Here is a 72089-nt window from a genome sequence, read left to right as displayed (position 1 = left end):
GGCCCTGGAGAAAAAAAGACAATACAGTCTGCCCTCAAGGAGTTGATTCTGAATGCTAAGAAGTTCCACGTTTACAAGGTTAGTATAATACAGAGTAGGATGTGATGGAGGGCAAATAAAAACCTATAGACAGGGCACATTTGAGGGGAAAGAAAATTTGGTTGGGACAGAGGTTAGAGGGGAGGTAGAAAAGGTTTCTGGGAGGGAATGGCACCTGCACTGAGCCTTGAAGAGAAGGAATCTGAAAGGCAGAGGTGAGGAAGGAGTGCATTTCCTTAAATGGGGGAGAGGAGGAGAAGAAGGTATCTTGTGCAAATACATGGAGGCAGAAGGAAGTTATAGATTGTCAACACAAATTAAAGTGTGTTGGTCAAATCAACTCACCTCTCTAGGTCTCAATTTTCCTATCTGTAAAATAAGGGAGTGGGACTTGATTATCTCCAATATCCCTTCCAGCTTTAAATCTTCTGGCAGTGGTGAAAGCCATGCCTGAAATTTTAGAGAGGAAGTCTGAGGAACAGTTACTTTCCAGGGTTTTTATAACTTCATCCTTTGTTTTCTTTCCCAGCTGGACTGCATTATAGGAGGCTCTCCCAAGGACAGCGTCCAGTCTAGGTCATGGAGTGCTTAGAAACGCCCTGCATTAGCTTGTTTACAATTGCGTTCTATTTTCATTTTATGTTAATGTGTTTGTGGAAGTCATTGCCTTAAAAATTGCAAACGTGTTGGTTCAATGGGGGGAATTGAGCTCATTTGCGGCTCATTTGGGTCAGTTATTTCAGCAAGATGCAATGGAATCAGCTGGGGCTGGGAGGTTGGGGATATTAAGTTCATGTTCTGGCGATGTCACTAACTCATTCTGTGACTTTGGGTAAGTCATTCCCTTTCTCTAGATCCCTGTTTCCTCTTCTATAAAAGAGGAGATTGGCCTGGATGACCCTAAGGGGTCCTCCCAGCTTTAACCTTCTGCTCTGAGGCCTCTTTTAAGGGCTGGCATTTTATATTTTGGACCTTCTAGTTCTAAGGTCTATTCCAACACTGACATTTTATATTCTATGGTGTAAGTAACATTCTTTAAAGCCTCTTCCTGTGATTGTGCTGGTTCCCATCTGGGGCTACAGGTTGGGCTGGGTGGCCTCAAGTGTCTTCCAGATTTGTACAGGAACTTACTGATAGCAGCATTTTCTCAGGCAGTGCCCTGGCAATCCCAAATTAATATGTGCAAATCAGGTGGTTAGACTTGATGGGAGACTGGAATAACTGACTGGCACTGAGAACCTAGCAGTGTGACTTCTTTAGGAGACCTGGGCTTCCTGCAGTTAATAGGTGGCAAGCTGGGATGGATAATTACACTACATCCTCTCCCCTCTGCCTCCTGCCTGCTATCCCACATCTGGGAAAAGGATCTTATTTCAGGAATAATATTTTGGAGCCAAAATCCTTATTTCTCAATTACTGCAGAAGCAATAGGAGCATCATCCTTTTCCTGTTATTTCTGATTTGGAGAAACCATTGTGAGCTCCTTTGTGTCCTCAGCACCAAGCCCACTGCTTGCTGTCTTCCTTTGTAGCCTGTAGTCTAGTTCTCGGTGCCCAGGGGAGAGAGAGCCTTGCACGTGATAGATGCTTAATGATATTTATTGAATGAAGTAACATTTTAATCAGAGTTTTTCAGGCTGCAAAGTCCATAGAAGGATTATAGTACTGTAGTATGTTAAGGTTTGCAACATACTTTACAGATATCTCATGTTTTCTTCATAATTACTCTGTCAAATGGGTTCAATTAGTATCCCCATTTTAGAGATGGGGAAACTGAGGCTGGCAAAGGATAAAGTGACTAGCCCAAGGTCACACAGCTAGTGCCTAAATCCAGATTTGAACTCAGGTCTTCCTGGATCCAGGTCCAGCACTCTATCCACCATTCCATCCAGCTGCTTCTATTTTCCAGACAACTGAAATTTACTTTTTCAAAAGTCAAAACTTATTTTCTGCATTTCAGATAGAAATATTTCTTCAGTATTTTTTGAGTCTCCTTTAGCAAGCTGTTGACTTGTTTTTCATGATTTTCTTGCATCACTCTCATTTCTCTTCCCAGTTTTTCCTCTACTTCTCTTACTTGCTTCTCAGAATCCTTTTTGAGCTCTTCCGTGGCCTGGGACTGATTCATATTTTTCTTGGAGGCTTTGGATATAGGAGCTTTGACTTTGTTGTCTTCTTCTTGTTGTACGTTTTGATCTTCTCTGTCATCAAAGAAAGATTCTATGGTTTGACTTTTTTGTGCAGTTTGCTCATGTTCCCAGTCAATTACTTGAGTTTTAAACTCTTTGTTAAGGTAGAGGTCTGCTTCCAGTGTAGAGAATGTACTATCCCAAAGCTTCAGGGGTTTTGTGCAGCTGTTTTCTAGAGACCCATACATTTTCTGTTCTTCCAAGGTGGTATGATCAAGGGCAAGGTATATACTATTTTCTTGGCCTATACTGTGGTCTGTGAGTGACCACAAGCACTCTTTTCTTTCTTGGAACTGTGAGGAGGGTTTTCTCTTCACTGCCACTATAAGCTCCACCACACCAGTGCTTCTCCTTGCCCCAGGACCGCCACCCAGAACTGTGACCCAGATCCAAGCACGGGCAAAGCAAGAAATTCCTGCCTTAGCACCAGCAAAGAGATCCCTGCAATCCCTCTCTGATCAGCCACTCTATTCCCCCTCAATCTGGGGGCCCGAGAGCTCTGGAAGCAGCTATCGCCTCGGGGCTGAGCTGGGACTAAGGCTAGGACAGAGCTTCTCTCTCACTGTGGTCACAGACCTTTCCTACTCACCTTCTAAGTTGTCGTTGGTGTTTATGGGTTAAGAAGTCTGGAAGCCACCACAGCGGCTGATGATTCAGTCTCCTGAGGCCTGCTCCATGTTAGCTGAGGCCTCGTCTTTGCCTATGTGCCCACACTGAACTGTACTCTTCTCCCAGTGTGGCACAATAGACCTTTCCAATCAACCATCCAGGTTGTCTTGGGCTAGAAATTTGTTTTGCTCTGTCTTTTTGTGTGTTCTGCTGCTCTAGAGCCATTTTTAGAGTTTATTGTTTAGAGCCATTTTTAACAGTTATTTGGAGGGGTTTGGGGGAGAGCTCAAGTCACTGCTTTTACTCCACCATCTTGGCTCTGCCCCTGGAAATATTTCTCAAATACATTATGCAGCTTTTTGTTTTTCTTTTCTGCTTGGACAGAGGACATTGAACATAATTGTACTTTTTCCTCTCAGACTAATGATCATCATTATGGAGGGGGGATGGAGACTGGACCTGTGATTTCACTGGTTTAAGCTGGAATTCCCCTAGGCAGCTAAATGGTACAATGATGGGAGCACTGAAATTAGAGTCAGAAAGAACTGAGTTCAAATCCTGTCTCACATGCTTATTAGCTGTGTGACCCAGGGCAAGTCACTTCACTTCTCTACTTCAGTATCCTTATCTTAAAAATAGGGATAATAATAGTAACAGCTTCCCAGGGTTGTTGTGCAGGCCAAAGGAATTATAATAATGCTGTTAATTACTTGTATGGAACACCTTCCACTGATGGAGCTTGGTATTTGCTGCATAACCTATAGTCTTCAAGAGCTTCCTAGATTACTGAGGCTCGAAGTAACTTTTCTGTGGTTACACATACAGTATGTGTCGGAGGCACTACTTGAACCCAGGTCTAGCTGGTTCTGAGGCCTACTGTATCCACATGATGGTCTGTCTTGTTGTTATGGATCATTATTTTCCTGTGTTGAATTGCAGCAATGCCCTCAGGATCTCTGGGGATGTAGAAGTTCGGAATAGGAAGAGATCATTTTAGATTGGAGAGATCAGGCCCATGCAGTGAGTAAAAGAGAGAGTGGCCTTGGTTGGATTTGAGCCTTGTGTGAGTAGAATTTTCAGAGGTAGAATCAGGAAAGGGGAGAGAAAAGGGCAATTTAGCACACATTTATTAAATAAACATCTACTGTGTGCAAGGCATGTATGCTAGGTTCTGGGAACAAAGACAAAAAGAAACATTCCCTGCTTGTAAGGATTTTGTATTCTAGTGGAAGGAAGCCAGAAGAGTTTATGAGCAAATGCATGGAGGTAGGAAAATGGAAGTCCTATTGGGAGAAAGGCACCAGACATAAAGTAGAAAAATTTGGCTGAAGTAGTGGTTTGTGAAGGGAAAAACTGAAAGATCTGACAGTTGGGATTTTGTTTGTTGACACACACATCCAATCAGAGTTGTTTATCCATCCCCAAACTATAAAGCCTGAGTACTCTGAGAAAGACATGGGAAATGACAAGTTCAGAGAATAACAGAAGCCTAGATTTAGAGCTGGATGCTTGAGCTCAGAGACCATCTAGTCCAACTCCTTTACTAAAAAAATAATTATTTTCAGTTCAAAATTCTTTCTTTTCTTCCATCTCCTTTGCCACCCATTGAGAAAGTGAGAAATATGATGCTTATTATACCTATGAAGTCATGTGAAGCATATTTCCACATTAGCCTTGTTGTGGAAAAAAAAAGCAAGGAAAATAAAGAAGTGAAAAAATATGTTTCAATCTACACGCAGAGTTCATCAGTTCTCTCTCTGGTTAGCATTTTTCGTCATGAGTCCAACCCCCTCATTTTACAGCCGAGAAAAACAATTCACATATATATTAAGCAACTTGCTCAAGATCAGATACATCAGAGAGGTAGTCAGTGGCTCAGTGAATAAAGCGCTGGGCCTGGAGTCAAGAAGACCTGAGTTCAAATCTAGCCTCAGACATTTTCTATCAGTGTAACCCTGGTCAAGTCACTTCACCTCTGATTACCTATTAGAATGGATCCATTGGAGAAGGAAATGGTGAACCACTCCAGTATTGTTGCCCAGAAAACCCCGGGTATGACTGAAACAATTCAACAACAACACATATCAGAAATTGGGCTTTGAACTCAGCTTCTCTGACACTAGAACCATTGGTTTTTCCAATGTACCACGCTATTCCCATCCCCTCTTTGTGGCTTTATTTGTTAAGAGCCCAAATTGTTGGAGGAAGCTGATAGAACTCGGGACAGGAGTCAGGGCATGGAAGATTGTTTTAAAATTCTAAAAGGATCAGATGAGAGAAGGCAGAAGAAATGCAGTGGACCTAGAGAAATGCTGATGCTTTTTGTATGCTTGTTTTGTATCTTGCTACTTAAGGAAGGTTTTAGTTGACAAGATCAGTTTTGTTGCTGTTATTGCTGCTGCTTCTCTAGGGCTTTTCAGTAGGTCATCAACAAGTGGGGATAATCATGTTGTCGCCTTGCCCTTGGCTATCCCCTTAAGCTTGGTTTCTCGTCTTTCTGTAGCCAACGCGTCCAGTACTGTTGTCAAACAATCTTGTTACCACGGGCATCCTTGCTTCACTTCTGATCTTAGTGAGAAGCTTCTGGTCCGGGGGTGGGGAACCTGCACATAACAAGAGCTGTTGTGAAGGGAGAATGTATTCAAGGAATTAAATTTCTTCCTGTTCTAGCATGGTATGGCTCCAGACAAAAATAAATATCCGCGGATAGTCTCTCAACATACATTAACTGGACAATAAAATGGAGGGGTGGAAAAAGATATGGGGGCAGGCGGTGTGGCATAAAAGATTTGGAATTGGGCATTGGACTTGGAATCAGGTTCTATTTTCCATGCTTGTAGAAGGCTGCACTGAGGTGGCACCTATACATTTCAGAGTTTGTTTCTTGTTAACTTTCTTCAATCTCAGTTTCCTTGTCTGGAAAATGGGAATAATAATACTTGTACTATCCATATCAAAGCATTTGAAAGACTCAAATGAGGTTAATTGGGAACACTTTAAAAGTCACAGGGTACTATAAAGGTGTGAGAAAATAATAACAAGGACCTTATACATAGATAATGTAAGATTGAGTATTGTTGAATAACCATGACTACGCATTATTATTATTATTATTACATTTTTTTTTTTTTGGCAATTGGGGTTTAAGTAACTTGCCCAGGATCACCCAGCTAGTAAGTGTCAAGTGTTTGGTCTGAGTCTAGATTTGAACTCAGGTCCTCCTGACTTCAGGGCCAATGCTCTATCCACTGCACCACCTAGCTGCCCCATGACTATGCATTATTAAAACAGGACATGGGTTTAAATCTTGAACTAAAAGTCAGGATTTTATCCTGACTTGGGGTCTCTGAGCTGAAGGTAATAGGGAATCTTGTGGCTATGTTTATTAATAACTTCAATAAGCTTTTTAATAAATGAGAGATTATTGACATGAATTTGGACCATTAACATTGGCTAAAACCAAATCAAAGCACAATTTTTTGTTGTTGGACAAGCCTGCGACTGTTGGGCCATATGTCCTTACTCATTCTTTTCTCTCACTTTACCTTTCTGCAAGGATAGAATCTAAAGCGGTAATTAGGGAGTAGGAACTGCATGGTCAGAGTGAAAATAAGCATGGATAGAACTGGCTGGAAACTCCCATATTCTAAAGGTGGGAGGGAAAGTCTCACTTATCCAAACCCTGTTTCACACCAACCCTTTATGGTTATATATACAAATATCAGAATTGCACAGTGGTTCAGTTTGGAGGGAGGTGAAAATAATTATTAATCCATGTGAAACATTAACTTCATGCAAATGGATCAGGAAGGAAATAGTGTTTGGTATCCCTCATCCAGAAGCATGACTTTACTGGATTTCTTGGTGAAGGCCCAGTGTGGCTGCATGGTAGAAATGAAGCCAGAGAACTTTAAATGCCAGTTTTCTGGCAAAGCTCAGAGTTAGTAAAGCCTTAGGTTAATCCTTTCACATTTGGGAGGGTGATTTAAGAGTGAGACCATCTGGGAAATCATAATTAGAATCAAAAGCTCTGGTTTGGAGTCCTAGCTGGGGCTCCTTTCTAGATAAATTATCTTGAGTAAATCATTTAACCTCTTTGACTCTTAATTTCCCCATCTGTAAAAGGGGAATTCAATTTAATTCAACAAATTTAACTAAATGTCAACTGAGTAAAGAATTTTGTGTATGATATTTGGGAGACAAAACCATTAGCTAATACTAGGTGCTTGCTTACAGGGAGGTCACAGTCAACCTTCCCTCACCAAGGTGAGGGTCATAAGGAGGCAGAGAGAAAGGGAGAAAAATGGAGATTTTGGTTCTGCCCGGAAAACTTCAGAATTGAAACAAAAATACAAAGGCTGCATTGGTAATCAATTTTGATTATCACATCTTGTGTCCCCTCTCAGAGCTTCTATTTTGAAATGGCATTAGGCATGCTAGCTTGATGGTCTTGGGTCTGGTCAGCTGTCTGCTCTTGTGCAGGTGATGAGAGGGAAAAGAGCAAAAAGAACCTAGATTTTCCCCGGTTGTGTGTAGAAGCTTTTCGTGCAAATAGCTTTGGTTCAAAAGGAAACTATTGGGAAGTCCTTTCTCTATTTCTTAGCCAGAGTTAGAACTTCCCTTTTTTCACTTTTACTTATCATTCCCTTGTTCAGTTTTGGTCTCATTCTATTGCCTACTTTTGTAATGGAAGGAAATAACTAAATTTCAGTTAGAGGTTAGTGAAAATAAGGATGTAATTTTTTCTAATCTAAAGTCACGAACACTTTGAAACCTATCCATAGAACTTTTTAGGTTTCTGTGGTTGTTAGATTAAGCACTTCTGCTTTTGATAAACTAGTGGGGAATAACAATAACCTTTGGATCCTTCCTCTAATACCCTGGGAATTTTCAAGCTAACTAAATATTGTGATCATCTTGGTTATTTAATACTTTCATTCCTAATCCATTAATTTATCTGCTCATCAAACATTAACAGACTATTTGCTATGTGTGCAACACTATGTTAAATACAGGAGACACAGTTTTGATAGGGCATAGTTCTTACCCTCATGGAGCTTTTTTCTAATTGGAGTTAAGACACCAAAACTGATAACTATTATATGCAATATTACATGATAGATATTTTTTGATACAGAACAAATTAGGAATAATAGTAGTTCACCTTTGTAGGGCACTTACATAATCTGCATATTGTCTTTCCCATTAGAATGTAAGCTCTACAATGAGTGCTTGATGGTGACTTTAAAATCCTTCAGATGTGGGAAAATTGGAACACTAATGCATTGTTGGTGGAGTTGTGAACTGATCCAATCATTTTATAGATCAATTTGGAACTATGCCCATGGACTATAAAACTGTGCAAACTGTTTGATTCAGCAATAGCACTACTAGGTCTATATTCCAAAGTGATCATAAAAAAGGGGAAAGGACCCACTCGTATAAAAATATTTGTAGCAGCTCTTTTTATGGTGGCAAAGAATTGGAAATTGTGATGCCATCAATTGAGGAAATGGCTAAACAAGTTGTGTTATATAATTATAATGGAATACTATTGTTCCATAAGAAATGATGAGCAGGCAGATTTCAGAAAAACCTGGGAAGACTTACATGAACTGATGCTGAGTAAAGTGAGCAGAACCAGGAGAGTATTGTACACAATAACAGCAACATTGTGAGATGACCAACTTTGATAGACTTATTCTTGTCAGCAATGCAATGATCTAAGACAATTCCAGAAGACTCATGATGGAAAATGCTATCCACATCCAGAGAAAGAACTGTGGAGTCTGAATGCAGATCAAAGCACACCATTTTCTCTTTTTTTCTTGTTTTTTGTTTTTTTCTTTGTTATGGTTTTTCTTTTTTGTTCTGATTCTTCTTTCACACCATGACTAAAATAGAAATATGTTTAGTATGATTGTATCCATATAGCTTATATCAGATTGCATGCCATCTTGGGGAGGGGGGAGGGGAAAGAGGGGAGGAAATTTAGAATTCATAGTCTTATAAAAGTGAATGTTAAAAACTAAAACTAACTAAATAAATAAATAAAAAGGAAAAAAAAGTCAGGGTATAATCTGAACGCAGGATTTTTGATATCCATGATTTTGGATGCAGTTTGATAAATTAAAACCATTTCCCTACTTATTGTTTTTCTGAAAATAAACAATCCGGCAAGAGAAAAAAATCCTTCTCCAGTGAATCATCTTGGCCTGAAAGTGACTTTGGGCTCTTAAAGGTCCTGCCAGTACAATGAAAGCTCTGGCAGATCCTCTCAAGCTGCAAAGTCTTCAAATTATGGATGATGAAGGCAAAGTAGGCCATCTTTTACCTCAGTTCTTACCTAGCTTTTAGGTACTGAATGGGGGTTGCCTCAGACAAACTGAGACCTGGGAAAGACCCTAACTTAAAAAGGCCAAAGCCTCCCACTGCATCCTGTGCCATTGCCAGTTGTTCTGACCTGTGTCTTGCCATTAGACTCTGATGACTCAGGGGAAGAGAGTGGGGCTGATGACTTTTTTCTAACTCACTTAAATCCAATTCACTTGCAAGCCAACACATCACCCTCCTGATGTCATTGATCCTCTTTGAGAATGAAGGATGAACAACAATCTGTGAGTAGCAGTAGCTGCCCCTCTGGGGGCCCCAACAGGCTAGTTCAGTTGGGCAATGCTATTTCCTCCTCCTTCTACTACTTTTCCTCCTACTCCTTCTCTTTCTCTATCCATGTGGGGAGTCATACCCTTACATGTGGATGCTCTGTCCAAAGGAATATAACTTTTGATTGCTTATACTTTGCAAAGTATCTTGGGGTTTGGAGGCTAGTTTTTTTCCCTTTCCTACTTATTCATTCTGTCATTTTTTTTTAAAACTGGGACAATTAACTGTTTTGTCTCACCTTGTTTTCTTGAGATACAGCTCTGAAAAACCAGGCTTTGATAAAGCCCATTGGGATTCAAATGGAGTTACTTGAGTATACCTTTAAACCGAAATCACTCTGCCTCTCATTGATTGGTCAATAACAGGTCCCAGCCTTCACTTGCTTATTGTTTGGATTTTGATGGCTCAGAGTGAGTATAAATAGCAATTGCTTCCATTCTTACCTTTAACAACTGAATGGGTATTGCCTCAGACAAACTGAGACTTGGGAAAGACCTTAGCTTAAAAAGGCCAGGGTCTCCCACTGCATCCTGGGCCATTGCCAGTCATCCTGACCTATGTCTTGCCACTGGACTCTAATGACTCTGGAGGAGAGAGTGAGGTTGATGACTTTTCCAGCTCTACTTCACTTAAATCCAATTCACTTGCAAGTCAAGACATCACTTTCCTGATATCATTGTTCCTCTTTGAGAACAGAGGATGAACAACAATGACCCTCAATTATGGACCCAATGATGGTAGAGGAATATGAAGTCTAGGACTGAGTTGGGATAGTATGGTAGAAAGGAAGGGAAGGCTTCACTGGAGAAAGATTGGGGTGAATGAAAGAACAGACATCCAAGAAAGGTGCTGGGTTATTTGGGGGGCCATAGCTCATAGTATATAAGTAAATGCAGTGTATAAGTCCAGCCTTAGTAAGTGTAGAGAAGCGCATCACTAGGGGGCTACAGCACATCATGAAGACCATGAAAGAAAGGTCCAGAGGATGTCTGCACTGGTGAAAGTCACTCCCAAATTGATGAAGTCATAGATCCTTGAAATTGATCCATAAACTCACAGATCTAGACCTGTAAAGGACCTTAGAAGACTTCTAGAACAAGCCCTCTTTGCTTTATGCTTTTTTTAGCATTTTTTTTACATTTATTATCATTATATTCATTACTTCATTTCAAGTAAATAATAGCCTCGCAAAACAGATGGTCTCAGTGTTATCATCTTCCTTTTACAGATTAGGAAACTGAGTTGGGAGCATATCTTATGACTTACCCAAGCTCACTGAGCTAATAGGTCACAAAACAGAGAAGTGAATCCAGATTTCTGGGGTACTACCTCCCAAAAAAAATATCACTATTTATTTCTGCCTTGGTAGAAGGTTTTCATGAGCTATTTTGGCAAAGAATATTATCCTTTGGTGGTCAGATGTCAGGTGATGAACCTCTCTCTGCTTAGATGAGGGGAATAGTCTTTAGATGTCAATGCTCTTTCTATGACATCACTGATGAAATCAAGTAAAATACCTGCTTCTAAAAATAACCAGAAATGTATTGGTACCACATCAGTGCTGCTTCCTACAGGCTTGGAGAAAAAGAGAGTATACAGGCTAAGCAAATGGTACTACTTAGATGCCAACCACTTTTTTATTGTCCCCAAAGCAAATTAGTGGTGGGTCAGTGGGGAATCATTGGTACAGGACCAAAATCATGTGTTCTGTTGGCAGCTATACTGATAGAAGTTCCCTAATGGAATAATTATATTGCCTCCATGGTGCCACTGTGTGGAATGGTGGAAATATCAGTGAATTTGGATTTGAAAGACCCTCATCCTACCTATTATATCTATGGTCTTGATAAGTCATTTAAACTCTCTGGGCCTCAACTTCCTAATCTGTAAAATGACAGTTTCACTAAATGAACTCTAAGATTACTTCTAGGTACAAATCTATGATCTATAATCCATACATTCCTCTCTGGGTTCTAATAGGTCCCATCCATCTTCCAGAAAGAATGAAATTGAGAAATTGAAGCCCAGGGAAGTAAAGGGATTTGTTCAAGCTAAGACAACAAATCAGTGGCAGAGAATTGGAACCTCATCTAGTGTTTTTTCCACCACTCCCTTGTCCAAGAGGCTATAGTATTTTGTGAGGTCTAGGACCAAGTTGAGGTAGTATGGGAGAAAGGGAGGGAATATTTTGCTGGAGAAAGATGGGGGTGAATGAAAGAACAGATATCCAAGAAAGATACTGGATTATTTGGGGGCCCATAGTTTATAGTATATAAGTAAACTAGTATGATATAAATGATTACAATGACTTTCTAAGTGCTTTTTCAAGGCCTAACTGGATGATTGAAAAATCTCAGAACTGGAAGGTCATTTAATCCTCTCTGTCCCTAGTCAAGTCAAAAAGCATTTTTAAGCACCCTGTATGTACCAGACACTGTGCTAAGTGCTAGGATTACAAAGAAAGGCAAAAAACAAAAACAAAAACAATCCTCAAAAACCAGTCCATGCTCTCAAGGAGCTCACAGTCTAATGGGGAGACAAAATGAAAGCAACCCTGTATAATCGAGACACATATGGAAGCTAAGTTGAAGATAATTTCAGAGGGAAGGCATTAAGGTCAAAGAGGACTAGGAAGGACTTCTCAAAAAGGTGGGACTTTAGATGAGAGTCCAAAGGAAGCCAGAGAAGCCAGAACACGAAGATGAGGAGAGAGAGAGTTCCAGGAAGGGGAAATAGCAGGTAAAAACTCTTAGAGTCAGGAGATGCAATGTCTGGTTGAAGGGCAACAAGAAAGCCAGTGTGACTGAATTGCAGAGAACATAGAAAGGAGCAAGATATAAGAAGAGTGGAAAAGTAGGAAGGGGCCAGATTATAAAGGATTTTAAAAACCAAAGAGAGGATTTTATCCTGGGTAATAGGGAATCACTGGTGTTTATCAAATAGGTGGGTGACATGATCAGACTTGTGCTTTAGGAAGAACTATTTTAGGAAGAAAGTGGAGGATGGACTGGAGTGGGGAGAGACATGAGTCAAGGAGACCCACAAAAAAAGCTATTGCAATAGTCTAGGCATGAGATGATGAGGCATGCACCAGGGTGGTGGCAGTGTAAGAGGAAAAAAAGGGTCACACATGAGAGAAATTATGAAGGTAGAAATGACAGGACTTAGTAATAGACTAGAAATCATGAGAGTGAGATAGAGTGAGGAAAAGAATGGCACCTAGGTTGGGAACTTGGTGCCAAGGAGGATGATGTTTCAACAGTGATAGGGAAGTTAGGAAGAGTGGATGGTTTGAGGAAGGGGGAAGATAATGAGTCCAGTTTTGGACATGTTGAGTTTAAGATATCTATGAGACACCTAATTTAAGAAATTCAATAGGCAGGTGGAGTTTCAAGATTGTAAGAATGAAGAAAGGCTGGAGTTGGACAAATAGATTGTAGAACCATCTGAATAGAGATGATAATTAGATCCATGAGAATTGATTAGATTACCAAGCAAAATAGTATAGAAGGTGAAAAGGACCCAGGAAAGAGGCTTAGGGGACACCTATGGTTAGCAGGACTGACCTACATGGAAGTTCAGAAAAAGATACCGAGGAGAAAAACCAGGAGAGAGCAGTGTCACAAAAACCTAGAGAGAAGACAGTAGAAGAGAGAAGAGGGTGAGTAGCAGTGTCAAAGACTGAAGAGAGGTCAAAGAACCTCTTTTACAACTTAGGATCAGAGATTTAGAGCTAACGGGACCTTCGATGTCATCTACCCCAGTGCCCTCATTTATAGAATGAGGAAACTGAGGCCAAGAGAGGTTAAATGACTTTCCAAATGTTACAGAGGTAGGAAATGGGAGAGCTGGAATTTGAACATAAGGATATTGACTACAAAGTCAGCCTTCTTTCCATTTTGTCATGTTGCCTTTCCCCATAGGGCACAAGTGGCCATCTAACCTTTGCTAGTAGGCTCTCGTAGGAATGAAGCCACTCATCCCATTCCACTTTCTGATACCTCTAATTGTTAGGTACTTTTTCCTTGTGTTGTGCTAAAATCTGCCTCTGTTCAACTTCACTCACTGTTTTAGTCTCATCCTCTGGGACCAAGCAGAGCAAATGGAATCAATGTCCTTTCTAAAATGTAGCACTCAGAACTGAATGTAATTGTACAGAAGAGATCTAACCAGGGCAGTGGAAAGACTGGCTGTCTCATTTACTTTAAACATGTCATGTCACCTCACTGTTAGGTTTCTCATCCCAAAATGAAGGGGTTAGACTCAATCTCTGTTGCTTCTACCTCTTAAATTCTATGATTCTATAATTGGTTATTTCATTTCCCAAATAACAAGATTAGAAGTAGCATAGTAGAAATGGCAAAGGGCTGCTAGACTCACAGATATTGAGAACTTAGAAGTACCTCCCACATCAGAAATACTTAACAAATGTTTGTTCAATTGAATTGGGAAAAAAGTGGTAGCAGTCAGCCTAATGGTGATAGAAGAGATAGAACTATAAAAAATAGGTATGAGAACTTTGAAAACATCACAATCTGGGGGTCATTTAGCATGGGGACAAATAACCTTACCTAGCTGTCTAGGTCCTAATGGCATGGCTTCATTGTTGTTGGTGAGTCATTTTTCAGTCATGTTTGACTCTTTGTGACCCCATTTTTGGGGTTTTCTTGGTAAAGATACTGGAGTAGTTTGCCATTTTCTTCTTCAGCTCATTTTATGGTTGAGGAACTGAGGTAGATGGGGTTAAGTGACTTGCCCAGGATCACATAGCTAGTAACTATTTCAGGCCTGATTTGAACTCAGAAAGAGGAGTCTTCCTGACTCCAGGCCCAGCACTGTGTCACCATCACCTAGATGCCCCCTGGCTTCATTATACCACAGTAACTGACATTCTCAAAGGTGCTCCCAAGTCCTAGAAAAGGTTCATTTTTTTTTGGAGGGGGATGCTAATTTCAAGGCGTATAAAGAATTATGAAAGAGAGAAAATTCACCAGAATTGCAAGGGACCTTAGAATTCCTTTAGACCAGCGGTGTTAAATGTGCAACCTGCAGGCTACATGCAGCCCACAATGCCTCCTAGTGCATCTTGAACTAGATTAAAATGTAGTTCCTATCTGATTTTTATGTGTTGGTGTATTAATAAAAGAAGAAATCACAAATACATGTGGTTTTCTAAGCTAATATGTTGCCTGCAAGTATCCTTATGTATGATTTAATTGCCCATATTTCTATTTGAGTTTGACACTGCTGCTCTAGACCAGCTTCTGAATGAGAATTCCCTTGATAGTGTACCTGAAAGGCTTTCATCTAGCTCTTGGGCGCATAGCCTTTTTTTTTTTTTGGGTACGTAGTTTAATGATGAGGAATTCCCAACTCTACACTGTAACATTTTTCACTAGATCAAACTGTTAAAGTTCCTTATCAATGACTTAGAGATAGATTTTAGAGAGTACTTACATGGAAAAAAAATCTATTTTCACTATAGTTTCCTTTGTGATTGTATTTATTTTATTTTATGAATTAAAAAAATTCTTCTGAGCAGGGATCCCTAGGTTTCACCAGACTTCCAGAAAGGCCCATGATACAGAAAAGGTAAAGATCCCTGACTTAAGTGAAGGCATGCATCAAGATGACTCAAAGCTGGGAGGCACAGTTTCCATGTTGGATAACAGAGTCAGGCTCCAAAAAGACCTTGATAATCTAGAATATTATGCTGAATCTAGTAAGATGGAATTTAATATGTATAAGTGCAAAATCTTGTATTTGAATTTTTAAAAGTGAACTTCAGAAGCACCAGATAATGGAGCTGTACTGGACTGACAGAAGTTCATGTGACAAAGACCTGGCAGTTTTAGTGGTCCAATATGAGTCAGTGTGAGATGATGGCCAAAAAAAGCTCATAGGTTCTTAATGTGCATTGAGAGGCATAGTGTCCAGACTGAGGGAAGATATGCTTGGCTATACCCTGTCCTGACCAGGCCACATATGTACTTTTGTGTTTACTTCTGGGCAACACATTTTAAAAAGGACATTAATAAGATGAAAAAGCATCCAGAGGAGGGTGAACCAGAATGGCAAAGGATCTTGAGACCATGCCACATAAGGAAGAAGCTGAAAATGTTTAGTCTAGGAAAAAGCAACTTTAGAAAGGATATGATAGCTGTCTTCGAGTATCTGAAGGATTGTACCGGGAAAAAGGTATTAGACAGAGGGAAGAACTAGTAATAAAGAGCCTAAGTTGAGAGACATGTTTTAAGTTGTTGTTACTATACACTTTTTGACAGTTAGAGGTATCTGGAAGTAGAATAGGCTACCTTGGGAGGTAGTGGGTTCCCATTCACTAGATATCTTTAAAAGAAGGCTGGAGGATTATTTTTTAAGTATGTTGTAAGGGGAAAAGTCTTGTTTAGAAACAGTTTGGAGCAGTTTCATCTCCATGTCTGAGACCCACCTTTTTGTAACTGCTACTGATTGGTGCCGACTGTGTCCTCGGAGCAACACAGAACGTATTCAATGTCCTCATTAATTCTTTAGTATCTTTTAAGGTAGCGGAGATTTGGGTGATAACATTTTAAAAAGATTTCTGTACCCAGTGGTTAAAATAATTATAAAAAACATTTATTAAAGTTCTTCCTTAAAATATAGTGCATGTGTCTCAATATAAATAGGGTGTAAAATCAGCAGACTACTGAGGTATGGAGATACAGTTGTACTCTCCTTTTGTGCTCTCCCCTGACATCTGCACTCTGCTTCTATTCATGCAAGCTAAGGGGAGGCATCCATGCCCCACTGTTGACTCATATTGAGCTGATTGTCATCTAAAAGCCCTGGTCTTAAAAACAAACAAACCAACAAACAAAACCCAAGAACTTCTATTAAGTTGTATCCATCCCCTTTCTGTACTTGTGCATTCTATACTTGTCCATTAATTTAAAAAAAGATCCATATTTCCTATTCAATTCCATCTTGTTACTTTGGACCCATTTTTCTAGTTTATCAAGATCATTTTGCATCCTGATTCTGCTCCCAGATCAATAAGCTATCCTTTCTTGCGTTGTGCCATCTTCAAGGGTGTTTCATGCTTTCATTCAATCATTGATCCAAATGTTGAAGGAGTCATCTGCCTACAAGGGAGCTGATGAGGTCACCAAGAGAGAATGTAAAGAGAAAAAGGAGTCCAAGAAAGAGCCCTATTCCACAGTTATGGGCCAGGATATGGCCAAAGAGGCTAAAAGCAGTGATCAGACAGGTAGAAAAATAGAGAACCATACTATGTAAAACCCATAGAAGAGAGAATATCCAGGAGAAAGAAGTTAATAATATCAAATTCTGTTTGAGGTCAGGAAAGAAGAGAATTGAGAAAATGTCATGCGATTTGTTTCTTAAGAGACCAATGAGAACTTTGGAGAAAGCAGTTTCAATCAAGGTGGGAAGTCAGAACGCAAAGGGCTGAAGAATTGGAGGAGATAAATAGAGTAGAGCACAGTGAGTTTTTTTTTTCTAAGATGATAGCTTGAGGGAATGGTAAGGTCCAGTGAGGGCTCTTTAAGCATGAGAGAAACCTAGACATGTTTGTAGATAAGGAGATTGAAAATTGTGGGGTGAAGTGGTGATGATTATGGAGGCAATTTGCCAGAAGATTTGGGAGGGAAGGAGATCAAGGATTCATGTAGAGGAGCTGACTTTGTTGAGAAGGACACATCATCATCAGAGATTGGAGTAAAGGAGTAGAGAATAAGGGATGACATCCAATGGTTTTGAGATGTAGAGGAGGGAAGAAGAAACTCATAGTAACTAGACTAAATTTTCTCTCTTAAGTATGAGGCCAGATCCTCATTTGAGAGGATAAAAGGAGAATGTGGTATGGGATGCTTAAAGAGAGAGGAAAAGGTTGGTATCATCCACTGTAGGAAGTGAGCTAGAGAATCAGTGAGGAATGTGACAACTCACATTTCTATATTGCTCTAGTTTGGTGACTAAGGACATATAGAAGGGTCTCAATAAATACTTGTATAATGAGTAAAAATCATGTGGTGAAATAAAAATTTCACTTCCTTTCTGAACCTATCCCCCATTCAAGATGATAGCAGACTGTTAAAATAAGGGCCAGAGAAGGAAACGAAAGATATATTCAATTACAGAACCTGGAAAACTGAGCCATAACTGCCATTCTAATTTTCATTTGTCCTCTCTGTATCTGGAAATATCTTTGAGATATATTTTAAAAATGACTCCCTACTCTCCCCCATCAAAATATGACTGAAGGTTATATCATCTTTGATAGCAGGGGATAAGGGACCATCCCCATTCTGGTTAGTATTAGTAAAACCTCTGTGGGCTTCGTAAACTTTAAATTTTAAACTTTGTAAACTTTAAAAATGGTCAATTCAGACTTCAGAAAGGAAAGGGGTGGAGAGTAGATTTCAGAGATTGATGGTGATCTATGTATGATTCAGAACAATTTCATCCTTTCTCAAAATGGGGAGGTCAGACCACATGACCTCAAAGATCCCTTCAAGCTTACGGAAACCTAAAGCATGAAGACCTTTTGATGGGTTACAATATTTAAGAATTAATGCTGTGATAGTATCCTTGGTTTAATATGCTCCATTTCTCTAGAATGGTTAACTTAATCAATTTAGGGAGTAATCTTAATGCTTCAAGAAAACAGAACTTGTAGCTAGATCTATAGAGGGAGTGTCTCTTAGTTTATTACTGACTAAATCAATTGAGGGAGAGGACTTTGTCTATTAATTGAGGGAGAGGACTTTGTCTATTATTAGCAAAGTGAAGAGAGGAAGAGTCTTCATTTTTGCCAAAAACAGATCTCCCCCCTGCAAAGTTTCTCACTTGACTCATTTCCTTCGGTAAATAATTTAAAAACCTTAACTGAAAGCTATGTAGTCTTTCATTGATGTGAAGTTTCATCTTTTATTTCCTGATTACTATAAAATGTGAATTGAATATTGCTTGGGACAAGGCTTTTCTGATTGGTAGGGAAAATTCTGCTGGTCAGAATCTCTTTCCAAGGAAATGACTTGGACATCCATATAATGCATCTCTGACAGATTTTATTTAAACGCAGACCATTGAATGTTTTTCTTTCATGAGCTTTAACACTGTATGAGTTTTGTGATATTGTTATCTTATATGTAAAGAGGCAGTTTATTTTATTTTTTTCAAATTACATGTAAAAACAATTTTTAACATTTGATTTTTGAAATTTTGAGTTCCAAATTCTTTCCCTTCCTCCTTCCTGTTCCCCCTTATTGAGAAGGCAAGCAATTCTATATGGGTTATACATGTGCATTCAAAACATATTTCCATATTCGTCATGTTGTGAAAGAAAACACAGAACTAAAAAAACCCCAAGAAAAATAAAGTAGAAAAAGTATGCTTCAATTCGCATTCAGGCGCCATCACTTCTTTCTCTGGAGATTGATAACATTTTTCATCATAAGTCCTTCAGAATTGTCTTGGATCATTGTGTTGCTGACAATAGCTAAGTCATTCACAGTTAATCATCATATGTTATTGCTATTACTGTGTACAATGTTCTAATGATTTTGCTCACTTAACTTTACATCAGTTCATGTCAGTCTTCCCAGGTTTTTCTGAAATCATCCTGCTTGTTATTTCTTCTAACATAGTATTCCATCACATCTTATACCACAACTTACTCAGCTGTTCCCCAATTGATGGGCATCTCTTCAATTTCCAATTCTTTGCCACCCAGAGAGAGCTGCTACAAATATTTTTGCAAAATAGATTCTTTTCTTTTTCTTTTTTCTGTCTTTGGAATACAGATCTAGTGGTATTGATGAGACAAAGGATATGCGTGGTGTTATAGTCCTTTGGGCATAAATGATAAATTGCTCTGCAGAATGTTTAAATCAGTTCACAACTCTACCACTCATGCTTTAGTGTCCCAATTTTCCCACATCCCCTCCAACATTTGTCATTTTCTTTTTCTGTCATCTTATCCAATATGATAGGTGTGAGGTGATACCTCAGAGTTGTGGGTTTTTTTGTTTTTGTGGGGGAGAAGAGATCAGAATCTTTTGTTTTTAATGTGAAGATGTATAAGGACAAACCTTCAGGACAGGTAACAATGGTTACAGTTGATCAATAGTCATAATCATACAGGATGTCAATAGCACACTTGACTGCTATTCTCTGTCTCTCTGAGGCTTTAATTTGCATTTCTCTAATCTATAGTGATTTTGAGCATTTTTTCACATGATTGTAGGTAGCTTTAATTTTTTCATCTGAAAACTGCCTATTAAGATCCTGTGATCATTTATCAATTGGGAATAGCTAATATTCTTATAATTTTAATCGGTTCTTTATGTACTTGAAAAATAAGGCCTTTATCAAAGAAACATGTTATAATTTTTTCACAGTTATGATTACTGTATATTTCCCTCTATCCTATTTTTTCTGTTTATACTTTTTTCTCTTTCTCCTTTCACCCTACCCCTCCTCAAAAATGTTTTGCTTCTCATCACCACCTTCCAAAATCCACACTCCTTTCTGTTAGCCCCCCTCACTTCTCTTATCCTGTCTTCTACTTTCCTGTAGGGTAAGATAGATTTCTATACCCAACTGAGTGTGTATATTATTCCCTCTTTGAGTCAATTTCAATGAAAGTAAGGTTCAAGTGTTGTCTGCCACCCCCTCCCTTCATCTTCCACTCCACTTTGTAAGCTCTTTCATAGCTCTTTTATGTGAGATAACTTACTGCATTATATCTCTTCCTTTCCCATTCTCTCAGTGCATTGTTCTTTCTCATTTCTTAATTTTATTTTTTTATGTATCATTTCATCATAGTCAATTACATTCATGCCTTCTGTCTATGCGTAGTCTTTCTACCTATACTCTAATGATGAGAGAGTTCTTAGGAGTTACAAGTATCGTCTTTTGATGTAGGAATGTAAGCAGTTTATCCTTATTGAATGCCTTATGATTTCTCTTTTCTATTTACCTTTTTATGCTTCTCCTAAGTCTTGTATTTAAAAGTTAAATTTTCTATTCAGTTCTGTTCTTTTCAATAGGAATGCTTGAAAATCCTCTATTTCATTAAATATCCATTTTTGTCCCCCTGAGGGATTATACTCAGTTTTGCTGGGTATGTGATTCTTGGTTGTAATTCTAGCTCTTTTGCCTTTCAGAATATCGTATTCCAAGTCCTCCAGTCCTTTAATGTACAAACTGCTACATCTTATGTTTTCTTGACTATGGTTCCATGATATTTGAATTGTTTCTTTTTGACTGCTTGCAATATTTTCTCTTTGGCTTAGAAGCTCTGGAATTTGGCTGTGATATTCCTAGTTTTCATTTTGGGATCTTTTTCAGGAGACAATTGTTGATTCTTTCAGTTTCTGTTTTACCCTCTGATTCTAGAATATTAGGGCAGTTTTCTTTGATAACTTCTCGAAAAATGATGTCTAGTCTTTTTTTTTTTATAATAGCTTTCAGATATTTCAATAATTCTTAAATTATCTCTCCCCAATTTATTTTCCAGGTCAGTTGTTTTTTCCAAGAAGATATTTCACTTTTCCCACTATTTTTTCATTCTTTTGATTTTGTTTTATTATTTTTGATGTCTCATGGAGTCATTAGCTTCAATTTGTCCAATTCTAATTTTTATGAAATAATTTTCTTCAATGAGCTTTTGTACTTCCTTTTCTATTTGGCCAATTCTGCTTTTTAAGGAGTTCTTCTTGGGGCAGCTAGGTGGTGCAGTAGATAGAGCACTGGCCCTGAAGTCAGGAGGACCTGAATTCAAATCCAGCCTCTGACCAAACATTGGCACTTACTAGCTGTGTGACCCTGGACAAGTCACTTAACCCCAATTGCCTTAAAAAAAAAAGGGAGTTCTTCTCTTCAGTGTTTTTTTGTGTCTCTTTTACCATTTGGTCTATTTTGTTTTGTAAGTTATTATTTTTATTCAGTATTTCTTTTATGCCTTCTTGACCAAGCTGTTGACCCTTTTTTCATGATTTTCTTGCACCGTTCTCATTTCTTTTCTTTATTTTCCCTCTACCTCTGTTATTTAATCTTTAAAATCTCTTTTTGAGCTCTTCCATGATTTTTTTTGGGTCCTGAGATCAATTCACATTTTTTGTTGAGGCTTTGCACATAGCTGTCTTTACTTCATTGTCTTCTGAGTTTGTGTTTTGACCTTCCTTGTCACCATAGTAGCTTTCTGTGGTAAGATTCTTTATGTTGTTGTGTGCTCATTTTTCCAGCCTATTGCTTGACTTTTAACTTCATGTTAAAGTTGAGCTCTGCTTTTGGGGTGGAATGGGCACTATCCTAAGCTACAGGTTTTGTTTGTTTTTTTGTATTGCTGTTTTCAGAGCTAGTTTTGGGGGTCCACACGTTTTCAATTTTTCCAGTATGGTATGATCTAAGGAGAGGTGTGCTCACTGCTCTCCTGGCCTGTGCTCTTGTCTGCGAGTGACCACAAGCACTCTTCTCTTCAATGGCATGGTGACCAGTGTTCTATTCCTGCTAGTGCTCCTCCTCACCCTGGGACTGTGACCTGGAACTCCGTATGGGCAAGCAACAGAGTCCTGCACCCATTCCCAGAGAAGGGTACTTTGTAATCTCTGTCTGACCAGTTGTCTGACCCCTTTACTGTCTGTAGACCAAGAGCTCCAGAAGCCACTGCTGCCAATTCAGTTGCCCACAAGAACTTCTGCTGGCTTGCACTGGTCTGCATTCCTCTCTCATCCTTTTCTTCTGACCTTATAAGTTGTCTTATGCTGGAAAATTGTTTTCACTCCATCCTTTTAATGGTTTTGCTGCTCCAAAATTCCTTTTGAGGCATTGTTTTAAAGTTGTTTGGAAGGGAATTTGGGGGTGCTTAGGTGAGTATCTGCCTTTATTCCATATATCTTTAAGAAGCAATTTACTGACAGATGACAAAATGTGCCTGACTCTAGATCCTCCCTAAGCCACTCTAGAACAGGAAGACATCATGTTTCCTAGATCACTAATGACCTTGGTCAAGTCACTCCTCTATTTGAAACCTCAATTTCCTAACTCTAAAATGACATTATTCAATCAACTGAAATGATGCCTATAAGGTAATTTGTAACCATGACCCTATATAAAGTGCTAGATAAAGTCAGTTATTATTAGATGATAATAAATAATAACAATATCCCCTGTAACTCAATTGGTTGAATGAATTATTAGAATTGAGGGGAGGGAAGAATGCTGGGAAAACTGTGAGTTGGAGCAGCTTGGGGGAGGAAGGCAAGCTTTAAGTGTGATGTCATTTTGCTTCTTGCTATGACACTGTAGCAGCTGCTTTATTACTGCTGTTCAATAATTCTTTGGTTGTTTGTTTATTAAATGATCAGCTCACCCCAGCACTGGGATTCAGAAAGCAGGTGTCAATCAAGGTATGGTTATCAGCTGGTATTACCACATATGGCTTAAAAAGAATTGTGTTAATTTTAGATTGACTATGTGTTTCCTTATAAATAATACCCTTGTGAATCAGGTTAAACAGGCTGCTGTCTGACCCTTCAGATGTGATAAACTGGTAAGTTTTCTGCCTCAGAGGTTTTCTACCCAGGAATTGGAATATTGCTTCATAAAACATCAAAGTTTATTTTGTGAGCTAAATCAATATAGTTGGAGCCAACTTCCATTTTAGTTTTATTTCTTTAAATTTTATTTTACTTTGTTTCATTTTTTTTTATGGCTATCATGAAAATAACCATTTCCAAGGCTTAAAAATCAGGCTTCCAAGCTCACGAGATACTTAACTCACTCTGCTTCTTATAGAACAACACTGAGAAATGGGAAACTTAGTTACTATAAAGGCCTGAGCATTTCCCCTTTCCCCTCATTGATAAAATGAAGCTAATAATAATAATTGCTCATGCTTAAGCTATTATTTATTTGTAGGTCAAATTTATATTGCACTTTAAGCTTTGCAAAGCATTTTATATACATTATTGGACTAAAAACCATTTAAGATAGGGCAGGTAAAAAGATCCCAAAATGCAATGACATTGATTAAGTACCTACTCTATGCAGAGGGTCATATATAGGGCACTGGGGAGATGCAAAGTTCAGATGAGATATGATCCTTAAATTAGGAGTTACAGTTTTGTAGACATAGTAAGATTTGAGAAAATGTATAAAACATTTTGAGAAGTTATTTTTTAAAGCACTGAGTACCAGAAATACTTAGTTCTGTGATCTCACAGATGTAGGCACTCCTACCACAAATTCAGATCACAAGCCATCCATGATTTCTTTTCCTTTGGGTCTCTTACTCATGTCTTCTGTAGGTTTGCCAAAGTAGACCCACCAAATACTTTGAAAGCAATCTTGTGGTTTTCCAAACTGGAGTGAGAGAAAGGGGATGAGTTGTGCTTTCTATCACATGTTCAGTCCATATACTTTCCTGGTCCTCAATAATATCTTTTATATTACTGCTTATATATGTCAACATTGATAATATGCTGTGTCTTACCTGCCTGCCCCATGTCTTTCCATTCCATAGACTATCTAGGATCATAGGTTTATAGAATTAGACCTACAGGGAACCTAAAAGGCTATTGAGACCAACTCCCTCATTTTGCAGATGAAGAAGATGAGGTCCAGACAAGTGAAGGGACTTGCTCAAGTTTTATAGGTAGTAAGTGGTAGGTCAGGGTTCAAATTCAAGTCCTCTGACTTCAAATCCAGCCCCCTTTCCACTGTACACCTACTTCAAGGATCTCTGCTTTTGTAGATTTGGGCACTCCCTTTACCAAATCAAATTGCAACCTGTCTACAACTAAGTATATTTAGTTAAAAAGTGCCTTGGGTTGAAAAAATTTATCATCCTTTGGCCAACCTGGTGAAGAACTTTGCCAGATTTATTTAGGCTGGTCCTAGGATAAAGGTGCACAGTCCCTCTGTGGGCTCAAATCCCAAACTTTTCTAGCTTTTTAGGATATGACAAAGCTTATGCTCTCCTAGATTTGACCTTCAAAAACCCAAGGTCACCTTTACTGCACAATGGGACATTGCAGTAGGGATTCAGTGAAAGTTCTCTTGTGCAAGCTGTAAGTGTAATAGATTACTTTCATAGACCCTTTCTATTTTGTCTTCTTACAAGTCTAGGTTCAGGGATCAAGACACAGATCTGGTTGCATTCCATTTCTTCTCTTCACCAGATGGGAGGTAACAGGGCAGTGGAAGGAAAAAGGGAAATACAGGTGGGACCAATGCACATATGGGAGGGTTCAAATAAAACTCTTTTCATCCTTAAGATTTCTGAAGATGTTGCTAGATAATTTATGGATTTGATCCAAAAGCCTCATTGTTGTTATAGACCATATTGCATTTTGCAAAGGTTATGCAAATCCAGGAGCCAAGCCAATCATATATGTGTATACATGTAATTCTTGTTTTTCACCACATGTATTTCCAGAAACCATCATAAAACAGATTTTCTTTTTTCAGAAAGCAAAGTCTATTGTCCCCTTAAGAATGGCATCATAATTGGGGGCTATGTTTATTATCAATGACATGACATCTTGTGAACTAAGATGTGACCAGCAATATGTAAAAAAGAAAGAGAGCAGGTATAAATCTCTATAATAATGAAGTTATGCTCCAGTTCCTTTTCAATGGGCACAATGGAACCTTCTATGTAAATTATCATAGAAGCACCAATGCCATGTAAAGTTCATGTACAACCCGTGATAAATTCAACTTTACTGTATTCTAAATTTGACATATAAAAATAATGTGTAACTACATGAACACAATTACAAAACACTTTTCACACAAATAAACTCAGATCTAAATAATTGGAAAAACATCAGCTGCCCATGGGCAGGCTGAGCTAATATAATAAAAATGACAATTCTATCTAAGCTAATTTACTTATTCAGTGCCATACTAATCAAACTACCAAAATTATTTTATAGAGTTAGAAAAAATAATAACAAGATTCATTTGGAAGAACAAAAGGTCCAGAATATTAAGGGAACTAATGAAAAGAAATGCAGGGGGAAGGTGGCCTAGCAATTCTAGATCTTAAATTGTATTATAAAGCAGCAATCATCAAAACTGCTTGGTATTGGCTAAGAAATAGAGTGGAGGATCATTGGAATAGATTAAATATGCAAGACACAGTAGTCAATAACTATAGTAATCTATTATTTGATAAACCCAAAGACCCTAGCTTCTGGGATAAGAACCCACTCTTTGAAAAAAAACTCCTGGGAAAACTGGAAAAGAGTATGGCAGAAACTAGGCATAGACCCAAATCTTACACCATATACCAAAATAAAGTCAAAATGGATTCATGATTTAGATATAAAGACTGATACTATAAGCAAACTGGGAGAACAAGGAATAGTTTACTTATCAGATCTATATAGAACAGAAGAATTTATGACCAAACAGGAGATAAAAAACATTACGAAAAGCAAAATGGGTACTTTGATTACATTAAATTGAAAAGTTTTTGCACAAACAAAGCCAATGCAACTAAGATTAGAAGGAAGGTAGAAAATTGGGAAAGAATTTTTACAACCAGTTTCTCTCATAAGGGCCTCATTTCTAAAATATATAGGGAATTAAGTCAAATTTATAAGAATACAAGCCATTCCCCAATTGATAAATGGTCAAAGGATATGAACAGACAGTTCTTAGATGAAGAAATTAAAGCCATCTATAGTCATGTGAAAAAAAATGCTCTAAATCACTATTGATTAGAGAAATGCAAATCAAAACAACTCTGAGGTACCACATCACACCTGTCAGATTGGCCAACATGACAAAACAAGAAAATGATAAATTTTGGGGAAGATGTGGGAAAACTGGAACACTAATGCATTGTTAGTGGAGTTGTGAAATGATCCAGCCATTTTGGAGAGCAACTTGGAACTATGCCCAAAGAGCTATAAAAATGTGCATACCCTTTGACCCAGCAATAGCACTTCTAGGGCTGTATCCCAAAGAGGTCATCCAAATGGGAAAAGGACCCACATGTACAAAAATATTCGTAGCAGCTCTTTTTGTGGTGGCAAAGAATTGGAAATTGAGAGGATGCCCATCAATCGGGGAATGGCTGAGCAAGTTGTGGCATATGAATGTAATAGGATACTATTGTGCTATAAGAAATGATGAACAGGGTGACTTCACAAAAACCTGGAAAGACTTGTATGGTCTGATGCTGAGTGAAGTGAGCAGAACCGAGAGAACATTGTACACAATAACAGCCACATTGTGCTATGACTAATATTGATAAACTTAACATTTCCCAGCAATACAAGGATCTAAGACATTTCCAGAGGCTTCATGATGGAAAATGCTATCCACATGCAAAGAAAGAACTATGGAAGTTGAATTGCCATTTTTTTCTCTTCTATTGAGTTTTGTTTCCTCTTGCTGATGGTTCCTCCTACTGGTTTTACTTTTTACTTACGTCACTAATGTGAAAATATGTTTAATAGGAATGTAAATGTATATATAGGCTATATCAGACTGTGTGCCTTCTTAGGGAGGGTAGTGGAGTGGCAGGGGGAGAAAAATGTTAAACTCAAAAGCATATGGAAGTGATTATTGATAAAATAAATTAATAAAAACTTAAAAAAAGAAACTGAAAATGTGTATTTATAAAAAATTAATCATACATTTAATCAACAATTTTTCTTGCCTTTTTCTAATTTAGAAGTAATAACTGGCATATCAATCAATTATTAACAGGCATTTGAAAAATATCTGCTAGCTAACTAGGTAGTGTAGTAGATAACAGAACCAGGCCTGGAATCAGGAGCAACTGAGTTCGAATCTAGCCCCAGATATTTACTAGCCATGTGATTTTGGGCAAGTCACAACCCCTATTTGCTTCAGCTCCTCATCTGCAAAATGGGGATACGCTGGAGAAGGAAATGGCAAAGTGCTCTGGTATCTTTGTCAAGAAAACCTCATAGATAAAGTGTGCGGGCTCATATAGAGTTGGACATGACTCAACAACAGCAACAATGACAACAGCAACAACAACTCAAAGCACCGTTCTAAACACTGGGGACAGGAAAAAAGGGAAAACCAAAACATGCTGCGCCCTTAAAGAGCTAACATTCTACTTAGAAAAGCAATATCTATATATGCATATGTAAAAAGTAAATATAAAATAATTTTAAGGATGGGGGAAAACAGGAAAGGCCTACTGCATGAAGTGAGGTTTAAACCAAGATCATGTTATTCAGTAATCAAAAGAGAATCAGAATTGTTAGTGACACAGAGACACAGAGATGGGGTAATCAGGCACACATCACCAAAGACTACCCTTTGTTCATAAGACATGGCGAAGAAGATTTGAAGAAATTAGCATGGTACAAAGATGGTGTTTAATAAGTGATTGTTAACATGACTTATAAAAAGCTGTAGACAGATCCCCTTATAAGTGAGAACAGAACAGATTTTTTTTAAGTGCTGCTACCAAGGAAATGGTAAAAAGGTATTCTTAAACTTTTTTGGATCACGGAAACCTTTGGCAATCTGGTGAAGCCTGTGGAATGCTTCTCAGAATGATTTTTACAAAAAATATTATTTTACTTCCTCCCCAATGATGTATAAAAACAATTTTTAACATTTTTTTAAAAAAAGTTTTGAGTTCCAAATTCTATCCCTCGCTCTCTTTTCCCCTCCCTGAGATGTTAAGAAATCTGGTTCTGCATGTGTAATTGTGTGAAACATTTCCATATTAGTCATTTTGTGGAAGAAAACTAGAACTAAAAAAAATAAGAAAGTGAAAAATAGTATGCTTCTGTCTGTATTCAGACACCATTAGTTCTAGGAGGACGTTTTAAAATGTTTAAAATAAAACGCATGAGATTACAAAAGAAACCAATTATGTTGAAATGTAGTTATAAAAATATATTTTGTATATGTATATATAACTATACACTACATATGTGTATATATGTATGAATATGCACACGCATGTAAATATACACACACATATGTACACATCTCCATATACGCATTCCTCTAAGTCAGGTGTTCTTCATTTAGGTTCCATAAACTTGTGTATATGTGTATGTGTGTGGGTATGGATACACACACATACACATATGATGTTCAATCACGTCTTACTCTTCATGACCCCATTTGGGTTTTTTTTGGCATTTCTTTGCCATTTCCTTTTCCAGCTCATTTTACAAATGAGGAATCTGAGGCAAATGGGGTTAAAGGACTTGCCCAGGGTCACATAACTAGTAAGTGTCTGAGGCCAGATATCCATGGTACCACCTAGTTGGCCTGTGTATGTGTGTGTATACACACAATATACATCTACATATATGTATACACATATACACACTGACATATATACATAGGTGTAAGTACATATACATACATACAAGTTTATGGAACTGAGATTAAAAACTCCTGACTTGGAGGAAGGTCTCTGGGTCCCTGTATAATTCTCTATAGAAGAAAACAACTATATAGGATGAACAGACATGGGCAGGTTGTCATCTATACTCTTGTAGGAAATACTTAAATCATTGAGATTATGGAACCATAAAATCATCAAAGTACTTGAGTCACTCATAGACAAGTCAGGGGCTCTTCTGCTGAGTGTCCTGGTGGTAGGGGATGGGGTGGGGGAGTGGGTGGAATGCCTTCCTAAGTATTACAGAACTGGGGCAAGAAAAAGATGATTTTCGTAACTGTGCTGCAATGGGAAGTGACGTGGTAGAAAGGACAACAAATGTGGTCAGGAAATCGGCGTTTGCTTTATGGTTTTGACTCTTCCTATGGGACCATGGTCAAACAGCTTCACGTCTCTGAACTTTATTTTCCCTGTCACAGTTTAGCTCCAGCCTAGATTTGCTGACTTACTATACATTACTCCCCTTTAAATACTTTTCAGTTCAGCTACAGTGCCATTCGTGCTATTTCTCACACCCAATACTGCACCTCTTCTCTCCATGCCTTTGTACACACTGTTGTCCATGCCTAGACTACACTGCCTCTTCATTTCTACCTCTCAGAATCCCCATTTCTCTTGAAACTCAAGGGCTGCCATCCCAGCAGCTAGTGCTTTCTGCCTGAAATTACCTTATATTTACTTTGTAGATTTTTTTTTCTACTTTTATGTGTATATGTGTATCTACTTACATTTCACATTTATATTTATATATGTTATTTCTCCTGAGAAAACATAAGCTCTGATGGCAGGGATTGCTTCATTTTTGACTTTGTACCTCAGCTCCTAACACTGTGCCTGGCATATACTTGTTGACTGAGATAATTGCACTTTGCTCTACCTACTTCATAGGTTTGGTAATTGTGAATTGTTATTATTATAGCCTACCGTATTCTTAAAAAAATAAATCTTCCTAGTGACATCTGAATGAGGGCCTTCTTTTTTCTTTCTCAAAGACATTTTGAACCATTCCATTAATTCTAGGACAGTATTCAAAGTTATTCTTTCCAAAAATCATTATTGTATCATCCAAATTTTGAAGGTTTCACTCAGGATTATTACTATGAGGTTTTGGAGAGCATTTTCATGAGTGTGGTCCTCTTGTTCATGAGGAACTTTGGGTTTTTTTTTTTGCCCTTTAAGGAAAAACTAGCCTAATTTGCTTGAAGGCTAGTTCTTTTTTTTTTCTTTTATATATAAATTTATTTATTTTTAGTTTTCAACATTTACTTTCACAAGATTTTGAATTCCATATTTTCACCCCAACTTTCCCCTCCCCCCACCCCAAGATGGCACACATTCTGAATACCCCTTCCCCTAGCCTGCCCTCCCTTCTATCTCTCCCCGCCCTTTTCTTATCCCCTTCCCCTTCTATTTTCCTGTAGGGCAGGATAGATTTCTGTACTTCATTTCCCGTATTTCTTATTTCCCAGTTGCATGTGGAAACATTTTTTTAAACATGTGTTTTTAAAACTTTGGGCTCCAAATTTTCTCCCTTCCTCCTACCCTACCCACCCTCATTGAAAAGGCAAGCAAGTCAATACAAGCCATACATATGCAGTTATGCAAAACACTTCCATAGTAGACTTGTTGTGAAAAACTAACTCTATTTCCCTTAATCCTATCCTGCCCCCACATTTATTCTATTCTTTCTTTTGACCCTGTCCCTCCTCAGAAGTACTTCCTTCTGATTACCCTTTTCCCAATCTGCCCTTCTATCATCCCCCTGCTCTCTTGTCCCCTTCCTCCCTATTTTCCTGTAGGGTAAGACAGATTTCCATACCCAATAGAGTGTGCATTTTATTCCCTCCTTAAGCCAAATCCTATGAGCATAAGATTCCCTCATTTCCTCTCACCTTCCCCTATTTCCCCTCCACTGTAAGAACTTTTTCTTGCCTGTTTTGTGCAAGATAATGTACCCCATTCTACCTCTCTCTTTCTCCTTCTCCTAGTATAATCCTCTCTCACCCCTTAATTTTATTCTCCAGATATCACCCCTTCATCTTCAACTCACCCTGTGCCATCTATCTATCTATCTATCTATCTATCTATCTATCTATCTATCTATCTATCTATCTATCTATCTATCTATCTGTCTGTCTGTCTGTCTGTCTGTCTGTCTGTCTGTCTGTCTGTCTAACTGTCTGTCTGTCTGTCTGTCTGTCTATCCATCTATCTATCTATCTATATCATCTATCTATCTATCTATCTATCTATCTATCTATCTATCTATCTATCTATCTATCTATCTATCTATCTAATCTATCTATCCATACATATAATTTTTCCCCCTCCCACTACCCTAATACTGACAAAGGTCTCATGAGTTATAAATATCATCTTTCCATGCAGGAATGTAAACAGTTCAGCCTTAATAAGTCTCTTATGATTTCTCTTTCCTGTTTACCTCTTCATGTTCCACTTGAGTCTTGTATTTGAAAGTCAAATTTTCTATTCAGCTCTGGTCTTTTCATCAAGAATGCTTGAAAGTCCTCTATTTCACTGAATGACCATTTTTTCCCCTGAAGGATTATACTCAGTTTTGCTGGGTAGGTGATTCTTGGTTAATCCTATCTCCTTTGCCCTCTGGAATATTATATTCCATGCCCTGTGGTCCTTAATGTAGAAGCTGCTAAATCTTGTGTTATCCTGATTGTGTTTCCATCATACTTGAATTGTTTCTTTCTGGCTGCTTGCAATATTTTCTCCTTGACTTGGGAACTCTGGAATTTGGCTACAATATTCCTAGGAGTTTTCCTTTGGGGATCTCTTTCAGGGGAGATTGGTGAATTCTTTCAATTTCTATTTTGCCCTCTGGTTCTAAAATATCAGGGCAGTTTTCCTTGATAATTTCTTGAAAGATGATGTCTAGGCTCTTTTTTGATCATGGCTTTCAGATAGTCCAATAATTTTTAAATTCTCTCTCCTGGATCTATTTTCCAGGTCAGTTGTTTTTCCAATGAGGTATTTTACACTGTTTTCTAATTTTTCATTCTTTTGGATTTGTTCTACTGTGTCTAGATTTCTCATAAAGTCACTATCTTCCAATTTTTAAGGAAGTATTTTCTTCAGTAATCTTTTGGACTTCCTTTTCCATTTGGCCAATTTTTCTTTTTAGGCCATTCTTCTCCTCATTGGCTTTTTGGACGTCTTTTGCCATTTGGGTTAGGCTATTTTTTAAGGTGTTATTTTCTTCAGTATTTTTTTGGGTCTCCTTTAGCAAGCTGTTGACTTGTTTTTCATGATTTTCTTGCATCACTTTCATTTCTCTTCCCAGTTTTTCCTCTACTTCTCTTACTTGCTTCTCAAAATCCCTTTTGAGCTCTTCCAAGGCCTGGGACTGATTCATATTTTTCTTGGAGGCTTTGGATGTAGGAGCTTTGACTTTGTTGTCTTCTTCTGCTTGCATGTTTTGATCTTCTTTAATCACCAAAGTAAGATAATACAGTTTGACTCTTTTTGTGAGGTTTGCTCATGATCCCGGCCAATTACTTGAGTTTTAAACTCTTTGTTAAAGTAAAAGTCTGCGTCCAATGTGGAGAATGTACTGTCCCAAGCTTCATGGGTTTTGTGTAGCTGTTTTCAGAGATACTTGTAGGGACCTGTAAATTTTCAGTTCTTCCAAGGTGGTATGATAAGGGTCAAGGTGTTTAATCTTTTCCTGGCCTGAGCTCTGGTCTTTGAGTGACCGGCCACAAGCAGTCTTTTCTCTCTTGGAACTCTGAGGAGGGTTTTCTCTGCACCTCCTCTACAAGCTCCACCATGCCAGCGCTCCTCCTCACCCCAGGACTGCCACCCAGAACTGTGACCCAGATCCATGCACGGACAGAGCAAGAGATTCATGTCTCAGCACTGGCAAAGAGATTCCTGCAGTCCCCCTCTGCTCAGCCACTTGATTCCCCCTCAGTCTGCGGGCTGGAAGCTCAGGACACAGCCACTGCCGGGGCACCCGCACTCTGTGCTCTGCTTTCTGTGCTCTGGAACTGGCTCTGACCTAGCTCTTCTCTCACCGCAAAAACAGACTTTTCCCACTGACCTTCTAAGTTGTCTTTGGCGTTAGTGGATTGAGGAGTCTGGAAACTGCCACAGCTGCCCGTGATTCAGTCCTCTGAGGCCTGCTCTAGGTTCCCTGTGACTTGCGCGCCCACGCCGCGCTGTGCTGAGCTCCCAGCCTGGCGCGATAAGCCTTTCCGATCAACCATCCAGGCTGTCTTGGGCTGGAAATTTGTTTTGCTCTGTCTTTTTGTGGGTTCTGCTGCTTTAAAAATTTGTTTAGAACCATTTTTTTATGGGTATTTGGAGGGGTTTGGGGGAGAGCTCAAACAAGTCACTGCTTTCAGTCTGCCATCTTGGCTCTGCCCCTCCATCAAGTATAGTCTTAAGGGCAACAATAAGTCACAACAGACTTTGCTGAAATGTCTTCGGAAATAGGAAAGGAGAAGAGTTGTACTCCTTTGCTTTGGTAATGGTGGGATATGTTTCTAGCCTATATAGATGTGAATCTCAGAGTTTTTCACTATGTTTTATATATATAGCCAGTGATGTCTTCTTTTTCTCTCCTACCACTTTTCTGAATCCTTGGCTTATTGTTAGGAATGTTGAAAAACCACTAAATCTTAAAAAAACCACGCTAAATGAAAACTAGTGAGTGACCATAGGTCACAGATCCTATAATTTCCCTGCCATGCCCTTGTACAGGTAGGTAACCTTCCCTCCTCCTTCCTGGCACCTCCTTTTTGGGTCTGTCCCCATTACATTGTAAGGTCCTTGATGGCAGGGATTGTTTTATTTGCTTTTTTTTTTTTTAACATATCCCTGACATTTAGCTCAGTGCCCGGCACATAGTAAATAGTAAGTGCTCTGTGACTGTGTCTGTCTCTGAGAATATATCTGTCTCTGTCTCTTTCCTACCCTCTCCTCCTCTCTCCTCCCCTCTCCCACCTTCTCTTTCCTGCAAAGGCACACATAGCCACAGCCACAGCCACTCACAGGAGGTAGAGGGACTTTAGCAGTGATCTAGTCCAATTTTTTCATTTTAGAGCTGAAAAGTCAGATAGCTGAATAGGCTTCCCTCATGTTGGTGTCACACAGCCTGTACGTGGATCCAGTTCTCATGACTCTAAATTTAATGTTCTTTCCACTATAGTATCACTCCTTAAATAATAGTGAATGAGTAGAGTTGGAGAAATGGGTGCTTAGATATTTTGATGGATCTATAGTCTCCTATGGCTACTCTCTCCATGGATACATATCGTAGCCCATTCATCCACACCTTCTCATCCAGTGCTATTGTTATCTGTGTCCTTGCAGAAGACCTCCACAAAGGGTTCATCCAATGCACTGGAAGCCATCCTCTACTTAATATTAACATTTCATTTAATAATATTAATATTTCAATATCCCTTAATATTTCAGTGATTTGAATATCAGTGTAACATCTTATCTCTCACTTTTGATACCTTTACCCCCAATTATGTGTTAATAATGATATTTATGTAAATTATATTTTGATTGTATAGAAATTTATTAATACCCTTTGTTTTTATATTTCCTTCACTTCCCAATATATCCCTCAAAACTCTCTTATCCAGTGAACCACCCAATTTAAAAAAAGAATAAAAAAGAAAGAGAAAAAAAAACAGTGAAACTGACCAACACATTGACCATGCCTGACAACACATGCAATATTCCATATGTCTAGGCCACTGTCTGCAAAGAAAGGAGGGAGGAATACTTTCTCAACTCTTTTATAGGGCCAAGGTTGGTCATTAGAATTACATTGCATTTAGTTTCTTTTTTGTTATTGTTTTCACTTACATTATTGTAATATATATACACACACACGTATATATGTGTATGTGTCTATTTGCAGTATGTTTTTCCATGCTTCTCTGAATTCTTCATATTCAGCATTTCTTAAGGTATTTTATAAATTCCTGTAAGTAAGTCATGGTTAGTAATCTGTTGTAGCCTACTCACAGATTATGGTCTCAAAGGCTGTAAGCACTGTTTGTTTCATAGGCCCTTTGGTAGATTCATTTTATAGTTATATTTGTATGTGGCCTATGTCTATTTCATATATATACATATATATACATATATATGTATATATTTCTTGAGTAAATTATTTTATACACATATAATATTCATTTATTCACATGTAATGTTTGTACATTTATAACATTTTAATGATTTTTAAGCATATACATTATAAAGGGCTCATATAGCATAAAGAGTTATAGTGTTTTCAATAGACCCTGGATTTAGCATCTGTTAGATAATATGGTCATACCCCTTGGGCTAATCAAGTCTAGATTCTTTAGAAATCCTGAATGTCATTTAGACTGTGTTTGTGTCATGTGTGTTGTCATAGAGTTGAAAATTATCATATACAATAATAGCAATATTGTTTTAAGAATGACTTTGAGTGAATAAGCCATTTTGGCTATCATAAATACCCAAATTAACTATAAAAGACATATGAAGAAAGATGTTATCTGCATCCAGAAAAAGAACTCATAAAAAGAAGTACATACAAACTAATTTTACATACATACATATATGCACACACATACACACATACATATAACCTATTTGTGTCTAATGGTAGCTATTTCTAGGTCAGGGTGGAGAGGAGGGAAGAAAAAAAAGAAAAACAATTACATGATAACTTTATAATATATTTAAAAGGAATAGCAAATGGTACATTAATAAATTTGCAGTTTCATGTGCAATCATCTTTTCTATTATACTATGTTGTAATGGAAATGCTTGTTTTAATCCATAAATTAAAAGCAAAACAAATTTTAAAAAAAGAAAATGAACTGGTTAATAAAAAAAGAAAAATAGTGCTAAAAATTGGGGACAGCTAGGAAATGTGAAAGGAATTGGGGTATTTTTATTGAGCTTAGATCAGAAGTTTCATGATCATGTGATCATATTTTCCTATGGCTCAGGAGTCCATGATTCTGCACCAATCCAGTAATTGTTTCTGCAATGGGGAACTGATCCGCTTTTATCCTGAGCTGGCATGAAACTGAAATTGCATGGCAAATGTGACAAGGACTGACCGATACACCTACCCTTTTATGAGCAGCTACAGAGTGCTTGACTTTTCCCATGTGAACTTTGGAGCATGTAGAGATATTTTCTAACCAGTTCTGGTCTGCTGACCAGGTGCTGTGGGAACCTCTTCGATTTTCTGCACAGCCAGAACTGGGAGTCTTCAAAAGGCATTCTTAGTTTTCCAGAGGCAGGCCCTTTTCTGTTGATTTCTTCCTGTCTGAGGATGTTATGGTGAGAGAAGAAAGACAGTGCTATAAGGTTAGGGGCCTTGGGTTTTCTCTATTTGAGGTCAACATGCATCCTATGAATACAAGTTTTGGCTTTCCTTTTCTGTGTTTGCTCTGTGCTTAGGTAGAGGTCAGAGGGTATGACTGAATTTTGGTCAGGAGAATGAATCACTTGGAGGTCTAGGCGTGGGAGACAGAGCCAGCTGGTTCAGCTTTGAGACCCCAAGGAGCTGGTGACTAAAGGCTGCTCTTCCAGAAGCAATGCTACATTGGGACATGAACTCGGTGGGACCAGTGCTAATGTAGAAACTGTGTTGTCTGAACCTCCCCAGAGAACAAATTGAATAGGGGAGAGTGTGTTGTCAAGGAGCAAATGTTTGTACTTCTGTTTTTGCTACACCTTTGAGGTAAACATCCCTTTGTAAAAGTTAATTGATGTTAATTAGGCAGATGTAACTGGTATGCCAACATTAGGGGGCACACACTGGAATGGGGGCCAGAGGCAAGGGTAGCAGAGACACTCCCAACCCTTCAGGTGTACCCTTAGGACCCTGAGAGGAAGATGGAACTGGCCTTGCTCAGGGACTGTGAAGCCAGAAAATCTTTGCCTTGCTGGGAGAAGGCTGCTTCTCTTATCTTTGTGTTTTTGTCTTAGATCCTCTGGCAGGGACTGAGATCATGAACCCTGGGCTAGGGACAGATAGCAGTAGTCACAGTTTGGGGATGAGTGTCGGGTTTAATTCTGTCGTGTCCTTGATGCTGACACTTTTGCCTCTTTGTTCTGGTGAGATGAGAAGCAGAGTAAAGGGGAACTTGGCTAGAGCTAAGGAGCTGGCAAATGAGGAGACTGATGGTAGAAATGCAGGACATGTTCAAGACATGCTATATCCCGCCCGCAAAATGCAAGCTTCTTGACGTAGGGAATGTTGTGTGTTTTGTCTTTGTATCCCCACTGCCCATCTAGCAGGCAGTTAATGAATGCTTATTGAATTGCACTGAATTGGTCCTGTGGCCCTTTAGGGGACAGGATTTTTTGGAGGGGGGATTCTTAGAAAGTATTATATAGGTTAAGATCCTATGTGACACAGAGAGCCACAATTGGGAATTCTGATGCCTGAGTAAAGTGGAGGTGAGGATGTGGGGAAAGCTCATGAAGCCAACCTGAAGCCAGGAATAGGAAGGGATCAAAGTATGGTTAGGCCAGGGAAGAATGAGTAAATGAATGAATAAAAACTATGAATAAAATAAAAAAAGAATAAAAGTTTATTAAAACTTAATAATAATGTAATAATGAAGAAAATAATGATGAAATTAATAATAACAAAATAATAAATAATTTAATTCTAGGGGTAGCTAGGTGGCACAGTGGCTAGAGTGTTGGGTCTGAAGTCAGGAAGAGTCTTTTTCTTGAGTTCGAATCTGACCTCAGACATACTAGTTGTGTGACCCTGGGCAAGTCACTTTACCTTGTTTGCCTCAGTTTCCTCATCTGTCAAATGATACAGAGAAGGAAATGTTAAATGACTCTAGTGTCTTTGCTAAGAAAATCCCAAATAGGTTTACAAAGAGTCAGGCATGACTAAACAAAAACAAAAAAAAAGTATTTCTATGTGCAAAGCTGTACTAAGTGGTGGGAATTTAGAAAAATAGAACAGCATAGGAAGTTACTTGGGAGTGTGGGAAGGCCTGGGGACCCTACCTCCAAAGTAAGCCAGTCTTCACCTCCATTGTGCTCTGGTTTGCTTTCCTAGGAGCCATTCAAGATAGTGATACTGGAGGAGGGCTGACCTGTCCCTTGGGGAGACTGGCCAGTGCTCTCTGAAATGCGGCCAAATGCCCTTAATCCCATTCCCCCCTTTCCTGCATGGCAGGTATCTCCCTTGATCTTGGGATGCAGTGATAAATTGTAGCAGGCAGGGCAATCATGTTAGGTAGTAGTGGCTTGGCCTGGACAAGAGAATAGTGGCAGTTGTTGCAGATGGAGGTGGGGTGGGGTGTGTGCTGGTACCCAGTTAGGCATAGGGCCAGGTTCTTCTGGGAAGATGCATCCTTCATTTTGTGCCTCAAGGCATCAGCTGCCTCATCTTCCCCTTCCCTTCTCCATATTCCTTTTACACCTCTCCCTGTTGCTATGGTAACCTCCTTGATAAGGCAGGATATTCTGGGGCTAGAGTAATATTGCTAGGGCTTTTGAACATCTTGAAAATTCTCATAGTATTATATATACATGAAGAGCTGGAAGAGGCCTTAGAGGTCGTCTGGTCCCTTCCAGTTGTTATTTTATAGAGGAAGAAACTGAGGCCCAGAGAAGAGAAAGTGGTTTCTTAAAGGTCACACAGCTATTAAGGGACATTGCTGGCCTGGAATTCAAGTCCTCTGACACCAAATCAAATATTTTTCCCAGTGTACCACCTTCCTTTGGATATTAGGACTTGTGATATTCTCACCCTGTCCCACCCCAGCAGAATTTTTTTTTTTAATTCCTTGCCTAGGGTTTGCTCAGAAGTGAGGCAAAGAGTGCTTTATAGTGATAATGGCTTTCTCGTTTAGATGGCTTCCCTCCAGTTCCCTTGCAAAGGCCTAGTTGATAAGGCGGAAAAGGCTGTATATTTAGGAGTGGATTCTTTAGGAAAGTCAACCTTCAGCCCAGATAGTAATGGCACTGTTGCTTGCCGGCTGCGGGTTGCCTCCAGAAAACTTTGCTGTGAGATCAGTGTGCAAATGGGAATATTTTTGGAATTTGCTGCTGGAAAGGATGATTGGATCATAGGTATAAAACTAGAAGGAACTTGAAACCATTTAGTCTAACTGCCTCATTTTACAGATGAGGAAGCCAGAGGTTAAGTGACTTGCTCAAGGTCAATTATTAAGCATCCAAGATGAGATTAGCACCCTGATCCTCTCACTGCAGGCCTTACAGTAGTATACTTTCCACTAGACAAGGGTTTTTTTTTTCCAAGGGAAAAGAAGGTAGGACAAAGCAAATGAAGCCCAGGCTACATTAGGCAAGTGGTTTAAAAAACAGAAGGACAACATCCTTTGCTTTTAATATCTGATATTTTGTCTAGACTAGGGATGCCTGTTGAGGAAACTCCCTCAAACTGCAAGTTATAGTCTTATCAAGTTGCCTGATTTTCAGTGACTTGTCAGGGGTCGTCCAGCCAGTATGTGTTAGAGGTGAGCCTTGAACCCAGGTCTTCCTGAATCTGGGGCTGGCTCCCTACTCATTATACCATGTTGTTGTTATTGGGTTATTTTTCAGTTGTATCTGACTCTTTGTGACCTAAAATTTGGGGTTTTCTTGGCAGAAATATTAGAGTGGTTTGCCATTTCCTTCTCTAGCTTGTTTTACAAATGAGGGACAGAGGCAAAAAAGGTGAAGTGACTTGCCCAGATACACATAGCTAGTAAGTGTCTGAGGCCAGATTTGAACTCAGGAAGGTGAGACTTCAGGCCTAGCACTCTATCTGCTGCGCCACCTAGCTGCCAAATCACTATAATACACTCCCTCTTTTTATAGATGTTTTTTTCAGACCTATAATTTCACTGATATACAAAATCCCTTCTATCACTATAGTCTAGTCATAGTTCCATAACTTATCAGCTTAAAAGAGCAGCTCTGGCCACTGAGAAGTGAAATGACTTAGCCAAGGTCACCCTTGGTCACCCAGTTTGTGTCAGAGCCAGGACATAAACTTGACTCTTGCTGGCTTTCAGACCAGCTCTCTACTGTCTATACCACACTGCCTCTTATCTGATGGCAGTTACTAAAGAATCTTTGGGCATCCACTTGAGGAGGAAGTGGTACCCCTCAAAATGTGGCTTCCTGGGGTAAAGCCTTGTTCATCCTGTCCTAATTCTAGTTCAAGGGATCTGTAAGGGAATCAAGATGCAAATCTAACAATGGGATCTTGAAGTATCGCTTGCTGCCCAAGGCAATGCATAGTAGGAGCTAGGAACTGCCAGGCTAAAAACCCAGCTCACTGCTTTAAAAAGCAAGTAGAACTCTTTACTGAAAAGGTGTTCATCTGCAGTCTGACAGCCCAGGATCTCTATTAAGTGCTGACAGGAAAACATCATCATTTGGGATTCACATTGTTGTTGTAAGTGCTAAGTATTTACCTTGTATTATCTTATTTGAACTTTCTAACTGTTTTGTAAAGTTGGTTTTGTGAATATTACCATATACCCATTTTAGAGATGAAGGAACTAATGCTCAGAAATAAGAAACTTTTCCAAGTTCACGTTGCTAGGAAGTGACTGAGCAGGGATGTGACTCCATGTCTTTTGATTCCCAAATTCACTGCTCTTTCCACCCACATTTTCTGTTTTTTATCTGAAATAGCATTACCCAGGAAACTTTCAGACTAAACTAAAGCTTTGTAATCCAGTGAATACCTGATTTCCAGAAGTGTAGATATCTACAAACATTTGTCCTTTGAATACTTCTTTGGTCTTCATATTGGGAATGTTTCCCCCCATCTAGAATGTGACTTTTTGTTGTTGTTGAATCATTTTTTTCCATTGTGTCTGACTCTTCGTGACCCCATTTGGGGTTTTCTTGGTAAAGATACTAGAGTGGTTTGCCATCTTCTTCTCCAGCTCATTTTACAGATGAGGAAATTGAGGCAAACAAGGTTAAGTGATTTGCCCAGGGTTACACAGTTAGGAAGTATCTGAGGCCAAATTTGGATTCAGGAAGATGAGTCTTCCTGACTCCAGTCCAGGCACTCTATCCACTATACCACCGAGCTTTTATCTACCATTAAAATGGGTAAAGAATAGGAGAGAATGTTCATTGAGAAAAGTGTGGATAGGTTGGCACAGTGGAACTTGAACTTGGAGTTAGGAGACCTCAGTCCAGAATCTTGGCTTCAATATTTGATTCATTCATTCAATAAGCATTTATTACCTTCTGCCCCACCTATGCTTGTCTGGCTCAATCACTCTGTTGGGTGTTGGGGATAGAAAGACAGAAACTGAACAGTCTCAGTCCTCAAGGAACTTAAACTCTATTACATCATGAACACAGATAAGAAATTACAAAACACATGTGAAGTGATTCTGGAGGGGAACTAGCAGGTGGAGGATGTTGAGATGAGCCTTAATAAGAGGTAGCCCTTAAGGTGAACCTTGAAGGAAGTTAGGGATTCTGGCAGGCTGAGGTGAGGAGAGAGGGGGCGCTTCATTGACTCATGGAATGTCAGAGCTAGAGAAGGGATAATAATATCTGCAATACTTTTCTCACTGGATTGTTTTTGGGAAAGCCTTTTGTAAACCTCAAAGTGCTATTGGAATGTGAGCTATTATTATGACTTCAGAGGGAGGGAGCCAGTATGAAAGCATTCTACCAGGATGGGCATGAGGAAGCTATGATTCAGTCTGGGAGAGAATGGTGAAGTAAGGTTGACTGAGGAATTAGAAAAAAAAAGAAGACAACAGCTGACTATAGGCGATATGTGCCACACAGCTACCCTTTCCATTCCATCTTCCCTTATCTTCCTCCCACCTTTATCCTTTTAAATTCCTCTTCACTCTCTGTTGTCCTCAACCCAAATCTACTATTTACTCCCCTTTCTCCTTTATTCTCCACTTTGATATTCCTTGGACTCACTTCTACAGGCCTGGACCTACTGAAGGGATAGAAGGACCATGGAATGTCAGAGCTGGAAGCAACAGCTACATAGTACAATCCTTTCATTTTGCAAATAGGGAAAAGAGGCCCAGAGAGGGGCCCAAACCAAACAACCAGTTAATGAAAAAAAAAACAGGACTAGACCTTAGGTCTTTTGTCTCCTAGTCTAATACTTTTTTCATTACACACTGTTGCCTCAGTGGCCCTATCTGTATTTCCCTTTTCACTCCATGGGCTTTTAGTGATCCAAAAGAATAAATTTGTCTACTCCTGGAATCTTTAGTTGCCTTCAAAATTCAGCTTTAACTCCTCCTCTTATAAAACATTTTTCTTTTACTGATGACCATGCCTGCTAGGGCTTACTCCCAGAGGTAGCTAGGTGGTACAGTGGTTCGAGGGCTGGGTCTGGAGTCAGGAGTTCAAATTCAGATTTAGATACTTACTATCTGTGTAACCTCTGGTAAATCACTTAACCTCTGCTTGCCTTGTTTTCCTCCTCTGTAAAATGAGGAGTTTGGACTAATTGATCTCTCACAATCTCACCAGCTTCAAATTTTATGATCCCTTGAATAGCAAATAGGAAGGTTCTTTTGAATGATATCTGTAAAACTTAGCCAATGTGATAAAATTAAAGAGATATAAGTTTAGTGTAACTGACAGTGAGTAGAAGGAATACTGAGAAGTGGACAGGAGCTCAGAGGGAAATTATAAGCAAAAAAGGTCATGTCAGTAGCACCTCCTGTTTCCAGATGGTTGTGGTGCTAAGTGGAGCTCCCCTGGTATGGGGATGTATAACTAGCTAATGGTAATTAGCAAGCTTAAGAGCCTCCTTACCCTCTCCCCTGACCCAAGTTTATTCTAAGCAAAATTATTTTTATTTTTCTGATTATCTATACTTTTACATATCATAGGAAGTCACTCTAATTCTCTGGGCTTCCATTTCATAATCTATAAAATGAGGACAATAATGCCTGTTTTTAACCCTGCAGGGTTATTGTCAATGCAAAAACTTTGTAAACATTAAAATCTGATAGAATTATGAGTTATTATTATTACTATTTCTGAATTCACTGTTTTTCATTATAAAGAAATCTCAAAATCTTGCCATGTTTTAGGAGAATGTAGCAAAAAGAGAGATACAAAAGATGGTTGGATGCTGGAGTAAGAAACCAGATACTAGCAGGACAGTGATTGCCTAGGACTAGGTTATACCTGGACCACATTTTGGCCCTGGAGATCTCAAACACTAAAAGTAGAAGGGGTTATAATTGTAGTTCTCATGCTTCTTCCCCCTGTTCCTCCAGCTTCTGGGTTGTGAACCTTTCAAAAATGAGTAAAGAAATACCTATAATGGAATTGGTGAAATCCGGTCCCTTTCTTGCTTGAGATTTTCTCTTTCTTTTCTTTCTTTCTTTCTTTCTTTCTTTCTTTCTTTCTTTCTTTCTTTCTTTCTTTCTTTCTTTCTTTCTTTCTTTCTTTCTTTCTTTCTTCTTTCTTTCTTTCTTTCTTTCTTCTTTCTTTCTTTCTTTCTTTCTTTCTTCTTCTTTCTTTTCTTCCTTTCTTCCTTTCTTCCTTTCTTCCTTTCTTCCTTTCTTCCTTTCTTCCTTCTTCCTTTCTTCCTTTCTTCCTTCCTTCTTCCTTTCTTCCTTTCTTCCTTTCTTCCTTTCTTCCTTTCTTCCTTTCTTCCTTTCTTCCTTTCTTCCTTTCTTCCTTTCTTTCTTTCTTTCTTTCTTTCTTTCTTTCTTTCTTTCTTTCTTTCTTTCTCTTTCTTTCTTTCTTTCTTTCGGATTTCCTAAAAATAAGAGCTGCAAAAGTGGAGTAGACTATTTTGCATCATGGGAGGCATGCCCTTGTCATAGACATCCTGGAGAGAATTCATGTATTTGATAAGAGTATTAGAATAGATGATTTCTGGGGTTCTTTCTAACTCTAAGGGTATAAGATGCTGTGATTTACTTGAGTGTTGTTGGGTGAGTGAAAGTGGGTGTGAAGAACTCTGTGGATCTTTTCCCTTTCTCAGCTGCCACTGCCAAAAAACAATTCCTAAGAATTTTAGGGAGATCAGTGGTGCTTCAGATGGAATACCAATGAGACTGTCTTTTTTTTTTAAATTATATTATGCCTAAATTATGCCAAAAAAAATAGACAGTATACTTTGCTGAACATTAATGGTTCATAACATTGGCTTAAAGCACATTCTCAAAGTGCCAGTTTTATTCAGTCAACTTTTATTAAGCACTTACTCTGGGCCAAATACTGTGCTAGGTGCAATATGTCCACCAGGGAGAGTTGCCTGGTGACAAGAAGGTGGCATCTCCAGCAAATACTCTAGAACTTTTAGAGAATATGTTGGTCAGCAAGATGATGGCTCCAAGGCCTTCTTAGCCTGCTGGGAGATAGTGCAGAACTGCGCTGAGGTGTAAAATGCCTGATCAGCACTTCATAAACTGTTTCATGTTTAAATGGTATTGTGTGTCTGCTTCATGTTGAGTAGAACAGCAGTTAGTACTGCTGAACTGGGCATCTAAATGGTGTAGCGCATAGATTGTCAGATCTGGAGTCAGGAAGATTCATCTTCATGAGTTCAAATCTGGCCTCAGACACTTAATCACTTAGCCCTGTTTTGCTTCAGTTCCTCATCTGTAAAATGAGCTGGAAAAGGAAATGGTAAAGCACTCCAACATCTTTGCCAAGAAAACCGCAAATGGGATCATGAAGAGCAAGACATGACTGAAGCGAATGAACAATGAAAAAGTATTGCTGATTGCTTATTTTGCTTAAGTCTTTCTGTCAATGCATACTTGTGAATGTTTTGGGTTAAGTATTTCTTCTAAGTGTATAAAATAAAACCTTGCCCCATACCTGATTCATATGGAGTACCTTTTATTCCTCCTCACTTTTCAACAGCAAAGTGGCACAATGGATAGATTTCTGTACTTGCAGTCGGAAGATCTGAGTTCAGATTTGGACTTACTAACTACATGAACCTGGGCAAATCATTTACCCACCTCCTGCCTTACTTTCCTCATCGGTAAAATGGGGATAATAAACTTACCTACAAAAATTGTAAGGCTAGAATGAAATATTATTTGTAAAGTGCTTTTCAAACTTTAAGGTATAATATAAATACTAGCTATTATTATTATTATTATTATTATTATTATTATTATTATTATCATTTAGCTCAAAAGAAATATAAGATGCGCAAATTTAAGACAGCTCCATTCTAAATGTTCATATGGATGATTTGTGCCCAATCTGTGGTAGAACATTCCAAGCTCATATTGGTCTGATCAGTTACAGCTGGATACACTGTACCTTGACTCCAACATAGTGATGCCATTTTGGTCCGTTTTGAGAATGGACAACAACTAATCAACTGTTGTTGTTGTTGCATACTCTAGACCCACCTTCTCAAATTATATACCATAGTGTCCTGGGGCTGTGAACTCTCAGGGCCGCTGGGGATATTTTAAGTTGTCAAGTGATGCACAATGGTAGTTGATGTACTCAACATCTGTTGGTAACCCATAAGACCTACTTGATTGAGATTGTTCCTAATTTCACAGTTTCAACATTGAACTAAATTCCTTCAATGACATTCTGCAATGTTTGAGATATGTTTCTGTTTCCTTGTATTTTCAACTACACCAGTAACTTCTTTAACTTTCTTGTTTGCAACATTATATCTTTGTGAAGCTGGATTTTTGGTGTTTTTGTGAAAGCAATTACTGTGTGAAAATCCATGTGGAATAGGGAATGAGGGTGTCCAATCTGATCCCAAGATTTGAGAAGCTGTGCAGTGCCCAACTGGTGCACACATCCCATTAGTGACAGTGGTTAAGAATAAAAAAAAAAGATTACTTTTCTTTCAATTTATGTGTATTATATTTTCAAGGTGTTATCAAGTTTTTAGGAATGCTTATTAAGCTGTTGGGATATAAGTACTTAATAATTGGAACTGTCAGGTATTTCTTTTGCCCTAGGGGTACAGTGAAAAAATTACTGAGAAACTAGGAGCTCCATGAACCGAGAAGGTTTTGGAAGCTACATTCTGGATATAAGCACAAACCTAAGCCAAGCAATTTTTCCCCTTAGGTACTAGGGTGGGGGACATGGCAAGGGAAAGAGGGTCAGAAAAGTGGACCTAATTTTTTTCATCAGAGGTTGAGCTTGCTTGATTTGGAACATATGCATGAGTCCAGAGAAGAGAGGCCCTGGGAGATGGAGTGGGTGAAGTACCCTAATCTCTTGGACCAAGTAATGGTTTCTTAATGATAGATAATGCATGTGAATAGCTTTATAAACCCTAAGGCCCTATGACACACACAACCTATTATTATTGTTTATTATTATTATTACTAGTTTATCTCATTCCTTCCCTGCTACTGCTCATATGAAGAGAGGAGCATTGACTGTAGTTGAACTCAGGAGGTTTCATGCTAAGAAAACATCAGTGATTCCATTGAGGTGATGAGCTAATGAGGAAATGTCAAGTTAGGAGCAGGAAGGAGAATAAGGAAAGTACCTGATGGAACTAGTCAAATATTTAAATGGCTGTTGGATAGTCCCTGTCTCCAAGAGAGAAACTGATAAAGAAAGAAGGCACCAGAGCTATCCCTGACCATCACTCTTATATCAAGAACACATTTTAGAAAGTTGCCCTCTTCCCCTTCTCCACTATCAAAAAAGTCAAACATATAAGAGAACTGCAGTGATTTTCTTTTCCATTCTGATAAAAGGGTGTCATTCCTCCCCAAATCAGAGCCATGCAGAGGATTTGGCAGGTGTAGCATTTTCTCAGCCTTCATTTTCATGAACTCTTTACATAATTTGATATTGTTGACCACCTCCTTCTTTCTGGAAACTCTGTTCTCCGTAATACCGAGCTTTCCTGAGTGCTTTTATCTCTAGCCACTCTTTTTCTGATCCCTTCCAGGGCTCTGGGCTCCTCCCACTTGTGACCTTTAAGTGTTACCCAAGAACCAACCCTTAGTCTGTTCTCTCCACTGGTGATCTCATCCACATCCATGGCTTTAATTGTGGCTATTGTAGATGACTCTCAAGCTTGAGTCCCTAGCTCTGATGTCACAGAAGTGGAATTATCTGTTCTAGGTAATGTCAGATTAGTACTAGATGAGGCACTGGAACATGGTACTCCTAGGTCACAGTCTAGTACTTATTAGAGTGTACCGTACAACTTCTCTCTTTCTTCCTACATTGGAGCTTCCTTCTGACTTTCTTATTACTGTCAATAGTATTATCATTTCTCCATGTACCCAGGAGCACAGCCTTGGAGTTAGCTTGGACTTCTTCCTCTCCTTCCCTTACCAAAAGCAATCAGGCATCATGTTATATCAGTTCTCCTTGCTTCTTTTGCTGTCCCTTCCTTTCTATTCCTACAATCTCCATTCTAGTCCAAGCCTTCATCATCGCAAGCCTAGATTATTTTAAGAGTTTTTTTTTTCATTTGGGTCCCCTTGCCTCCCTTCTCTTCCCTTTCAAAGCCATTCTGCATATCATCTTAATATTTATCTTCTTAAAACACCATTTTCGACTCATGATGGAAAATGCTATCCACATTCAGAGAAGGAACTGTGAAGTCCGAATGCAGATCAAAGCACATTATTTTCTCTCTCTCTCTCTCTCTCTCTCTCTCTCTCTCTCTCTCTCTCTCTCTCTCTCTCTCTCTTTTCCCTTTTATTTTTCTTCATGGTTTTTCCCTTTGGCTTAATTCTTCTTTACAACATAACTAATGTGGAAATATGTTCAATGATTGTACATGTATGGCCTATATCAGATTGCACGCTGTCTTGGGGAGGGGGGAGGGGAAGAAGGAGGAGAAAATTTAGAACTCAAAATCTTACAGAAGTGAATGTTGAAAACTAAAAATAAATAAATAAACAGAAAAATAAATATTTTAAAATAAAATTTAAAAAGATCTTTTTTTAAAATGTTACACCCAAGGGCTTTCAGTGGGTTCTTATGATCTGCAGAATTGGTTCAAATTCCTTAACGTGGCATTCTAGACTTTCCACGGTCTCACTCCATCCATTGAAACTTTTTGTCCACTTTCCCCCACAAGGAGCCTTTTGCTCCACTTAGGCTGGTTTTCTCACTTCTACCTTTGTACCACTGGTCATTCTGTGACTCCATTTAGAGAATGACCTCTTCTCTTTTCTCTCTGCCTGTCCAAATTCTACACCCCCTTTAAGACCCAGCTTAAATTCTACTTCCTTCATTAAGCATTTCTTGACCTTTCTACCCCATGCTTCTCTCTCTCACCCTAGAATTCCTGAAATGTTTGTCTCTACATGACTCTTAATTATTTAGTGCTTTCCATTGCTACTTGACTTTTAATATATATTTCTGGTTTTCCCAACTAGATTGGTTTATACCTTGAGAGCAGGGGCTGAGTCTTACGTGCGTAGCTTACAAATCCTCATATGGTGCTGTTCATATTAATCAATATTTGGCCATTTATTTCCTTTGCAACTCAAGTTATTTTACTGCTCCGGACCTTAGTTTCCTCATCTGCAAAATGAAGTGGTTGAATTAGATCAGTAGTGAGCTAGCAAATGTTTAACAACTGGCTCTCTGAAAAGCTCAATAGACTTTTAAATTTAATTTGCATTGTTAACACTGTCTCCATCATTTCCCTAAGTCCTGATAACTGATAAAAATAAATCAAGCCCTGATTTGTAGTGTTGCCATTTATGAGGTATAAATGCTCACATTGAAAATTTAACAATGGTCTCTGAGCAGACTCTGGCACACATCTGGATCAGATGACCTCAATTAAGCTACTGCATATGGCACATGATGCTTGACCCTGGGAAAGATATAAACTCTTGATAAAGCTGGGCATGGTGGTGTCTGTTAAGAGGGGAGGCTAGGGCTCTTGGTTCCACTGAGTTTCGGAGTTCTGAGCTTCCGTGGAATTAATGTTAATTGAGTGTTTGCTTTAAGTTGGGCACCAACATGGTATGTGTGCCCCTGGTCTATCAGCTTGCCAAAGGAGAGTGGGGTCATCCCAGGTCAGAAATGGAGCGGGCCAAAGTTTCTGTGCTGATCATCAGTGAGGTACAGCTTGTGAGAGGCCACTGCAATTCGAGCATAGGCAAAAGAGAAAGGAAACCTATTCTCCAGAAAATCTGATCCAAACCAAACCAAAATATTACTAACACATGTTTGCTGCCCTCAAGGAATGTTTTTGCTTTAAGTATAGCCTGGTGTGGTGAAATGAGACCTACTTCTTAGCCCTGGCTCTGTTCACTTATTATCTCTGTGATCTTGGATGAATTAGTTTATCTCTTTGCTCAACTGTTACGTGTTATATAATAACACATAATTCTATCAAATAATAGCATTTAGATTTGTAAGAATTTTAGATCTCTTCCCAGCCCAATCTCCCTCCATGCACTTTTTTTTACAGATGAGGAAACTGAGGCCCTGATAGGCAAGTGACTAGTTCAAGATTGTATAGGCAGCAAGTAGTAAGAGGAAGGAATCAAATTCAGATCCTCTGACTCTAAATCCATTTCACTTTCCACAATAATGTGTTGTTACTTTGGCCTACTTTACAGGGAAAATTTGAGGGTCTAATGAAATAATAGATGTGAAAATACTTTGTAAACTAAGTGCTGTAGTAAACATAAGTTATTACTACTTTAGTCATCATCCAGTAGAATGTAAGGTCCTTGAAGGCAAGGATTTTTTTTTCTTTTTCTTTTGTCTTTGTACCCCTACTGCCCAGCACTATTCCTATTTCTATTCATGGGAACATAGATTTACAACTGGAAGAGACTTCATAAAACATATAGTCCAATTCCTCATTTTCAAATGAGGAAACTGAGACCCAGACACATTAAGTGACTGTCATTGAATCTTGCATATAGTAAGTACTTGATAAATATTTTTAGAATTGAATTGAATAACCGTTAGTTTTGTCTCCAACTAAATTTTTAAAAATTACTTAATTTTTAGTTTTCAACAATCACCTCCATAAGCTTTTTGTGTGTGTGTGTGTGTGTGTGTGAAGAAATTTGGGTTAAGTCACTTGTCCAGGGTTCTGCAGTAGTAAGTATCAAGTGTCTGGTTTGAGACCGGATTTGAATGCAGGTCCTCCTGATACCAGGGCCTGTGCTCCATCCACTGCACCATCTAGCTGCCCCTAAGCTTTTGAGTTTTAAATTTTCTCCCTCTCCCTTCCCACCTCTCTCCCCCAAAGAGTGCACAATCTGATATAAGCTCTATATATACATTCCTATTAAACATATTTTCACATTAGTCATTTTGTAAAGAAGAATTAGAACCAATACAAGGAACCACAAGAAAGAAGAAACAAAACAGAGGAGAAAAAAAAGAGCAAATAGTATGTTTCTATCTGAATTCCAACTCCATAGTTCTTTCTCTGGATGTGGATAGCATTTCCATCATGAGACTTTTGGAGATGTCTTAGATCCTTGCATTGCTGAGAAGAGCTAAGTCTATCAAAGTTAGTTATCACACAATGTGGCTGTTACTGTGTACAACGTTCTGCTGGTTCTACTCACTTCACTCAGCATCGGTCTATACAAGTCTTTCCAAGTTTTTCTGAAGTCTACTTGCTCATTGTTTCTTATAGCACAATAGTATTCCATTACATTCATATACCACAACTTGTTCAGCCATTCCTCAATTGATAGGTATCCCCTCAATTTCCAATTCTTTGCCATCACAGAAAGCTGCTATAAATATTTTTGTACACGTGGGTCCTTTTCCCATTTATAGCCCTGTAAGTTCTATTGTTGGGTCAAAGGGTTTTATAGCCCTTTGGGCATAGTGCAAAATTGCTCTCCAGAATGGTTGGATAAGTTTATAACTCCATCAACAATGCATTAATGTTCCAGTTTTTCCATATCTTCTCCAGCATTTATCATTTTCCTATTTTGTCATGTTAGCCAATCTGATAGATGTGATATGGTACCTTAGACTTGTTTTGATTTGAATTTCTCTGATCAGTAGTGATTTAGAGCATTTTTTCATATGACTATAAATAGCTTTAATTTCTTCATCTGAAAACTGTCTGTTCATATCCTTTGACCATTTATCAATTGGGAAATGACTGTATTCTTATAAATTTGACTCAGTTCTCTATATATTTTAGAAATGAGGCCCTTATCAGAGATATTGCTTATAAAAAATTCTTTCCTGGTTTTCTGCTTCCTTCCTAATCTTGGTTGCATTGGCTTTGTTTGTGTAAAAACTTTTCAATTTAATGTAATTAAAATTATCCATTTTGCATTTCACAATGTTCTCTATCTCTTGTGTGGTCATAAATTCTTTCCTTCTCCATAGATCTCACAGGTAAACTATTCCTTGTTCTCCTAGTTTGCTTATAGTTATCAGCCTTTATATCTAGATCACGTACTTATTTTGACTTTATTTTGGTATATGGTATAAGGTGTTGGTCTCTGCCTGGTTTCTGCCATACTCATTTCCAGTTTTCCCAGCAGTTTTTGTCAAATAGTGAGTTCTTATCCCAGAAGCTGGAGTCTTTGGGTTTATCAAGCAGTAGATTACTATAATCATTGACTCCTGTGTATTGCATACCTAACCTATTCCACTGATCCCCTACTTTATTTCTTAGCCAATACCAAGAAGTTTTGATGATTGATGCTTTATGATACAACTTAAGATCTGGTATGGCTAGGCTACCTTCCCTAGCATTTCTTTGCATTAGTTCCCTTGATATTCTGGATCTTTTGTTTTTTCAGATGGATTTTGTTATTATTTTTTATAGCTCCACAAAATAATTTTTGTCAGTTTGATTGGTATGGCACTGAATAAGTAAATTAATTTAGATAGAATTGTCATTTTTATTATGTTAGCTCAGCCTACTCATGAGCAACTGATGTTTTTCCAATTATTTAGATATGACTTTATTTGTGTGAAAAGTATTTTGTAATTATGTTCACATATCTATATTCATTAGGGAAATTGGTCTATAATTTTCTTTCTCTGTTTTGACTCTTCCCAGTGTAGATACCAGCACCATATTTGTATCATAAAAAGAATTTGGTAAGTCTCCTTCTTTGACTATTTTCCCAAATAGTCTATGTAGTATTGGAATTAATTATTTTTTAAATATTTGATAGAATTCCCTTGTAAATCCATCTGACCCTGAAGATTTTTTTCTAGGGAGTTCATTGATGGCTTGTTCAATTGCTTTTTCTGAGAGGGGGTTATTTAAATATTTTACTTCCTCTTCTGTTAATTTGGGCAATTCATATTTTTGTAAATATTCGTCCATTTCACTAAGATTGTCAAATTTATTGGCATACAGTTGGACAAAATAGTTCCTAATTATTATTTTAATTTCTTCTTCATTGCTGGTGAATTCACACTTTTCATTTTTGATACTAGTAATTTGGTTTTCTTCTTTCTTTTTTTTAATTAAATTAACCAAAGGTTTATGTATTTTATTGATTTTTTCATAAAATTAGCTCTTAGTTTTATTTATTAGCTCAGTAGTTTTCTTAATTTCAATTTTATTAATTTCTCCTTTGGTTTTCAGTATTACTAATTTGGTATTTAATTGGGAATTTTTAATTTGTTCTTTTTCTAGTTTTTTTTTAGTTGCATGTCCAATTCATTGATCTCCTTATTTACTGTTTCATTCATGTAAGCATTTAGAGATATAAAACTTCCCCTAAGAACTGCTTTTGCTGCATCCCATAAGTTTTGGTATGTTGTCTCATTATTGTCATTTTCCTAGATGAAGTTATTGAGTGTTTCTGTGATTTATTGTTTGAGCCATTCATTCTTTAGGATTAGATTATTTAGTTTGCAATTAATTTTTAGCCTATCTTTCCATGGTCCTTTATTACATATAATTTTTATTGCATCATGATCTGAAAAGGATGCATTTAATATTTCTACCTTTTTGCATTGGATTGTGAAGTTTTTATGCCCTAATACATGGTCAATTTTTTCTGTAAGTGCCATGTACCACTGAGAAAAAAAGTATATTCCTTTCTATCCCCATTCAATTTTCTCCAGAGGTCTACCATATCTAACTTTTCTAAAATTCTATTCACCTCCTTAACTTTTCTTGTTTTTTTTTTTTTGATTAGATTTATCTAGTTCAGAGAGGAGGAGGTTGTAGTCCTCCACTAGTATAGTTTTGCTGTCTATTTCTCCCTGTAACTCCCTGAACTTTTCCTCTAAGAATTTTGATGCTATACTTTAGTGTATATATATTTAGTAAAGATATTACTTCATTACCTATGGTGCGTTTTAGCAGGATGTAGTTTCCTTCCTTATCTCTTTTAATTAGATCTATTTTTGCTTTTGCTTTGTCTCAGATCAGGATTGCTACTGCTTTTTTTACTTCAGCTGAAGGATAATATATTCTATTCCAGCCTTTTACCTTTACCTTGTGTGTATCCCTCTGTTTCAAACGTGTTTCTTGTAAACAACATGTTGTAGGATTATATTGTTTAATCCTTTCTGCTATCCACTTCTGTTTTATGGGAGAGTTCATCCCATTCACATTCACAGTTTTGATTACTATCTGTGTCTTTTTCTCCATCCTGTTCCCCCTCTGTTTATGCTTTTCTTTCTCCTTTCTCCCTTTCCCTTCTCACTAAAGTTTTGCTTTTGACCACTGCCTCCTTCAATCTGCCCTCCCTTCTACCAGCTCCCTCCCTTTTCTTTCCCTTTTTCCCTTACTACATCTTCCCTCTCTTCTATCCCCCCTCCATTTTCTTTCCCCTTTCATCTCCTACTGCCTATAGGGCAAGTTAGATTTTTATACCTAACTGAGTATGTTGTTCCTTCCTTGAGTCAAATCTGATGAGAGTAAAGTTCAAACAATACTCATCTCCTTCCCTTCTTTCCCTCTACTGTAATATGTCTTTGTGAGGTAATTTACCCTTTTCTGCTTCCTCCTTTCCTCCTCTCCCATTAAAACCCCTTTTCACCACTTAATTAGGTGTTTTATTATCACATCAAAGTCAACTTAAACCCACCCCTTCTGTCTATGTATGTCCCTTCTAAATGTTGTAATAAAGATAGGGTTCTCAAGGGTTATAACTATTGTCTTCCCATGAAGAGATGCAAACAGTTTGCTCTTATTAATAACATGTTGTTGGTTTTTTTTCTGTCTTGTTTACCTTTTTTATGCCTCTCTTGAGTCTTGTATTTGAAGATAAAATTTTCTGTTGAGCTCTGTTCTTTTCATCAGGAAGGTTTGGACGTCCCCTATTTTGTTGAATGTCCATCTCTTCCCCTGAAAGATTATGTCAATTTCTCTAAGTAGTTGATCCTTGGATGTAATCCAAACTCCTTTGCCTTATAGAATATCACATTCCATGCCCTACAATCTTTTAATATACAAGCTGCAAGTTCCTTCATAATCCTGACTGGTTCCATGATATTTGAATTGTTTCTTTCTGGTTGCTTGCCATATTTTCTCCTTCACTTGATAATCCTGGAATTTGGATACAATATTCCTCAGGGTTTTCAATTTGGGATCTCTTTCTGGAGGTAATCAGTGATTTCTTTTGATTACTATTTTACCCTCTGTTTCTAGGACCTCAACACTCTTTTCTTTGATGATTTCTTGAAAGATGCTGTCCACGCTCTTTTTTTGACCCAATACTTCTTAAATTATCTCTCTTGGATCTATTTTCCAGGTCAATTGTTTTTCCAATGAGGTATTTTATGTTTTTTTCCTATTTTTTAAAATTCTTTTGATTTTGTTTGACTGATTCTTGATGTCTCATAGAGTCATTAGCTTCCACTTACCCAATTCTACTTTTTAAGAAGTTGTTTTCTTCAGTGTACTTTTTTCCTGGGCTACAAGACTGCTGCACCCTGTCTTTCTGCTGGTTCAGCTGTTGCAGGATTTTTCCTGAGGTAATGTTTTCTGGACTTTCAGAGGTCAGTAACTGAGGGTGAGAACAACTTACTTCTTACTCTGCCATCTTGGCTTCTAGATTTTTAGGTTTTTTTTCAGTAGCAGAAGCAGCAACAGAAGGCTTTCTGTTTCACTAATATACATTCCCACCCTATCTTTCTACTGGTATTCAGAGCTGTTGTCAGTGACTGGTTAACTTTGAAGGATGGAAAAGAACTAATGGTGTTAAAAGTAGGCATGAAGGCTAAGGAATCCACTCTTACTATCTGCAGAATCCAACATACCTGTGAACAACCCCACATCACATTATCCTGAGAAGTGAGGACTTGTAGACTTGGCTGGTTAATTTTTAAAAATAGCCCATATAGTCTCTACTTTGGGTTGCCCATGATGTAACTGAGGAGTTTCCCCAGGCAGTATCAGGAAAAGCTGGGAATGCCTCCATGGCTACTGAAGGTTGCTTTGGGAGGGGAATATTGTAGCTGAAATCCTCTTGCCAGTTCATAGGAATGATTCCAGTAAATGAGGTGTTTAAGGCAGAAGCCAAGTGGCACTGACAAACTGAGAGCTTTGTGGAGGAGGGCAGCAATGATGGCAAGGGGCCTGGGGCATTAAGAGATCAGTCTGAAGGAATCAGCGATGTTTCATTTGAAGTAGACAAAATTTGAAGGTGGTGGTGGTGGTGAATGACTAATAGCTTCAAGTATTCATTGTAGCTTCTTGTACCTAGATAAAACTTGTTCAGCTTTTCCCCGGAGGCTAGAAGTAGGAGTCATGGTTTGAAGCTGTAGAGAGGCAGATTTTTGGCTGAATATAAAAATGTTCTAATGATTATGATATCTCAAAGTGGAATGGGATTCCCCAAGGGGTGGTGGGCTCCCCTTCAATGGAGATCTTCCAGCAGAGGATTCTGGAAGCATGTAGGATGATCATTGGTCAGGGATGTTGTAGGAGGGGTTCCTGGTCAGGCACAAGTTGGAGTAGATGAACTTCCTTCCAATCTTGGGATTTTGTGAATAAGACATAAGCCTGGAGAATTCAAGCAGCTGCCATACTGCCAAGGCTTTAGTGGCTGTAAACATTCCCTTGACACATTTTGAGTGCAGAATGTTCCCTCATACCCAGTATGTTGTATCAGTCTGGACAATTCACATATGCTTGTAGAGCAGAGATCCTGGTAGGAAAGCAGGGGTGTGATCTGTAGAGTAAGAAAAAGGAAACTTACTTCACAGAGGGCCTCAAGTACCATTAAAGAATAGCAATCGAGGATCAGCTATAAAAATTACTTTGTTTTTCTATTGACAAAGGAATATAAAACTATTTGACATACTGGTTCCTTAAATTAAAAACAAAGACTGAATTCATCCAATAAATATAATGCATAGTAATGAGGTTAAGGGGGTACAGAGAAAGAGAAAGAGAAGGAGGAAAAAGAGACAAAGAGACAGAAAGGAAGAAGATGATCAAGGAGAGGAGAGGAAGAAGCAGAGGGAGAAATAGGGAGAAGATAGCAGGGAGAGAGAGAGAATAGAAAGATCACTAAAATTGGAGCCTGGAGGCATAGGTTCAAATCCTAGTTCCACCTCTGACCCCATTGGGCCTGTCTGTCTTTCTATTTCTGGTATGTAGCAAGGAGTGTTTAGTATGTGGCTCTCAGGGAGGCAAGAAAAAACATCCCTAGTGTCTTCTCCCCCTTCCCTACTGTCTACAAGGATGACTTCGATTTCTGCCAGGAAGCAAAGCAAGAGGTTGGGGCCGCAGGCTGGCTACTCTGTTCTTGTCAGAGAGAGGGAGTGCCAGCCAAGAATTTTATTTATCTGCTCCCTTAAATAGTGCTAGTATAGGGCAGATGAATCATACACGTGTCCTATAACACGTCCAAGTGTAGACCAAACCACATTAAAAATGTAATTGGGAAATATTTAACAAAATAAATAAAAATATAATAAAACATAAATAATATTTGTTTATGATTTTATAAGTTAATATATAGTCCACAAGGATCCTTGTATACAGGTTAGTACCTCTTGTTTATATTTGTTTAACTTCACTGGTCTAGAGGATTTAACTTTTAGGTTCAAGCTAAATATCTGATTTCTATTTCTTAATAGGAAAAATGGTCCCCAAGCTTTATACCAAAGGATTAACTCCTTTCCCATCAAATTCAATGTTCTACCATGAACACACATAGCAGGCAGCAGAGAAACCCATTTATCCAAGTTGATGGCAAAATAGAAATCAGAGAAAGCATATATATGAGAATATTTACCAAAGAATACAGATTGAAGGAGTTTTCTTATCAGTAGCAAGATATTTTAGCTCAGCCAAGAGAGAGAGTTCCAGATCTCACCTAAGGGAGATATTCCTCAAAGTTTCTGGTATAGGAATCTGAGGATAGGAATATGATAAACTTCTTACTCTTCTCATGTCTGTTTCTTCCAAGAGTCTTTTTTCCTTGTAGCAATCTGAGAAGAGGTTGGAATGGTGCACCTTTCCTTTCAAAATTCAAAGCCAGAAGAATGCTAAAAGATGACATCTATCTTTTCTCCTACTTTCATTAACTCGCCCACTCCTTTCATGCAGGTTCAGGCTATTGATCACCAATGAGGAGAGCTAAGGGAAGCTGGGTGGCATAGAGGATACAGTACCAGGCCTGGGTTCAAATCTGGCCTTAGAAACTTACTAGGTGACACTGGGCAGGTCACTTAACCTTATTTACCTCAGTTCCCTCATCTATAAAATAAGTTGGAGAAGGAAATGGCAAACCACTCCACTATCTCTGCCAAGAAAACCCGGAATGGGGTCACAGAGAGTGGGACATGACTCAATAACAACAGTAAGAAAAGAGTCTCTTATCAATAGGCTTTGGGATCCTCAGGTTACTCTTTCCTCCTCATCTCCACCTCTCTTTTCTTTCCCTCTTCTCTCTTTCTTTTGGGATATTGTCTCTCTCTTTCTACTTTCTCACCTTTTACTGTCCCCCTCCCTTCTCTTTTCCTATCTCTGCATGCTTTCTTCTTCACCTTACTTCTGTTTACCCTTCTCCTTTTCTGTCTTTTCTTTCTTCCTGTCATTTCTGCCTTTGTTGCTTTCCTTCTCTATTCTCTTCCTCTCTCTCTCCTTTCTGTCCTTCTCTTCTTTCCATTTTCTGTCTGTCCTGCCGTCAGTTCTTTCCCCCTACCTCTCTTACATTTTTCTGTTGGTTTCTCTCCCTCTCTGTGCATCTTCCTTTCTCTTATGCCACTCATCTGTCTCTGTGTGTCTCTGCCTTTCTCTCTCACACTCTCTGCCCATCTCTGTCTCTGTCACTGTCTGCCTTTCCTTTTCTACATCTTTGTGTCACCTTGCCATTTTGCCTAGAAGTCTGCCCTTATCCTTCCAATTTCACACTCTACCTGCTTCACTGGAAAATAACAGTGGCAACTAAAACACAACCAGGCTGGACAAAAACAGAAAGCCTTAGTTACCTCTATATCATCACGATGAAGCAGAGATGGAAGGAAAGCCATGAGAACAACTGAGAGAGGTCTGATCATTTTTAGCTACATTAGGAATTTAAGAGCTCATTTCAGGAGGGTTTCCTTGTTGGATATATTCCCTACCTCCCTTCCTTCTTTTTGATGTCTTTTCTGGCTCTACAGAACACTGCATTTTGCTTTTCTTCTGTTGATGTTGTTCAGTCTTGTCTGATTCTTTTTGACCCCTTTTTTGGGGGTTTTGTTGGCAAAGAGACTAGATCGGTTTGCCATTTTCTTCTCCAGCTCATTTTACAGGTGAGGAAATTGAGGCAAACAGGACTTTTGCCCAGGGTCACACAGCTAATAAGTGTCTGAGGCCACCTAGCTGCCCTAACTAATCGGTTAATTTGTTTTGGTCTCAGTTACTAAAAAATGTTGCTATTTAAGCCTGAAAGAGAAGTTTCCTGTGAAAGGAATTTAAGAGAGAATGCAAGGCAAAGTAGTCTCCTAGGACAGAAAAAGTAAATGAATGGATGAACTCATCTATCAAATCTACTCCTTTAAACAGAACTGGTTGTAACAGTTTGCATGAGAAAGGAAGGTGCAGCCATGGAGGAGCCTTCTCCTAAGATATACTCTTCTCTCCTGTCCATCTTTCTGTCACAGTACAGGGGTTTGAGAAGGGAAGGAGGCTGGGTGGGAGAAGCTGCCCAAGAGGCTGGGATTCTTTCTCCTCTCTCTTCTCCAGCCATGGAGAGCCACAGGGAGCCCCTACTCCTCTAGCATCCCCAGGGGCTGATCAAGTAAGGAGTCACTTTTACATCAATGTGAGACTCTCTGGGGACACACTCTGTTCAGCCGAGGTAATTCTTAAAGCTGTAGTCTCACTTCATTCACTTTGTGTGCAAGTTTAAAACTTCTAAATGGGTTCTATCCCCAGGCTCTATGTTATCATTTCTCTCTCAGTTACTGGGCCACTCCTCTAGCCCTAATTTTTTTAAAAGCAGGATTTGAGATTTTTATCTATTTAGGGAGATGTTGGTGAGGAACTTCCTCTATCAAAGTTTATCTTAGTCTCAGAGAGTTGCCCAGGGCACTGAGAGATCAAGGGATTTCCCAGAGTTACATAGCCAGTAGGTATTCAAGGGCAGGGCTTGAAGCTGGGTCTTTTTTACTTTAAGGTTGCCTCTGTAAGCACTACTCCATGTGATCTCTTGTATTGATGCCACTTAATAAATTGCTAAATTATCTATGGGTGAGTAAGTGGTTAGGTGAAGTGAGGGGAGGAAACCTTGACCTATCTTATTTTGGCTCTGAAGTCTTACATTCAAAATACAGTATCTTGAAGTGTAGGGCTGATGAGTGGCTCAGTAGATAGAGTACCAGGCCTGGGATCAGGAAAACTCATCTTCCCGAGTTCAAATCTGGCCTGAGACATTTACCAGCTGTGTGACCCCAGACAAGTCACTTAACCCTGTAATGGAGAAGGAAATGGCAAACAATTCCAGTCTCTTTGCCAAGACGCCCCCCAAAAATGGCATCACATGACTGAAAACGGCTAAGCAACAACAGCAGCAAAACCTTGAAGTGTAGCTTCAGGTGAAAATAGATCTCTGAAAGAAGCTGTGAATGGTTCTTCTCAAATGGACTTCATCAGGGCCGCTTTCTACCCTAATATAGGAACATAGAAATCAAGAGCGAGATGGGTCCTTAGAAATCACCCAATCCAATCCCTTCATTTTATAAATGAGGAAACTATGACTCAGGAGAAAGGTCTCTTAGATCACACAGGTATTAACTATCAGGGTTAGGATTTGAATACAGGACCTCTCACTCCCAAATCAGCATTCTTCATAGCACTCTACTGGCTTTCTTTGAGTCCCTGTTTTGTTTCGTTTGTCCCTTCTGGTTTCTTCCTCACATCTAGGCTTAACTTCCTTTCAGCCCCTTAGTCCCCTGGAGAAACGGAATCTTCTCTATCCCCAATATGGAAACTGATTTCAGAGGCACATAGCCTGAATTCTTTGACCTACCTTTCTCACTATCCCTACTAGCTAAGTATCACATTTATTAGAGCAACCTGGGTTTTCCTCTGGCTCTTTTTTCCTCTTTCTGTCTTGTTTTCCAGTGTTTTTCAGGCAGACTGACTACCTCTTCCTCTAAATCAGGTTGCCCTTGGTTCCTTTATTCTCTTTTCTTACAAAATGTCCTCTCTCAAGACCTCTAAATGACCCGTTCTTTCTTCAGAACTTTGCCTTTGTCTGTTCCCCTCTTCAATATCACCAATCATGGAATTAGCTTACCTCCTCGCCTCCAAGATCTAGTCATTTATTATGAAATGTTCATTCTTTATTTACATTCTCTATTGCACCTGTATGTTCTTTTTTGATAATCCAATTTTATTTTATTTTCAGTTCTGAATTCTTTTCCTCTCTCCTCCTCTTCCCCCACCCATTGAGAAGATAGGAAAAACAAAACTCATTACAAATATGTATAGTCATGTGAAACAAGTTCATGCTTTAGTCGTGTCAAAAAAAAAAGGAGGAGGAGGAGAGCTGCTATAAATATTTTTGTACAAATGGGGCCTTTTCCTGTTTCTTTGATCTCTTTGGGGAAATAGAACTAGTAATGGTATTGCTGAGCCAAAGGGTATACACAATGCACAGTTTAATGACTTTTGGGTCTTAGTTCTGAATTACTTCCTAGAATGGTTGGACAGTTCCACCAGCAATGCATTAAAATTTTCTGACATCTCCTCCAACATTTCTCATTTTTATTTTTTGTCAACTTAGCGAATTTGATGGGTGTGAGGTTGTGTTTGAGAGTAGATTTAGTTTGTATTTCTCTATTAGTGATTTAGACCATTTTTCATATGACTATTGATAGCTTTGATTTATTCCTCTGAAAACTGCCTGTTCATGTCATTTGACCATTTATCAATTAGGGAATGACTTTTTCTTGTAAATTTGACTCACTTCCCTATATATTTTGGAAATTAGTCCTTTATCAGAGAACCTTGATTCAAAGATATTTCTCTCCCCCCGTTTTCCCATCTCTTCTAATTTTAGCTGCTTTAGTTTCATTTGTGAAAAAACTTTTTAAATTTTATGTAACCAAACTGTCCATTTTACTTTCTGTGAACTGTTCTCTGGTTTGGTCATGAACTCTCTCCCTATCCATTTCATACATGCTCTTCTAATTTGCTTATGATGTTATCCTTTATGTCTAAATAAGGCAGACATTTTTAGCTTATTTTGGCATGTGGTATGAGGTATTGATCTATACCTAGTTTCTGTCATATAATTTTCCAGTTTTCTCAGTAGTTTTTGTTTAATAGTGAATTGTTATCTTAATAGCTGAGATCTTTGGATTTATCAAATGCTTGGTTACTGTGCTCATTTATTTCTATGTATTGTATACTTAATCTGTTCCATTGATGAACCACTCTATTTCTTACTTAGTACCAAATTGTTTTCATGATTATGGCTTTGTAGCCTAGTTTGAGATCTGGTACTCTAGATGCCCTTCTCTCTCATCTCCACCAGGTCTCCCCCATCAATTCTCTTTATATTCTTGGCCTTTTTTTGTTTGTTTCTTCAAATGAATTTTGTTATTTTTCCCCTAGCTTTATAAGTTAATCCTTTGGCAGCATAATTAATATAGTATTGAATAAATAAATTAACTTAGGTAGTATTGCAATTTTATTTCATTTGCTCAGCCTACCTCTGGGCAATTAATATTTCTCCAATTATTTAGACCTGTCTTTATTTGTGTGAAGAGTATTTTGTAATCATATTAATATAACTCATCTGTATGTTTTGGTAGGTAGACTTATAATTCTTTTATGCTGATTATAGTTATTTTAAATGTAATTTCTCTTTCTATCTCTTCTGGATTTTGTTGGTCATACACAGAAATGCTAATAATTTTTGTGGGTTTATTTTATAACATATAACTTTATTGAACTTTTTAATTGTTTCAATTAATTTCTTAGTTTATTCTCTAGAGTTCTCTATGTAAACCACTAAATCATATGCAAAAAAAGTGATAGCTTTTTCATCCTTGTCTATGTTTATTCCTTTAATATCATTTTCTTTTCTTATTGCTATAGCTAGCATTTCTAGAACAATATCAGATAGTAATAGTGATAACAGATCTTGTTGCTTCACCCTTGATCTTATTGGAAAGACTTCTAACTTACTCCCATTACAGATAGTTCTGGCACTTGGTTTTAGATAGATACTACTTATTTAAAGAAAGCTCCATTTGTTCCAATGCCTTCTAGTGTTTTTTTTTTTTAATAGAAATGGGTGTTATATTTTGTCAAAAACTCTTTCTGCATCTTTTGAAATAATCTTACTATTTGAGTGAGGCTGATGACTTTGCACAACTCTGCCTCACTGAAATCCAATTCACTTGCAAGTCAAGACATCAGCCTCCTGATATTATTTGTCCTCTTCAAGAACAAAGGACAAACAACAATTTATGAGTAGTAATAGCTGCCTCACTGGAGACCCAACTGGCTAGTTCCATTTGGGCAATGCTCTTTCCTTCCTTCCTTCCTTCCTTCCTTCCTTCCTTCCTTCCTTCCTTCCTTCCTTCCTTCCTTCCTTCCTTTCCTTCCTTCCTTCTTTCCTTCCTTCCTTCCTTCCTTCCTTCCTTCCTTCCTTCCTTCCTTCCTTCCTTCCTTCCTTCCTTCCTTCCTTCCTTCCTTCCTTCCTTCCTTCCTTCCTTCCTTCCTTCCTTCCTTCCTTCTTTTCTTCATTCCTCTCTCCTTCCTCTCCCTCTGTCCACGTGAAGAATCATACTCTTACATATGAGTTCTCTGCCCAAAGGAATATAAATTTTGATTGCTGAAACCTCATGAGATATCTTTGGGTTTGGGGGCTAGATCTTTTTTCTTTTCCCAAGTCATTTATTCTATCCTTTAAAAAAAAACTGGGACGATTAACTCTTTTGTCCAGTGTAGTTTCATTTATGATTTCTTGAAACAGAGCTCTAGAAAACCAGGCTTTGATAAAGCCCATTTGGATTCAAATGGAGCTACTTGACCATCTCTTAAACCCAAATCACTCTGGCTCTCACCAATTGGCCAATAATAGGTCCCTGCCAAGCCTCACTTGGTCATTGTTTGGGTTTTGATGGCTTAGAGTGAATGTAAATAGCAGTTGTTTCTGTTCTAGGCAGAAATCATGGGGTTCTTCCCCTCCCAGTTTGATTTTTTTTTTCTGAGCAGGCAAAGTAGGCCATCTTTTGCCTCATTTCTTACCTAGCCTTAAATCACTGAATGAATATTGCTTTAGACAAACTGAGACCTTGGAAAGACCTTAGCTTAAAAAGGCAAAGGTTTCCCACTATATCTGGGGTCATCTCCAATCATCCTGACCTATGTCTTGCCACTGGAGCAATGACTGTGGAGGAGAATAAGGCTGATGACTTTGCATAGCTGTGCCTCACTTAAATCCTATTCACTTGTAAGCAAGACATCAGCCTCCTAATGTCATTGATCCTCTGAGAATGAAGGATGATAAGCAACAACAACAACTATGTTTGTCGCTTTTGTTATTAATATGGGCAATTATAGTTTTCCTAATATTAAACTAGTCTTGAATTTCTGGTATAAATTTAGTCTGATCATAGCATGTGATCTTTGTGTTATATTGCTGTAGTCTCCTTGCTAACATTTTATGTAATCTTTTTTCTATCAATATTCATTTGGGCATGTGGTCTATAGTTTTCTATCTCTGTTTTGACTCTCACTGGTTTAGGTTTCAAGACCATATTTATGTCATAGAAGGAATTTGGTAGGAATTCTTCTTTACCTATTTCTTCCAATAGTTTATGTACTGTTGGAATTAATCATTCTTTAATTGTTTAGAAGAATTTGCTTGTGAATCCATCTAGTACTAAGTTTTTTTTTTCATTGAGAAAAGCCATATGAAAAGTTCATATGGCTTGTTTAATTTCTTTGTTTAAGATGAGGCTGATTAAATATTCAATTTTCTCTATTGTTAATCTGGGCAATTTGTATTTTTGTAAATATTCATCCATTCCTTTAGATTGTCAATTTTATTAATGTGTAATTGGGTTAAAAAGCTCCTAATTATTGCTTTTATTTCTTATTCATTAGTTGTGAATTTAATTCTCCTTTTTGATACTGGTAATTTGGTTTTCTTCTTCCTTTTTAAAATTAAATGAACTAATTGGCTTATTTATTTAAAAGAAACTGGCTCTTAGTTTTATGTATTAGGTCAATGGGTTTTTACTTTTACTTTTGTTAATCTCTCCTTTAACTTTCAATATTTCTATTGTAGTGTTAAATTGGGGATTTTTAATTTGTTGGTTTTCTAGTTTTTTTTTAGTTGCATGCCCAATTTGTTCATTTTTTCCCTTTTTTTTTTTTACTGATGAAAGTATTTAAAGATACAAATTTCCCATCAATTCTGCTTTGGCTATATCTTATGAATTTTGATATTTTGTTTTATTTTTGCCATTATCTTTAATGAAATAATTATTTCTCTAATTTGTTTTTTGACCCACCCATTCTTTTTAGCATTGAGTTATTTAGTTCCCAATTAGTTTTTAATGTTTGCTTTAAAGGCTCTTTATTGCATTTGGTTACATTTAATGTACTGTAGTCAGTAAAATATGCATTTAATATTTCTATTTTTCTGTATTTGTGAGATTTTTTTATGATCTACATAGTTTCTCCAAGTGAGTGATACAACCCACTGGGGGGTGCTAGAATGATCTAGGGAGGTGGTAGCAGCTTTGGGTACAGTTGGGGGAAATTGAATAAAAATAAGAGGGTAGTGGAAGCATAAGGAAAAAAAGAGAAGATAGGAAAAATTTGAAAAACCATTCATAAATGTTTCATCTGTTCTGTAAAAGAATTCAAGTTGTAGTGATTGCATTATTTTCCAAATAAACACTCAAACTACAAGTTATAACCAATCAGTGGTCAAGTCCACCAACAAGCCCTAATAAACACATGTTGGCAGGTGAGCATGTTATGCATTGTCAGGAAGTCCAGCATGCATCAGCAGGAATATGTGCATGTAATGACTCATTTACAATGCAATACCACATGGTTACATGATGCAATATTGCATCATCAAAATTTCAATGCAGGAAAAACCCCACAAATTTATAATAAATTATTAAATTTAAGATGTCACTTAAAATATTTTTTTGAAATTATGAAAATGTAAAAAAAGAAAACCAAAAACAACCCATTAAAGGGTTAAAAAAGTAGATTTCAGGAGAGGTGATGAATAATTTTTTTTTTTGTTTTTAAAAAGGGGGTGGTAGGCCAAATAAGTTTGGGAACCTCTGCCTAATACATGATCAGTTTTTGTTAAGGTATCATTCACAGCTAAGAAGTAGATATATTCCTTTCTATTCCTATTCACCATTTTCCAGACGTCTATCACACCTAAATTTTCTAAAGTACTATTCATCTCCTTAACTTCTTTCTTGTTTAATTTATGGTTATATTTATCTAGGTCTGACAGGGGTAAATTGGGGTCTTTTTCTATCATAGTTTTACTATCTCTGTAACTCATTTAACCTTTCTTTTAAGAACTTAAATGCTATGCCATTCAGTGCAGACATGTTTAATATTTATATTAACTCAGTGTTTTAGCAAAATGTAATTTGATTATCTTTTAATTAGGTCTATCTTTGCTTTTTCTTTGTTTGAGGTTATGATTGTTACCCCTGCTTACTTCAGCTGAAGCATAATAGATTCTGCTCCAGACCCTTGTTGTAACTCCATATATATCCTTCTGTTTCATGTGTTTTTCTTGTAAGAAATACAGTGTTGGATTCTGGGTTCTAATACTTTCTGCTATCCTCTTCCATTTTATAGTCGAGTTCAACCCATTAACATTTGTGGTTATGATTGGTAACTGTGTATTTCCCTCCATTTTATTCTCTTTTATATTTTCCCTTCCACTTTTTCCCTGGAATCTTTCTTGTCTTCCTATTCTTTTCCTCTAGCACCCTAGTTTAGGACACCATCATTTCACTTTTTATATACCATAGGAGTCTCTTAAATAATCTCTCAGCTTTTAGCTTCTGCTCCTCACCAAATTCATTCTTTATCCTATTTCTACTTTATCTTCCTGACTACCATTTCTCATATATTATGCCTCTCCTCAAAAACCCTCAGTGGCCCCTCATTGCCTATAAAATACATTTGAAAGAAGAAAACAGGGAGGCCATGTTAATACCCTCCATAATGTCTTAGTATATATAAAATGCTGTCATGGGGAATAGAGATTGGCTTGTTTTGTGTGATCTCAGAAAACAGAACTAGAAGCAACACATGAAAGTTGTGAAGAGATCTATTTAGGTTCCACATAAGGAAAATCTTCCTAAGAATTAGAGCCATTCACAGGTGGAAAGGGCTATATGGGGAGGTACTGAATTCTTTACTACCAGAATTCTATAACCCAGAGCTGGATAACCACTGTTTGAGTATGATGGAGAAGGGGTCCTTTGTCAGGTGTGGATTTGACTAAATGACTTCAGAAGTTCTTTCTAATTCTTAGATACCGTGAAATTGTTCAGCCTGGCATTAAGACTCTCCAGAGTCTTAGCTTAGCCTCTTTCTCTCAAATGATCTCACAATATTCCAAGTTGATCCCTAAATATTCATGCACACCCTCTCCTTTCTTCCTTTGGCTGTCATTGTTAAAAGCCTTTTCTCCTTCCCCCTCTATATGCTCCTTTATTCTCATCACCCTCAATCCAATTTACTCAACTTCCTATTCTAATGCTTCCTGTGCTCTCTGTAATTCTATTTAATGACAGATTCAGTCTTCCTTTCTTAACTCTTACCTTTATACTATACTTTAACATCTATCTATCTATCTATCTATCTATCTATCTACCCTCACTCAAACACTCTGACTTCCAAATTCCTCTTAATATAGAATTGGGGAGGTTTGGAATATCAAAGTCCCATATAAGGAAAAGCAGCAATCTCCTTTATTTGTAACTTATGCTGCCAAGGGGAAAAACCTGAGGGGCAGGGCCCCAGTTCACAGTCCTAATGTTGGCAAGGTAAGTGCCCAGTTGGACCTTTGCTCTCTATATTCCCTAAATCAAACATTCGTAAATTAGGTGTGGCTACAAATTTCTATTTACAACCTTGGGTGACAGCTCATACTTCTGAGAAGAGAAGTGGAATGACTGAGAAACATAGCACCACCAGAGAAATCTAAAATACACCTCAAGAAGGGAGCAGACAGAAATGTAGAAAGCAAGTTTTATTGAGGGGAGATATGCAGTGCAGAAGCTGCCAGAGAGGATGGACATATGCAAGGCAGTCTGCTGTGAGGCTGGACAAAGTTAAACCCACAATATAGGGAACATAGGTTTTTAAAAGTTTGTTATCTAGGCCAAACAGGACCAGGCATTGAAGGAAGGGAGTGAGGACCCTGGACCTGAGGAATGGTGCCTATTCATGCTGGAGAAGTCAGGAATAGGAAAGATACCTGGGAAATTGGGGGTAGTTGATATTCAAACTCCCTGCCAATGGGAAAAGGGGTTTAAAGTGTTATTGCTAGTCTTCTTCTGACAGAGTAATTGGGCTTAAAGAACAACTTCTTCATGTAGCAGTCCAGGAGGCTATTATATTCCTTACACTTGTTTCCCATGACCTATTCGTCCAACTTGCCTTGGGTATACACAGAAATGGTCATACCCTTGATCTTATTGTCACCCACAAGTGTTTCACTTCCATATTTATGAGTTCTGAAACCCCTTTATTTGATCATTTGTTATCATTCCACCTCCTCTGCCTTGCAATCTCTAATCCTGTTCTTCATCCTCACCAAGAGCTCTAATCCCTCCACTCCAGTTCTTTTCAGGCCATCACTCCTGCACTGGTTACACTCTGCTCTCTTCCCCATCAACCCTTAGTAATTCAGTTCAACTGTACATTGTCCTTATCTTGAGTCCCTTCTGACCACTTCTTTTCAGAGTCCTTCTCAGTCTTCTCAATCTCCTGGACCTCTATCCACTTCATAGTTGTGGAACCTAGTCTTTTTTACTGGCATTATCTGGCTTGATAATTTCATCAGCTCCCTTGGATGCAATTATCTTCTCTATGCAGAAGATTCTCATATCTACTAATCCAGACCTAAGCTTTTTCTTGACCTTTAGTCTTTAATTGGATGTGTCATAGATATCTTAACAGCATGTCCAAAACTGAACTCATTATCATTCTTCCCTCTCCAAATCCTCCACTTTTCCTAACTTACCTGTTACTGTTGAGAGTACCACCATCTTCCTAGTAACTCAGGTTCAAAGCCTAGTTGCAAAATTTGATTCCTCACTTTCTCTCACTTCTTCCCCGCTCCATATCCAATTAGTTGCCAAGTGATGTTGATTCTATTTAATGCCTCCTGTATATACCCTCCTCCCTCGTTCCCATGAAACTGCTACCACCTTGGTGCAGGCTCTTATTAGCTCCTACTTGCACTATTTCAGTAGCCTTCTGATTAGTCTTCCTACCCCAAGTCTCTCCTCACTCCATTGCATTCTCCATTTATCTGTCAAATATATTTTCCTAAAGCTCAACTTTGACCATGTCACCCATTCAATAAACTCCAGCATTAAATACAAAATCCTCTGTTTAGACCCTTCATATACTGTTCTTTCCTGCCTTTCCACTCTTCTTACACCTTATTTCCCTCCATGTACTCAGTGATTGAGTGACACTGGTCTCCTTCTGTTACTTGCAGAGGACATTTCCCAAGTCCATGAATTTTCATTGGCTGACCCCATGTGTGGAATTTTCTCCCTGCTCATTTACTTAAATACTTTGCTTTAAGCTAATTGTGACTGTTAAAGATAAGCAGCTTGTCAATTTAGATAGGCAGAGTACCTTTGAACATAGGGTAGGAGGACCCAACATGCCAGTGTAAATGCTTGGGCTGGGATCCATAACCATTATCTAATCAGATTATAACAACTATCTGGTGAAGTATGCATTAAAGGTATTATCTCCATTTTGCAGATGAGGTAACTGAGGCTCAAAAAAGTCAGTGATATGCCCATAGTTACAAAGCTAGTAAGTGTGAGAGGATAGAGTACAGTATTCAAAGCATTGCTAAATGCTTGTGTAGATACAAAGTTTATTTAAGTCAGAGGTTCCTACCCTCATGGAACTTACAAACTAGTTTTGGAATAAGGCATAAACAAAAATAGTTATGAGAGTATTTATTATAATTATTGTTGTTATTGTTATATTACTTAATTGACTATAAAGTCATTGAAGCTTGAGACCTTCTTATAGACATAGAAGCATAGAAATAATGGGCTGGAAGGGGACTTAGAACATAGCATGTCAGAGATGAAAGGAGACTTCAGAATTCATGAAGTCCATTCCTCTTTTGACAGGTGTTGAAAATGAGACATGTACCTCTTTGTATCTTAAGTGCCTGTCATCATGGTAGGTGCTCAATAAACATTTACTGGTAATAATGATCCCTTCAGACATATAACTAACCTGTCGTACTTGCTTTGAATACATTTGCATTTAATTATGAAGTAAAGACCTAGCCAGGCTGATTGCCTCTAAATTCAAATTGATTTTTTACAAATGAGATTTTCCTACATAGCCTCTGGGAAATATGGATCATATATTTCTTAGTAGGTCAATTACAGGTAGGCCTCAATTAAAGAATTCCCTGGGAATAAAGTTCTTTTATAATAAAATTGGAAATTTAAAAAAAAGACCAGAATAAACAAGTAAGATCTTAATCATTAAAGGAAATGTCAACAATAGGTGCTAGATTCTATAATAAACAGATTTCTATGTTATTTTCTTTCAAGAAGCAGTTTGCAAAACTTCTAGAATCTTGCTAGGGAAGTTAATAGATAGTTTTCATCAAGGTGATGCAAAATTATGCAACATATTATTTAAAGGAAGCAATTATCATTAAATTCAAGCATGGCTTTATCAAGGACAAGTCACATCAGAGAAACCTCATCTTTTTTTTTTTTGACAGTTTTGCTAAGTTGGTTGATCAGGAGAATGCTGTAGACAAAATACACTTCAAATTCATCAAAGCAGTTTCAAAGTCATTCATGGTATATTTAGAAAAGATGAAGAAATATTGACTAGATAATAATATAGTTGGGAGAACAGACGTAATACCATTGGTTGAACAACTGTACCAAATGAATAGTCATTAATGGGTCAATGTCAGTTTGCAGGGGGAAGTGTCTAATTGAGGTTTTTGAAATCTGTTAATGGTTATATATTGTTCAACATTTTAAACAATCACTTGAATGAAGGTATTTGGCAAATATTCTGGTCAAATCTGCAAATGACAGAGTATGGAGGAACAGCTAACACATGAGAGTTGAGATCCAAAATATTTCAAAAGACTAGAATGATGTAATGAATCTAAACAGATGAATTTTAATAGGGATAAATAAGAAGTTCTATGCTGAGTTTAAAAAAAATAAATTTCACAAGTACAGGTTGTGGGAGGTATCATAAGAGAATAGCTCCTGTGCAAAAGATTTGTTTTTTTTTTTTAATATAAATTTATTTATTTTTAGTTTTCAATATTCACTTCCACAAGTTTTTGAGTTCCAAATTTCTCACCCCTCCCCCCATCCCAAGATGGCATGCATTCTGAATACCCCTTCCCCTGGTCTGCCTTCTCTTCTATCTCTCCCCCCTCCCTTCTCTTATCCCCTTCCCCTTCTATTTTCCTGTAGAGCAGGATAGACTTCTGTACCCCATTTCCGGTATTTCTTATTTCCCAGTTGCATGTGAAAACATTTTTTTTTAAAATGTGTTTTTAAAACTTTGAGTTCCAAATTTTCTCCCTTCCTCCCTCCCCACCCACCCTCATTGAAAAGGCAAGTGACTCAATATAGGTTGTACATGTGCAGTTATGCAAAACTCTTCCTTAGTAGACATGTTGTGAAAAACTAACTCTATTTCCCTTAATCCTATCCTGCCCTCCCATTTATTCTATTCTTTCTTTTGACCCTGTCCCTCCTCAGAAGTATTTGCTTCTGATTACCCTCTTTCCCAATCTGCCCTCCTCTCTATCACCCCCTGCTCTCTTGTCCCCTTCTCCCCCTATTTTCCTGTAGGGTAAGACAGATTTCCATACCCAATTGAATGTGTATGTTATTCTCTCCTTAAGCCAAATCCTATGAGAATAAGATTCACTCATTCCCTCTCACCTTCCCCTGTTTCCCCTCCACTGTAAAAGACTTTTCTTTTCTGTTTTTTTTGTGAGATAATTTACCCCATTCTACCTCTCCCTTTCTTCTCCGAGTATCATCCTCTCTCATCCCTTAATTTTATTCTCCAGATATGACCCCTTAATCTTCAACTCACCCTGTGCCCTCAATCTATCTATCTATCTATATATATACATACATACAATTTTTTCCTTCAACTACCCTAATACTGACAAAGTTCTCATGAGTTACAAATATCATCTTTCCATGCAGGAATGTAAACAGTTCAATCTTAATAAGTCTCTTATGATTTCTCTTTCCTGTTTACCTCTTCATGTTCCACTGGAGTCCTGTATTTGAAAGTCAAATTTTCTGTTTAGCTCTGGTCTTTTCATCAGGAATGCTTGAAAGTCCTCTATTTCACTGAATGACCATTTTTTCCCCTGAAGGATTATACTCAGTTTTGCTGGGTAGGTGATTCTTGGTTGTAATCCTATCTCCTTTGCCCTCCGAATATTATATTCCATGCCCTGTGGTCCTTTAATGTAGAAGCTGCTAAATCTTGTGTTATCCTGATTGTGTTTCCACAGTACTTGAATTGTTTCCTTCTGGCAGCTT

This window comes from Phascolarctos cinereus, unplaced genomic scaffold (genome assembly GCF_003287225.1).
Source record: "Phascolarctos cinereus isolate Bilbo 61053 unplaced genomic scaffold, phaCin_HiC Scaffold_2;HRSCAF=192, whole genome shotgun sequence".
Classification (NCBI taxonomy): domain Eukaryota; kingdom Metazoa; phylum Chordata; class Mammalia; order Diprotodontia; family Phascolarctidae; genus Phascolarctos; species Phascolarctos cinereus.
The sequence above is the reverse complement of the archived record's forward strand: the minus strand, read 5'-3'. Positions refer to the sequence as shown.